Source organism: Argiope bruennichi, chromosome 9 (assembly GCF_947563725.1).
Source record: "Argiope bruennichi chromosome 9, qqArgBrue1.1, whole genome shotgun sequence".
Lineage (NCBI taxonomy): Eukaryota > Metazoa > Arthropoda > Arachnida > Araneae > Araneidae > Argiope > Argiope bruennichi.
Window position 1 is genome coordinate 90,990,708 of NC_079159.1, and position 72,089 is coordinate 91,062,796.

At 29.6% G+C, this 72,089-nt stretch overlaps 2 protein-coding genes and 2 long non-coding RNA genes across 5 annotated transcripts in view; all 4 read right to left on the reverse strand.

The window, feature by feature from the left end:
* Positions 1-8,963: 8,963 nt before the first annotated feature.
* Positions 8,964-23,757, reverse strand: LOC129984571 (uncharacterized). 2 transcript variants are annotated; one of them, XM_056094485.1, is made up of 11 exons: positions 23,607-23,752; positions 19,024-19,059; positions 16,498-16,521; positions 16,342-16,362; positions 14,421-14,447; positions 13,984-14,010; positions 12,501-12,530; positions 12,085-12,114; positions 11,962-11,991; positions 10,529-10,617; positions 8,964-9,091 (listed from the first exon to the last, which is right to left on the reverse strand). In XM_056094485.1, the coding sequence occupies exons 1-10, from the start codon at positions 23,671-23,673 to the stop codon at positions 10,532-10,534; spliced, it is 378 nt and encodes a 125-aa protein (XP_055950460.1). In that variant the 5' UTR covers positions 23,674-23,752; the 3' UTR covers positions 8,964-9,091; positions 10,529-10,531. The 2 variants fall into 2 exon arrangements, with proteins under 2 accessions (XP_055950460.1, XP_055950461.1); XM_056094486.1 differs by lacking the exon at positions 13,984-14,010 and having other exon boundaries at positions 23,607-23,757.
* A 9,934-nt stretch (positions 23,758-33,691) lies between these two features.
* On the reverse strand, positions 33,692-44,592 carry LOC129983896 (uncharacterized). Its single transcript, XR_008785462.1, has 6 exons — positions 44,417-44,592; positions 41,677-41,709; positions 40,267-40,293; positions 37,033-37,047; positions 35,001-35,089; positions 33,692-33,893 (listed from the first exon to the last, which is right to left on the reverse strand). It is a non-coding gene; the product is annotated as an uncharacterized LOC129983896 (long non-coding RNA).
* Positions 44,593-50,291: 5,699 nt separating this feature from the next.
* LOC129983895 (uncharacterized) lies at positions 50,292-54,455 on the reverse strand. Its single transcript, XR_008785461.1, has 4 exons — positions 54,302-54,455; positions 53,431-53,463; positions 51,913-51,939; positions 50,292-50,492 (listed from the first exon to the last, which is right to left on the reverse strand). It is a non-coding gene; the product is annotated as an uncharacterized LOC129983895 (long non-coding RNA).
* A 5,005-nt stretch (positions 54,456-59,460) lies between these two features.
* LOC129983604 (kielin/chordin-like protein) overlaps positions 59,461-72,089 on the reverse strand; it is an 18,560-nt gene continuing 5,931 nt past the window's right edge. The window contains exons 2-5 of the mRNA XM_056093134.1: positions 71,407-71,505; positions 69,071-69,184; positions 64,814-65,209; positions 59,461-59,630 (exon numbers count right to left, since the gene is read on the reverse strand). Coding sequence (XP_055949109.1) covers positions 59,557-59,630; positions 64,814-65,209; positions 69,071-69,184; positions 71,407-71,505 — 683 coding nt within the window. The 3' untranslated portion in view covers positions 59,461-59,556. The remainder of the gene's footprint in view (positions 59,631-64,813; positions 65,210-69,070; positions 69,185-71,406; positions 71,506-72,089) is intronic.

Below are 72,089 nucleotides of genomic sequence, written 5' to 3' on the forward strand. Positions count from 1 at the left end.
TAAATACTTCTAAATACAAATAACAATTATCTGTGAAAGTGATGGACACGCTTCTACGAGATATATTTTTTGAATATGTAGAATATGTAGAGCTAAAAGGGGGAAAACACTGACTAATCGAAAGAATCAAATGATGATTTTTATGCAAGTTTAAAAGCTATATTTTTATTTTCTTATTAAATTTTCTTTAAAAAATTTTTTATTCATTTAATTTTTACGAAAAAATTTAAAACTCAATAAATATTGTGAAAATGATCAAACCAATAATTTTATTGTAGTAAAAGCTAAATGGCAATACAATAGTTCATAAGCAAAATTATTATTATTATTTTTTTATTATACAGATAAAATTGTTCGGACAAAAAATTCTAAACTAAATCAGTGATGTATTAAATATTTTTATTTTCATTTTTCCAGTTAAAAAATTAAATTCAGATTTTTCTGTGAAAGCGTTTATAATAAAGATTGTCGTGATCACTTTGCTTTTTTAAAATTCAATTAATATAACTTGACTAATATAGTTAAAAGAAAAATATTCCTTACAATAATCAGTTTGTTAATGATAAAAAAACAGATTTAATCCGGGAGATTAAAAAAATTATTACATATCCCTTTCTCTTTTTACATATGGCCAAATATTCATAAAATTATTTAATAAATGTTGGCACTATTCTCATAATTATTACTAGTTTTCATTAATTGATATTAATATTATTTATGCTATTTGATTCAATTATAGATGTTAATTAACTTATAAAGAATACACTTACTCGGGGGTTGAGATGATGCTATGGCTATGACATAGCACAACACTAGTGAATAAGCTAGGTACTTCATTTTTGATTCGAATCGATTTAAGATACACAGAGCAAAAAGAATACATAGGATATTGGGGAGAGTATTTATTCTATTGCTGCTTCATATGTTAACATGAATGTCAAATGTAAAACAATTTATGACGCTGTCACAACAAAGGAAAAAATGCAATCTGCAATAAAATCTTGATCTTATTTGTCATAATTTACTGAGGATGGAAACGACAGTAAAATATAAAAATAAAATTTAAAATCGAAGTAATGCCAGCGAAGAAAAGAAGTATTCGCCAGTTCTGTCGTTGACTAATAGTAAACCGATTTCGAAATGTAATATTTGAACAAGCTGAGTGTTTGGTCAAGTTTTGGTTTGGATTCCATTCTGTATTCCATTATAGATTTTTAAATGAAGTTATAAATCTGCATAAGACGTTTTGAGAGAGGATATTTATGTTTCAAATTTTTAGTCCATCAGATATATCAAATAAAGTATCGAAACGTGGAAGAATGCATAACATGCATTTAACTGTTGGGTTGAATTGGATCATTGGATTTCATATTCTAAGCAGGTTTCCAAGCTTTCTTTCGTACTGAGGACGGAAAAAAAGAGGAAGATTTGAAATACAGGCATTTTGATTTTAAGTAAAGATTTTAAACTTTTTTTAAAATTAAATATAATCAAAGGCTGATAAAATTATACTATATACTGGGTGCTTTTTGACTTAACTAAATCATTGAGGATGACTACAGGATGCAGTGAAAAAAGCGTATTATGTCTCTTATGGCAATTTCACTACGCCACTAATTATAGTATTGTAAATTGTATCATGTAATATGTGTAATGAGATATTCAAATTCAATTCTTGTGAAACATTCTATAAGATAGATTGTTACACCTAAAAGTGGTAAATGCAGTACTTAGTTTAATTCTTTGGTCATGGATTCTCACTGAGAAACATTTCCTAAAATTTTTGTACATTATTTAATAAATATTAATTAAAATTAAATTTTTTCTTAATTTATTCAATAATATTATAGCATGAAACATTCCTGAATTACTTTAAAGTTTAAAAAATTATTTACTCAGTAGTTCCAGTCTTATTTGAGCACAATTTATATGCTCTTATTGTAATACATTCTGAAAGCATTTTTAAAGTATATGTTTGCAACGTTTCTTTTTATTGTTCTTGAACAAAAACTCAAAAAATAACAACAAGAGATTGAGTATATGCCAAATCGTTACTATAACCTGTAAATTGCATAGTTATTTTCGATATTTCATTGCAATATAAAACTAAACCCAAACTTTAATGCTTCAAATATGACAATTCTGTTCCCTTCAACTTACAGACGAATTTCAAATTTGTTCTCTTGTTGTAAAGAAATGAAACACAGAATATACACTCCCAAACAATTTTGACTAATATATATATAGAGAGAATGAAACTTAACTGTCAGAAGTATCAAATATATTTTTCCGAAATCCTCAAAACGGAATTGCAGCTGTTAATGGGTTAAAAAACAATGGTAGATGCTGAGAAAAGGCACAAACAACTGGTACACCGAAGACCTCCATATTCCACATCTTACTTAGTGTGTTAAAATTGTACCTTGTTGTATTTGGTTCAGCTAACCCTAATAGCACAAATTGACAACAGCATTGTTACGGTTCCTTCGTGTTATTGCGTAGAATTCAGAGTATTGGACAACATATTTTGTGCTAATAAAGAAGCGAGAGAGAACCGTCACCCGAATCCGACAAACAATTGGCAGTTCCTAGGTCTGTACTTTAATATGCATATGGAATGATTTAAATCAATTAAATTCGGTATGTTATCTTGCGACTTCAACTGCAGTTTGGTGTAAAATTTTGGTATGATTAGGTCGGCAAAAAGATTTCCAAAGTGCATATTCTTGTGATAGATTCAATAAATATTCTAGATTCATGTCAAAGTCTTCGATTTTGTGATCATTGTTCGCCAATGCAAGGTTTTAGCGGCCTTACCCAAGGATCCCAATTTTATAAGGAAGAAAGCGGATAAGAACTTTATTGGAAGTTATGCAAGAAGATTTCGGTTATAAAACTATAGCTGGTTTATCTTAATTTTAACTCTGAAAAAAGTAAACGATATCATGTTTCGATGAATAAGTTTGAATTTCATAATAATATTACAAACATAGTTACAATTAAAAGACCTCTGACAAAATCCGAATGTTCATGCTGCATGAGCCAATAAAATGTTTTTTTTTTCTATTTAAACATTGTTACAAATTGTGTACCAATTTAATTCATAATAATTTCTTAAAAAATGAAGAAAGAGATTGCATGGAAGCGAACATATAGTGATTACAAAGGTAATTTTTTAAATTTTAGAATAATGCAAAAATTAATTTTTGAGATCGTAGGTTTCAAAATATGAACATCCATTTTGACTAAGCAAATTACAGTTATTTCTTTTCTGGAGACGGTAAACAAATTCACTACTACGATTCACTGCTGCAATTCAGATCATCTATCTTATTAGATGACTCATTGTTTGTGGTGTGATGTGGAGAGGGGGTGCCAGTTCCGGTGTCGTCCTCGTCATCTGACCGCGGTTCAAAATTATGAGGTCCGTGCCTAAATAGTTCTATTGTTGCTTTACAACGGGGACGTTAATGTAACTAAACTAAACTAAGACTCATTGTTTGCTATCTGTTAACTAAAATAGAGAAAGAGTCATATAATTAAATGAATGGTTCTGTACAATTAGACGAGATTAGATTTTGTACGAGTTGCATAGTAGTTAATTAGTTAAGCCTATTCTCGCTCTTCATTAAAACTCCTCTTTGATCAGCTTTGATTTCTTTTTAATCATCTTTTCTCTGATTGAATGGAGGTTTCGGCAAAAGCCCTTCTGAATATTTCTTATATTATTTTGCTATTCTATTAATCGGCTGAGGGAAATTTTGAACTAAACGTAGCTGTAAAAACAGTGTAAGTTGAAGTCTACAGGTTTGTACTATTTAGAAAAATAACTTTCAAAAAATAATTTGAAACGTTCGTAAGGTATTTATATTTATTGTTATCATTCGACAATAAGTAATGAAAACGATTTTTATGCCATGCGGATTAACGTTATATATATATAAGAAAAAAAGAAAAAAAAATTAATGTATAGATTAGAAAAAGCAAGGAGGAGGATTGAACTTGAATCATTCATACAAAATTTCTCTCGACTGATTCAACAGTACTCTTTTTATTTCTCTCGTAACACAGATTGCACCTATCCTTTAGCTTCGAAAAGAGGATTCATTTTGTTGACTGATCGGCAAATTAACTACTGCAATAACGAAGGTTGAAATGATGGAAATATCGAAGTGTTCTTTTATGGATGTTACTCTGAAATATCACGCTATTTTGATACCTAATTTTGATTATCCTATTAATTAAATTAACCTTTTCACAATTTTTAGTGAATAATGCAGTGTATGAGCTCTGTATTTCTTTAAGTAAATGAGACCTCATAACTAAATCTTTCTTTCAGAATAAAATTATTGAACTTAGTCCGAAAGTTATTACTTTTAAAAATAGGAAACTTATTTTTCTGAAACAATTTAATATTTTTGTGAATTTTATTTAATTTGTAAATGATTCCAATATTAATTAAAAGTGGAAATAATTCATTATGAAATGTGATTTACTCAATGTACCTCTAGGTGCTTTATTTAAACAAAATAATTTTGAAAAGGATTCATTATTTCTGTACTAAATACCGAAAGGTTTGAGATAAGGGTTACTATTTATTCCTATTCAATCAAGACCTCTTCAAGACCACTCCCTGGCTAAGACCAAAATGTCACTCTTCAAAATCAGCTTAAATTAGTCCCTCTTAACTGTAATATTCTATAGAACCAACGAACCACACTTTCACAAAGGAAATCAAAACCACAGGACCCAGATAGATGCTCCAGATTTCTGACCCTACTATGTTTGTTTATATGTTTATACATGCCATATAGATGTTTGTAATACTATTTATTACTTTTTTTTTCAGTTCCAGTACTAATTGCTATATAGTTTGTCCATACCTAATGGCCTCAAAAATGTAAAGAGGATGATTCTGTAAATATTAATATTTCTCTGTAAGTTCAAACCATTGTCAGCATTTTTTTAGGCATCTTACTTCCCTTCATGAAGGCCACGGTGGCCTGGTCGTAAGGTCTCGGCTTGCTAGCCGTACGGTTTCAGGTTCGAGACCCGATTCCACCGAAGAACCGTCGTGTAAGGGGGTCTGTTGCACGTTAAATCCGTCATGCCAAACGTCCTCCTGCTGGTGTGGTGTGGCGTGAAGATGGAGGTATCAGCTCTGGTGTCGTCCTCGTCATCTGACCGCGGTTCAAAATTACGAGGACCGTCTCAAAATAGCCCTAGTGTTGCTTTACAACGGGACGTTAATATAACTAAACTAAACTAAACTAAACTTGTTTCCTTCATTTAATTGATACTTTACTAAAACATTAAATACAGCCGTTCAGGATTTGACACCGATGAGATTCTTTGTAGAGATCCCTTGGATGGTTTGTCGTTTCTTTCTTTTCCCCTCTTCTTTTCCTTCCTTTTTGTGCTCATCCAATTGCTTTGATGACTCAGTGTTAGAGGCACCGGGGGGCAGAGGACGGCATTATATTATGTATAGCGAGTCGTATTTAACATTTGAGGTATTTTTTTCAGCATCATTAAAACATCCTCTTTTTAATAATATCTTCACATAACAACTTCACAATATTAGGAAATTAATATTAGTATGCATTCATAGATGACTTTATTTGTAATATTGTTTTCATCATAGTGAACAGTATGTTATTTTGATATATTTTGACAGCAAGATGAAGTTCTTTTAGTAAGAGATTTTGGTTTGATTTTTGAGACTGCTTCTTTTTCCTTAAAAATTTAAGAGAGATTAGTTTTTCTATTCCTATTTCAGTGCATTTGAAGACCTATCTCATTTTTGTTTTTTTAGCATTGAAAATCAAATCTGAGATTTTGTTTTTAATCCTTTCTCATTTCATCATATTTTAACAATATAAATAACAATAGTATTTTTAATATCACTTTTACTGTATTTCACATTAAAAAAATATTTGTTAAAAAAATACTAGTTGAGTTTTTTTAAAATGATAGCTCAAGTCAAGAAAAACATTGAACTTAATTAATTATTTATAATTTAATTTAATTTTTTATTAATTAATTTTATTATTTTTTAAATTATTTACAAATTTATGGGACGAATTTATAGAAAGACATCATTATTTTAGGATGGAAAAATGTTCATGGTTTCTTTTTAAACCCTTGCATACAAAAAAAAAATGAAAAATCATATTGCCAATGTATTTTAATAAATCTTGATGCTTTGTTTTTTTGCTTTCGTCCTCTCATTTTTTTATGTGGGATCTTGAGTAAATAGTTTAGAAGAAATTGATTGCGTACTTCCGAGTTAAGGTATAAGGAGTGAATGTAAGAATACAGGCAAGGAAAAAAAAAAAAAAAAAAAGAGCTCTATTATGAACTAATGAATTACGATAGATGGCGCTGTTATGCGACTTATTTTGTTAAGCTTTATCATGGATCTCAACATGGACTCTAATATTAATGTGTCAGTATTACAAGATGTATAGTTTTAACCATGTATAGGGTGATTATAATTAATATCCCTCTTTCAAAATGCCGTAAAAAACATTGATCAGAATGACTTTAAATTTGAGCTGAATATACTTGAAGAATGAGGAAACAGTGTGACATGAGAAAAAGTTGCAAAGTGTATTAATGAATGGTGCTGTAAGTAGTATACATAACAAATTGAAAACCACTCATGCACGACACATTCTACTTATTATAAAAACGCAGAATGCGTGGCGTTCTTCTCATATTGCATCTAAGCAGCTTGTCATGAGTCTGTAGTGAATAGCATATAAGCCAATTAACAACTACCCTACCCAAGCAATTGCTTTTGTATCGTGGTCATGTTACTGGACTGCGAACCAAAAGGTCCCAGGTTCTATCCTCGCTCGTAGCAATTCTTCACATTGGTGACCCGGACGTGATCCTTCAACCTTCGTACAGCTGTTGTGGCGCCAACTACCCGCAGCAACCATTCATCCACACAACGCTCGTCATAACACTTGGCGTTACTCAAATGAGTATAGGCGCATTATAATCAACAGCTAATACATCACCACTCAACAGCCATACCGTCCGTCTCACCTCCGACTCTCTGGAGGAAGAGTCTGTAGTGAATAGCATATAAGCCAGTTAACAACTACGCTGCCCGAGCAATTGCTTTTGTAATGTGGTCATGTTACTGGGCTGCGAACCACAAGGTCCCAGGTTCTGTTCTCGCTCAATTCAATTCACCACAAGTCTCTTAGTAAAGGATCGCACTCTGCTAGTGAAATTTTTTGGCAAGGACGGTAAATGCGTGCCAGCAACTTTAAAGAAATTTCGGTCATTAAAGAGAATGGAAAGAAAAAAAGCAGTTGTATGGTGTTTTACCAAGGGTCTGAAGAAAGTAATTAAGAAATTGGAAGAAACATCAAGCATATTGAATAGTAGGTACAGTTAATTTAAACTGCAACTCATGCGAAAGCCGTCGTATTTCTATTCAAAATGTCACTTACGGCCCAATCCACATTCGTTATGCCGCATACAGCGCCATCTATTCCTAAACATTGGAACTTTTGTCTTGTGGTGTACCGTTTCCCAATTCTTCAAGTATATATTCAGTTTAAATTTGCAGACATGCTGACCAATGTTTCTTTTTTAAGGCATTTTGAAAGATGAACTTTCATTATAATCACCTGTACTTCAGCATGAAATGATGTCGATCTTGTTATGTCAGTTTCAAAATATGTCAAGTATATCTTTCTATCCATTTCAAGTGTTATATTTATGTCTTACCTAAAGGAAGGCCATATATGTAAGTTTGAAAGTAGTTGATAAAGGAATAACAAAAATAAGTCGGTCATCTTCTGGTACTTACAGGCATTGCTTGAACACCCAAATAGAAAAAGATAGACAATCATATACAGGTGGTTATAATTAAACTTCCCCTATAAACAGCATTATAAAACGGAAACGGGTGAACGGATTGCAACGAAATTTGGTATGTAGACTATACACGAGATGCGCTCACAAGTTCCAAAATGTCCACCAGAGGGTGTCTTTTCCGGAAAAACATTAATTTTAACACAATAAACGACCAAAACGGAATATATAAACTATATTAGCATTTATTGACTTGTTTCTAATCACCTTGTAATCGAATCATATTAAGTAAAGGTAAGGAAAAAATAACAGTACGCTGTTTGAGAGGAAAAAACAGTTCAGTTTGCAGGAACAAGAACAGATTAGGAAGAAATTGCACAAGAGAAGCAGTTGTTAATCGGGATGATGTAGGGAAAGGTGCTTCATGTGACCACCCTCATTCACTTGCAAAATTTCAAGTCGGTGGACAGTGTGTTCAACAGCAGATCGTAAATGATCAGCTGTGATGCTTCGCACATGAATGTTTTGAAGTTCTTGAAGTCATTCAATGTCGCAACACCGTCGCAACAAGATATCGACATCATTACAGCCAGAAACATAGACATAAAACATGACAACGATTGCAAACGTTTCTTACCCTAATCTATTTTGCATAAAGCCTCCTCTTCACAAACATGCAAATCTCGATATTTTTTTTCCTAGAATTGTCAGCTTTTCCCGGTTTTACATTTTATTAAATTCTTGTTATGGATTCTTAATATTGTTTCTGTATTCCGTTTTGAGCGTTTATTGTGTTACATTTAATGCTTTTCCGGAAAAGGCGCCCTCTGGTGGACACATCTGGAACTAAGTTTCTTTTTCGATATTCCGTGAGAGCATCTTGTATATAGCATATATACCATATTTCGCTGCAGTCTGTTCATCCATTTGCAATGTAGGATGCTGCTTATAAGCGAAGTTTAATCATAACCACCTTTTATATATATGATCTCTTTCAGAGACTATATATACAGCATGTTTGGAATGGCATGATTAGATCTAGCTTTTACTTCATTAAATCTCCCTAAAGCGAATCAAACCATGGGCTATTTATTCATGCGAATGCCTATGAAATAACTTCTAGCAAATTCAGGATAAGAACATTTTTATTTGTGATAATAAAAAGAAAACATTCAGAAATATTTAAATAAATTTATTTCGTGGTTCAGAAGGAGCTTACAGCTGTAAATCAACTCCCGCTCGAAATTTTAATCACCTGTAAAAAATCAGACAGAAAAAAGTCAAATATCATTAATAATATTAATCTGTATAAAAAGAAAATTAAATAATATTAATATAAATCTAACTAAAAAGTTAGGCCTCTTTCGGTATTCATTTTTCTACCTTTGAATCTTTATAGTTTAATTCCATTCAGTTAAAAAAAAATATCTGAAGTGTTTGCAAATTCTGTTTCTTTACAGTTCCTTCGGCATTTTGGTACAAATTATTATCCGAAGATTTTGTTTTTTACTCTACATTTGTTTTCCTGCCTTTATTTTGAATTTTATTTCAGTTTAAATCTTGAAATCTTATTGTCATGTGTCCCGGAGTCCCTAAATTTTACGGGATTATCAGGATACGAGTGCTGAGACAGGTATTCATTTAGTATTTTGATTAAATTCGAAGCATCACTGAAGAAAAAATTTGGTGGGTCATTGATAACTAACTGAAATATGTAATTACAAGACGGAACCCACATTTGCCATCAGCTTTGACTCAACTGAATATAATGTTTCCTAATGAAGAAAATTATATACAGGTATAAAATTTCTATATATTATGTGTGCCATGAATAAATAAAACTTAATATTTAAAACCTGTATATTACCATTAATTCGTGAGCTGCATGTAGCTATTCGGCGGTGTAATTCTGAAATAAAAATAAGAATGAAAACCTATCAAGTATATTTTTATTCATGAAATGTTTCGTATGTGGTATTCACATATTAGTGGATTCGTATATTTTTAAACGTCTTTTGAATAGTCACAGAGGCTGTTCTCCGCATTATATTTTAGCAGATACTGACTGAATTGCGAGTTATAGGAGGGCAAAACATTCCATGAAGGAAACCATTTCGAATATTCCCACCACTGACGTCTCTAAATAAAATTCCTTCATTTTATTGTGTTTTTGGTATCATCGATTTATCTAGTAAGTGAGTACTTTGTTTCTATCATCAATTTCAAGAAACTTTGGACACCATTGCCGTTGCTAATTTAAAGAAAATGAACTTAATGACTTATGCGTTTTAATATCAACGATTTATCTATATATTAATGCAAACAATCTGTTTCTAACATCGATTTTAATAAGAATAAACTTTGGACACCAATTACTGCTGATAACATAGAGAAAATTAACTTAGTTGCTGAAAATTAAAGCTTAGGAAGCATTTCTATCCCTTCCCAAGTTCTGAAAACGTTTTTGGCCTTAGTGCAGAAAGCTAAAGTTCTGGAAACATTTCTGTATTTATTCCAGAAAATTAAAGCTCAAGAAAGCTTTCTTTCCTTCAGATGGAATTCTACCTTTATTGTACTTCTAAATCCTCATATAATGAGGGCTATTATTAAATTCAAATGTTAACAGTTATAAAATTCAAATGTTAACAGTTATAAAATTTAAAGGTTAACAATTATAAAATTCAAAAAGTACCTTTTAGTTTTGAATACATATGCATTCCGGACATCCATCATCACGTCTTCCGATAGTGCAATAAGAGTGACAAGATACTTGTTTACAACCTGCGATGAGAAAAATTAATAATTACGATAAGAAAGTATCTAGATTTTAATTACATGCCCCCCCCTTCTCTTCCCGGTTGTACTCTTTGTTGGCCTATTTTTTTCTTTAGTGCCTTCCTGCATGATTTGAATCTCCATGTTTATCCCTTTTTTCACGTTTGGTTTGAGGGAGGGAAGTCAGCCATCTGACTCTCCGACCCGCCGCAACAGCAACATTGGCGGGAACTGTTATTGAGTCCTAAGGGCCATCACCGGCCACGGTACAACCCTCCCCGGAGGAAGTACGTCCCGTCTTCGATGGGAGTAGTCAGATCCCCCTTTTACTTCTGTACCCTCCAGGATGGCGAGATCCAACTACCATGCCGGAAGCATCTCATCCTCATTTCGAGGTGCCCCCCGGGGTATTTAGGGGGGAAGTAGAATTTATACAAACTTACAAATATTAGTTGATTTATCTATATTCCTTCATTTTGTGTAGATATTTTAAACATAATCTTTGACAATATTCGATTTCTTATCTTGCGTTTTATACTCTCAAAATGTCTTTCAGAAGTTTTAAGTAATCAAAGATGAATGATCAAATAAAAAAAAAGGAGGCAACTGTGTAATGGTCACCAAAAGTTGTGAAATACCACCATTTTGATTTCTTTTATCATATTCAGGATAAGTTCTTTTTGTGCTTTCATTTTATTTAAAAGAGCCATATACTCGTTCTAATTTAAATAAAAATCGAGGATATCTTAACTTTCAGAATATTATTCTTAGATTTTCTAAAATTAAAAAAATAATTTTGTTTTAAATTATATTTAAAGTTAAATTTTTATTCGCTAAATATTGAAATCGCTTCTTAAATGTGTTAATTAATTAAATATTTCTTTATCTCATAAGCCATAATATTTTCTTTCTACTGTATGTATCTGGAAAAACATTTAATAATATAATACAATAAATAATATGATATGTAATAAATATAGATATGCAATTTTTATGGTTATGGAATGAAGGCCAATCAAAAATATTTTATTTCGGAAGTTTGATAATGAAAAAAGGGAGGCAGATCTTGAATTGTATAAGAATCTTTACGAGCCTTATTCCGATCTTGTCAAGAAGAATTAATTTGAAACTGGATTGAACAGATATCTCTTTAAAATAACTTGCATAATAGAATTATATTTGATGTCCACTTAGAATACAAAAATGCAGCCTAGTATAAATGTTTCATAAAGCATGTACTAGAAGTATTACAGAAACGATATCTCTTATAATTGCGGAAATAACTTATCTTCACCAAATAATTATTTTTATTAGCTATGTAAGATATGATGTTTTAATGATAATCATTACCTGCATTATAATAATTTGGCTGCTGTCCACCTAAAATAAATGTAAAATTGAAAGATTAATGTAATGAAAAATATAAAATAAAACCACATTTGTATTTATAATATTTTTAAAGATGATTTTTACCTCCATAATAATAATTTGGATTGTATCCACCTAATAAAAATACAAAATGATTCAATGCACGTCATAAAATAGTACTGCAATATCACAGCTTATTAAAAGCAGATAATCTATCTCAATTTATTAAATTATATTGTATTAATATATATTACAGGTATTCAGTGAAAAATACAGAAAAAATAAAACTACCCCAATAATAATTTTGATCCATTGGCGGCTTAGATGCTTCATTTTTTTTATCTCAGACAAAATGATGTCTTGATTTGTTATTTAATTATTAATTAATCAAATTAAATTTATCTAATAAGCTAAATGAATTCCTTTTCTTATTCTAATTTCAAGCCTAAAAATATTTTAACATAATATGACTAGAAAAAAAATGGCCCTTTAAAGGGTTAAACACAAAAAAGAGAAATTACCTTGTGGATAATTCACATGTTGTTGCCCACCTAATATTGAATGAAAACATGTCTTATTAATAACACTATAAATTTTATTGCAGTAGAAATTTTACCTATTTACTAACTACATTTGAATCAGTCATTTGAGAAATGCCTTAAATCACTATTTTTTTAGAAAATCTTCTAACTTCCACGAATTGATACTTTACAGATATATACACTATATAAGGACGAAAACCTTTAAGTTCGATTAATTAATTTTGTCTGCATTGATCATTGAAAATTGAAAGCTACAAAAGAATTTACAGTAGTCCGAAATCCTAACTCTGGAAATATTTAAATTGCGCTTACGTAGTTCTGTATCTTCTCGTATTATAATATGAAAGGAAAAATTGCTTTTTTTATTTGTAATGAGAGAAAATACGTAAATAATGTATTCTAGTTTTGGAATATTTGAACATTTTATCGTCTGTTAAAGAGATTAGAGATTTTTTTTCAGATGGCTATGGAGAACAAAATAAAAATCATGTTTTCATTAGATTGAATTCCATATTAGTATAAACATGAACATTTTCGAAAATACTACAGCATTTTCTTAACCGAAGTCAATCATTTTTGCCCTTGCGAAAGTCGTTGCTCTTTTTTGAAAAGTATAATTAAAAAATTCGAATATAATTTGCACCACTGAATAACATACTGAACAACTAAAATGTATAAGTTGTGCATAATTAAACTTAATTAAGCCTTTCGGAGCTGTGTATATTGGCAACAATTCATATGATAGTTAAAAAAATGCAGCAAGCGTTTTAATAAAAATTGCAAAAATTATTTAGCAAGAAAAAAAAATAGTTACAATAATTGCCACCAGAGGACATTTTTATGGTAATACTGCAATAAATAAACAAGCTTTCTCTGTAAATCTTTTGCTAGGATCTAAGTTTCCTCTATTAATTAGCCTTATGAAGACTAATGCTTATTATTACACATCTTTTTTAATCATTACTAATTAATAATATTTTGTAGTCTTTGCAAACAAGAGTATTTTAATAAAACCATTTTCATGAAGAATATAGTTCTCATATACATTGCCATTTTCATTAAAAATGCGTTTAGAAGGTATTTTACAGAAAAACATGCAATCAGTTGTCATTTTCGTTTGGCCTGTTAGATCTTCAGATCTGAATCCATGTTATTTTTGACTTTGGGATACTTAAAAGAGATGACTGGTAGTTATAACTCAAAATCCCTTGCCAGAAATCAAGAACGAGGCTTGACAATAGACCATTTTATTTTGAACGCAACTCGTAACGAATTAAATGAAATTTGTTTTGTGATCTTATTATTAAAATTGTTGTTTAGTAGCAAATTTTGGTCGAAAACAAAGGCACTGCATAGCATTTTTTAAATAATTAGACAATGAATAATACAAGAATATTAATTTATCCGCAGAATTTAATACTTCGGAGATGTGACTACAATAATTATTTTGGAAAATTCTTACCTCCGTAATAATTTGGCTGCTGTCCACCTAATGCGGATATTAATACAAGCGTTTATAATATATACAGTAGAAATAACGAATATTTGTTTTAGGTTTCTTAACAAAGAGAAATGCTATCTGCTTAAAAATTCACATAATATTAATCAATACGAATTCTAAACAGGCCTTAATGCATTTTACACATAGCATTATAAAATATTACGATAATTTCATGCTTTTAATTTTCATTCAACATTTTGTATATCATTCTATCACATTGTGATTGTGAATATTATACCAATATTAATTTATTCATCCAAATGAATACAATAATTATTTTAGAAACATTTACCTCCATAATAATTAGTTGACTGTTGCAAAACTTAATGACGACATTTATACAGTAATATATTAATTTATAAACAAGATATATGATATGAATATGATTTTTTGATTACCTCCATAATAATTTGGCTGCTGTCCACCTAATGAGGATATAAATACAAGCATTTATAATATATATATAATAGAAATACGGATGACTTTTTAAATTTCTTAACAAAGAGAAAATATTATCTGCTTAAAATATTTACAAAATGCTGATCACTTAATAGGAATTTAAACATTCTTCAATGTATTTTACATAGCATTATAAAATATTACTATAATTTCATGTATTGAAACACCATTAAACATGCGATAGAAATTTTGTATCTCATTCTTTAACATTTCTGGCAATGAATAATACACCGACATTAATTTATTCTCCCAGCTAAATACGGCAGAAGCCGGGTGGCGCAGTTGTAGCGCTTTGCTTTCCCGATGCGCAGGTCCGAGGTTCGATCCTCCGGCTGGGCAAGGTTGACTCAGCCTTTCATCCCTTTAGTGGGTCGATAAAATGAGAACCAAACATGCTAGGGAACAAAACACTGGGAGTTCTGCGTTAGTCTGACCACCTAACCGGGACATATGCTTCGCACCCTAGGGCCCTCGGTTAAGAAAAGATATGGGCAATGTAGGGCTTAGCTCACATTGGGCTGTCGTGTCATTGAGTTTAGTTTAATTACGACAGATATTTAATTAATTTAGAAAATAATTAATTTAGAAACATTTGACTCCATAATAATTAGTTGGGTGTTGCCCACTTAATGACGAAATTTATACATCAGTATATAATTTATAAAAAGAATTTATGTTATGAATATGATTTTCAAAAAAATTCAAAATCTGAAATTAGACATATGTGTATACGAAATTGAAATAAAAGTTTTAATATTGAATTATCATAATATTTTCTGAATTTTATATGCATTTCTCTTCTTATATTATTTAAGCATTATAAGTCAAGTGCATATGTAATAGAAATTCTGTCATTATTAATTATTCATCAAAAGTTATGAAATTGGATAATATGATTAATTCATTCCCCAAACTTCGTATGACTTTGATATATGTAGCTATTTTAGAGAATAGAGTTATTAGCTATTAGAATTACCGCCATAATCACAGTATGGGACATATATTGTACAATGCTACATGATAATAAACAATATTCGCAGTACAGTATGATATTGTTACGAAATTTCCGGGGTTCGTTTGGATAGTGGAAGTTATATGGTGTGAAGAACGCTCAATCACCAGGCGGCAGTAGAAAATAAAACAACGACGTTTATTTACACAAAGACGACAAATATATACAGCACAGCAGACTATTATCTTCAGCCGAGACGTGCAGACAACAGCACACAACAGGCTTTAATGCAGACAGTAGAACACAGCTTAGTTCAGCGCTAGCTTCACTCCGTCGCTGCTCCGCTTATCTTTGGAAGGCCAGTTCTTCACTGTCGTTTCCGACTACTCTTCGATTCCACTGGTCCACGACTCAATTCACCACTGGTTCACCACTCAACTCGCCACTGGTTCACACTACTCTGCTCTGCCGCTTCCGACTTCTTCTCAATTCACCGTCCCGGTTCACGACTCCCGGCAGCTGCGGCTGCTTCCTTTTATATCTTAGGAGGCGGGGCTAGACGCCTCTCAACCAATCAGGAACGTTTGAGGCGTATCTCCGTTCCTACTCGACGGATCGGGAAAATTCTCGATGTTTCGGGTATAATCTGTTTTGTCGCTAAAGTCGCCAAGCTCTGGGACCTCCCATGGAACAAACTATGCTGGAAAGCCGCATCGCAGGTTCGTAACAATATTGTTGAATATTGAATAATATAATATTGTATAATATTGTGGTACACGCTATGCTACTTTGAAATAGTTAGCTATTTGTTGTCCGAATAACAATGCTATTATAAAATTTACTTATATAAATGGAAACATAAAATGCTTGCATACAATATAAGTATAAAATTTTTATCTATTTCTTACCTTCATTTGCAGGTTGTCCACCTGTTTAGAAAATTCAAAATAAAATTCCTCTATAATCTTATTGCAATACTTGAAATGCTTAATATTTCATAAACATGTAATGGAATAAGAAATGTCATATAGAATAAAAACATCAATTCATTTAATAAAAATTACCTGCAACAACTTGCGGTTGCCCACCTATTATAAAAAATATAAATAAGTTGTAACTATAGTTTCAATTGCAATATTTCAAGTATTATATACATATTAAGGAAAAGAAAATTCTTATGCATAATTATTATTCACCTTAAACCGAGTATCGATATAAACCAGTGTGGCTGGTTTCCTTTCAACTTTTTTGTATTTTATTTAATAAAGATATTCCTCCTCTCCTTTCCAGCAGCATAAAAATTGTAATCCTTGAGCAAAACTGTGAACGTTTCGTGCTTCTTAATATAACGAAGAAACTTTTTGTTGAAAGACTGAAACTGAATTTGACACAAAACTAAGTTTTCACTAACAAAATCACATACCAAATTCCATTTATCTAAAATCACTGTAGTTGCGAGTTTTCGCAGTTACATACATGCTATAGCACAGATCGATAAATGGCGAATCCGTTAAGGAATTTATCTAAAATTCAAATAAAGATTTTTACTTTAGAGGCTCGGAATATAAAACACATTTCATCCAAACAGTTCATTACGTTTTAAAGTTATTGATTTCTTTTTGCCCTCTGACAAAGAAACATAGAAACTTCCTGGAAAGAAATTTCGTTCAAACTTTGCTAGAAACCTAAAAATCTGATGTTAAGATGCAAAGCTCAATGTCAGTCATTTTGTTTCAAATCTTATTGAATTATTGTTGCTCACAGAAAAATAGACATCATTCCAATAATTTGTTTTTCTAACTCGGGAAGGCCCGAAACGTGAAGATTCGAGATTGAATCTTCCCACGATAGTAATACTTTCACATGATATACAAATATATATATATATATATATATATATATATATATATATATATATATATATATATATATATACATTGAGTGAAAATATCGTGAATAGAACGATTTTTTTTTATCTAAATGTAATAACCCCCAGGGGGGTACCTCGAAATGACGATGAGTTGCTTCCGGCATGGTGGTTGGATCTCGCCACCCTGGAGGGTACACAAATAGGTGGGGGATCTGACTCCTCCCATCGATGACGGGACGTACTTCCTCGGGAAGGGTTGTACCGTGGCCGGTAATGGCCCTTAGGACTCAACCACAATTCCCGCCAGTGTTGCTGTTGCGGCGGTTTGGTCATTCAGCCTTATGGTTTAAATCCGTGTGTCTTCGTGGCGGGTCGGATAGTCAGTTGGTTGACTTATCTATATGTAATTTGAGTCTAATAATGAATCTCTAGTATAGTAATTCCCTTGATGTCTTGATTTAAATAAGATATTCACTAACTTTTAAAATAAATCCCCCAACTATTTGACCATATGTCGATTTGTACATTCACATTTGATTCATCACATTTGAGTGCGCGGCAACTCAAAAACGAACTATTGAGAGTAATGTGATTTGGCATGTGATCATGTTACAAAGATCGTAATTCTATGTCAAATTTTGATTTCAACTTGTCAAAAAAAAATCATCTAAAATGCTCACTTATTTTTCTTTTCTTTAATACGAAGTACAAAACATTCCTGCAAGAATATGAAAATAAATACCCAGGAATTTATGGTGTTTATCTATGGTTATTATGGCTTTGACTTAGGTATTTATACGAGATGAAGGAGTGCTATTACCTATCATTAATATTACCATTAATAGAGCAGTATTCAAGGAGAGCATTTTTACTTTTTTACATTAATGTCTGTTAAGTTTATAATGAATGGGTACTCAGTTGTTGAACATTTTTATTTTACTGCCGATTTGGAAAGTTGTCAGGATACATATATTACCATAATAAAATTTAACGCCAGAATAATTTTGGCGATTTTTCTCTAGGTCATACACAATTCATCAATGCCTTTTCGGTATTTGTATTAATGTTAATTTTTTATAACAAAGTATTAGAATTTTGTAGTTCATGCGTGCCGTATTTAAAAATTAATGCGCTTTAAATAAGGATAACTTAGGGTAATGCAACTCTCAAAAATAAAATTAAAATTGTCTCCTCTCAGCTTTTTACCATGCTTGTCATTCCGTTAGACGCCTTTGGCAACCACCTAGGGCACCAGGTATATAGTCTATATTTATTTTTAATTAAGTCTCTAATGCATCAATTGAAATTTAAGATTTCAACAAAAAATACTTTTAAGCATCTAGTTGCTACAGACATAAATGCCGTGTCATTTTTATAACCTTACACATGTTGTAACACATTGTGTATATATGTACAATGTATATATACTCATGTAAGGTATATATACAATGTATATATATATACCATTCTGATAGTCTAGTCCAGCTAATAAAAAGTTAAATAAAAATGTAACCCCAAAATGTATACATTTTTTTTCATTATTTATTGTTTTTTATTGATCAAAATGCATTAAATTTCCAATATATTAAAAACAACTAAATTACAAAATACTTTTTTCGTTAATCTAATTATTTCATTCGGTTCATATCATATCAACAGAATGATTAAATAAAAACTTTAGCAAACTTTAAAAAAATTAAAATAAAAGATGTGAACTTACCATTCGGTATGAAGTATTGTTTATAAAAACGGTAGTCTGAAAAGAAAGAAAAAATATTATCAAAAAGTGCAAATATTTCAATATGAAATATATAAAATTATTTGGTTATTGAATTTCAGTTTTCTGGCTTTATATTCAGACTTTATTATAAACATAAAAAGGAAATATAAATGTAATATTATTTGTTGTGAAGCATGATGCAGTTTGAAGACAATGAAGATACTTTTAATTTTGTGACGTCTTTTTATTTCATTTTGAAGAAGCAAGCATATGTACAAGCGATGAGCACACAGAGCGACACAGAAACGGAATGAGAGAAAAAGCTCTTGGACATTTTATCCCTGGTCTTATATAACCTATGATTTTGATAGGGAAAATACTTCTTTACAGTGCTAATGTATTATGAGATTTCGATAGGGATTTTCATTACACGGGTGGACAAGGTAGGGGAAACACAGGAAGATTTAAAAAAAGAATTTGCATGATCAGCGGTATGTTATCTCTTCACGCATAGTGTGGCAAAGTTAGATTTTAGCTGATTCAACAATTTAACAAAGCTTCTCTTGAATTAATTAAGTAGAGACAGTAGAATTGGATCACGAAATAAGAGAATATTTTAGAATGAAGTTACTATGGCCTAAATTAAGATACAATCTTGAAAATTAATTAAATTGAAATTAGAGTTAAAATATCATTACATAAATATATTGAAGGAATCAGTTATTAAAAATGGAATTTCACAATAAAATTTACGAACTGTAGAAAACGAGAGAGATGTGAAATATTTTGTTTACAATCTAAACACAATATAATACAGTAAAAAATAGACAAATAAAGCAGGCGACAAAAATATTATAAACTTCAAAGAAAAAAATCGTTTTACTGAGTGAAGCATTATAAAATATGTTACTTTTTGAACAATTATGCAGTTTAAAATTAATTAATTCAAACCACTGAAGTGATATTGTTGAAAAGCACTTGGGTACTTTATTGAAAGTTTTTGTGCTAGAAGTGTGTATTCAAGTCATATTTATTTATTTAACAATAATAGAAATTGTATAAGGGAATACTAAAGGTTTATGACAAACTTATAGATTCCTTAGACAAACCATTTTCATATTAAGTCACAAATGCAATTGATGACTACTGTAGTGAACGGACCACGGTTCTTTACTGGTTAATTAAGTGAACATGCAACATGACATATTGTTATTGTTTCTAATTGCACTTGCCATGGACAAGCTCGCTGACAAAGTCAGAGATTTTAAGCCGAGAGTGCGTCTTTTGTTTTAGTAGCGCCGACTAGGGCCAAGAGTATGTCTTAGCTACTGACTCATCACATTCGCTTGCACGGCGCCTTTTTACAGGGGGGCACATTCACACATCTCACAGATAGAACAGATAAAGAACAACCATGCCTGAACCGGGACTCGAACCTAGGCCGCCCAGATCACGGGGAAGACGTGCTACTCCTATGCCAGGACGCCGGCACATGACATATAATAGTAAATAATGCGCAGTATCGACGACAAAACTTTAAAATTCTTAGTGTTAAATGGATTTGCCATTAATAGAAATACACTTTTCTTATATTGTTATTCATTAAACTGGGTTGTTGTCTTATTTTAAATTTATATATCATTAAGCCTAATTGTTGTTCAAAGCTGTAACAAGATTTAACATTACCTTAAAATATTTGTTGCTAAAAACAGCAGCTTGGTTCAGTTTAGTTACATTAACATCCCGTTTAGAAACAATACGAGAGCTATTTTGGAATGTGTAATTTTTAACCATGGTCAGATGATGAGAATAGCATGTCAGCTGGATCCACATCTCTAAACTTCTGCATGATATCGTGAATGAACAGTTAACTCTAATGATTTTATTGAACACAAGACCCGGGTACAAGGTGTTTATTAGGTGGAATTGATTTTGAGCCTGGATCCTTTTTGTACAGAAGCTCATGCCCATAATAGTTTTAAAAAAGTAGTCACAAATTACATATTAAGATTTCAGAATATCAAAATCTATTTATTTCAAAGATATACAAATCTGGCATTGTAGTGCCACAAGTTACTGTTACTATTACCTAAAGCGATAAAAAAATTATTCCAAATTTCGAGCTGACATGTAAATATAGATATTTTGCTTAAATAACTTGAAATATTGATATTATGTAACAAAAACTTTTTGTAATGTAATAAAGAAGACACAAGTCATACGTAGTGACATTTTTCTCTTTAATAACCAAAATAAATCGAATCTGATTTCGGCGGCAAATATAGCTCTGTCCATATAATCTAGAATATTGTTTTCATTCTGTTTGTAGAAGTTTATAGCCTTTGTATATTACCAGATATTTTTTTCAAAAAACGATTTTAAGTGTCTAAATATATGTTCCGAATAATGCTTCCTGTTGTGGTTCACTTTGATTGCTTTAAAGATATAGATGGATTTTTAAGAAGGCCCCAGTATATTTGGAAACTTTTTCCAAATATGAAATTCTGATAAAAATTGGTTGCTTTTATAAACAGACTAAACTTTAAGCACTTTTTAAATGCCTCAAAACAAATTATGGTGGCTCGTCTAGAATTTTAAATTGAATTGTGGACAGATTTTTATCATTTTTGCTATTCCTATAAGATTTATTATATTATGATCACAATTTAAACAACTTTGCTATCAATTTTCCGATGATTTCCTGATTTAGAAGATAGAAATTTAGTACACTTGTTTTTATTCAGTTTGTATGCCCTATTTTAATTCTTTTAGGACTTCATCCTATGAGAATAATTAATTTAATTCAATTTTGATTCCATGTCATTGGTGATATTTTATAATTAGGATAGGAACAAATTAGATTTTTCCATGAACATAGTTTAAGGAAAATCATGTCTCAAGATTAGAATGCAGTTAACAATTAAAAGGGGAAAAAAACTACTATTTAGCACATGAAGAAAAATGTATTTTTTTAAAAATTCATTTGTATTTTGCAATAATATTAATTTAAATAAATTATCACGTTTCTTCATTTTTTCAATGTTGAATATGAGTAAAAGGTTGTTTTCTGGCTCGTTGATGTTTTTTTTTTTTTTACATTAAATATATTGTATGACCTTCTGTTCATTTTGAGCGAAGATAACAATGTAGACCGAAATGTTTATTTCACCGAAATTTTCCTTCCATTTCCCATAACAAAGCAATAAATATACCAGCTGCCATTTATTGAGAAAAACAGATGGTATCTATTTTGTTGAGCATCGTATTTCATACATATTAATTCTAATAATTTTCTTTTGATATTGTTTCAGGTTTGTGAACAACTCGTATATCGAATTCACAATAGTTTGATATTTTTTCTTTTGCTCTTTTGTTTGTATTGATTTAAGGTTTGATGTTTACATTAATATTTCTGTGTTCACAATTTCAATTAAAAAAAAAAAATTATTTACAATTCAACATACTTAATCATTTGGAACGATAAAATTATTCCGTTGTCTTTTCAGAATTTTTAACGTAATTGTCACTACTAAGTGCTAACATTTCTTCAACGCTAGAATTGTATTTTATCATTTGCTATAGAAACTAAAAAGAAGAAATACATTAAATACATTTTTATTAAAAATAGGAATGAGTTAATTTCTTTCTCTAAATTTTCTTTTCAGTTTATTTTGGCTACATTAAAATTCAGTCATTGCTAATTTGACCACATCATCGTTTAATGCAAATAACAGAAATAGAGAAAATAAATTTAATAGTTTAAAATCTACATTAAAACATTTTTATGATACAATAATTTCCTCTGAAATGTTTCAAAGACAACATCAAATAATTCTAAATCCATCTTTTTATAAGAAATAGCAATTGTTAGAGGCAGTGGCACTGTTTTCGACACGTCACGCTATTTTTATGCGATATATTTTTTGCATAAGTTGAATCTAAAACTGAAAGGATAAAACCCATGGCTCTTAGAAAAAGAATCAAATGATGGTTTTCGTGCAAGTTTAAGAGCAATATTTTTTACAATTTATTTATTTTTCTTGATCAAATGCAAGATTCTCAAAATGTAGTGAAAATGATTAAACCAATATTTTTACTGAAATCAGTTAAAAACTACATGGCAATACAATAGTTCATAAGAAATATTATTCATTTTTTATATACAAATAAAATTGTCCAAATAAAAATATTAAAGTCAAAACAATGACTTATTAATTATTTTTTATTTGCATTTTTCCAATTACAAATTAAATCATAATTTTACTATGTGGATCTTTACGGTAAAGACTGTCATAAATGGGACATTTTTCCTTTAAATTCAATTAATCCAGCTTGGCTGATATAACTAAAAGAAAAAATTCCTTATAATAATCAATTTATGTTAATGATAAAAGAATAGACTTAATGAACAAAAATAAATTAAGTTAAAATGAATTTTTCCACATATATTCAAAAACCATAGAATTATTTACTAAATGTTAGCCTTATTCTTATCTTTATTATAAATTTTCATTAACTGAAATTAATTTTATTTACACTAATTCAGTTAAAGTTGTTAATTAACATATTGAGAATGTACTTACTCGGGATTTCAGATGATGCTAAGGCTATGACAAAGCACAAAACGAGTGAAAAAACCAGGTGCTTCATTTTTGCTTCAAATCGATTTAAAACTTCAGAGTAAAAAGCGTAGATATGATTTTGGGGAGTGTATTTATGTTATTGCTGTTTCATATATTAACATGAATGCCACACGTAAAATAATTTATGACACTATAACAAGAAAAAATGTTATCTGCAATAAAATCTTGATTTTATTTGTCATAATTTATTGAGGACAGAAATGATTGTAAAATATAAAAATAAAATTTAAAATTGAAGAAATATCAGCGAAGCAACGAAGCATTTGCCAATTCAGCCGTTGACTACTAGTAAATTAGTTTGAAATATAATATTCAAAAAAGCAGGGTGTTCGGTCAAGTTTGAATTCCTTCCGTTGCATATGTTTATCCCACACTATGAAGAAGCGACAATAAGATATCAAGTATATATTAACCCTTTAAAGGGCAATTTTTTTCTAGTCATATTATGTTAAAATATTTTTAGGCTTGAAATTAGAACAAGAAAAGGGATTCATTTAGCTTATTAGATAAATTTAATTTGATTAATTAATTAACTTGGTTAATTAATAATTAAGTATCAAATCAAGACACATCATTTTGTGTAAAATAAAGAACTAAAGCATCTAAATTTCTGTCTTTCTAAAAAAATTTGTCAGAACTTATGCCAACCTACATAATTCATACAAAGATTGATAAATTTGGTGGGAAGCATACTTCTCACGGCCCTAGAAAGGGTTAAGACGAATTCACTCTTTAAATTAAAGATTTATTATAAATCTGTATACGACTTGCCGGTAAGGGTATTTAAGTTTCATATTTTTAGCCCGATCGAAATTTGATGAAAAATAAAAAAACACGGAAGAAAACATAACCTCAATTTTATTGCTTTAAATTGTTGGGGTTGCTATCCTAATTAGACTTCTAAATTTCCTTTTGTACTCAGGTCCAGAAAAAAGAAGAAGCTGGTGGATTTGAAATATCGACTTTTCGAATTTAAATTGAAAACTTTTAATCTGCGATAAAAATGTAAATCAAAAAGTTATAGGTATTAAAGAGATGTATAATGAATTTTCAAAAGTGTGGTGGTATGTAGATTATTATGATCCATGCAGGAAGCAACAGGACGAATGTTTTTAGGAACATTTCTTTTAATAATCACATTCACACACTAAACAAGCACAAACACAAAGACAAGACATTCACGCACGCGGCTTCACAGTTCAGCGTCACATCTCATTCTAGTTCCAATCGCAATGCACTATGGGATGACATATGGGATGGCCTCATCAGGCATCGCCATCTAGTATCCAAAAGAGAAGATAAGAGTAATGCAACTGCTACATCCTCCCCCTACACCAACGAAGACCGTCCCGGCGAGGTGGTGTGATTTTGGATATTTTCCCCTTAGATAGAAAAGCCATTTTTAATCACTGAATCAGTTACACACTTACCCTCTCTTTTGAATGTACAAAAAAAAAAATCAATAAAGTAGGTTGAACACAAATGATTTAAATCTCCATTTTTTTTTAAGAATGCAAAATAATTATAATATTCAGTTAGGAGATAAACATATTTTCAGCAATGGAAAAAAATATTTATGTTCAAAAAAACTTTATATTTTAGATGAAGCAACACGTAAAGACAGAAATTAAATTCAAATTATTTCAATTGTTAATTTTAACTGCAAGTATATATACACATTTAATACATTTTTCCGCCACCACAAACGTTAAAATTGCATAATTATGTCGTCGTAAAATAAAAACAATGGGAGTGATCTACCGAAAATATTCTCGCATATTTTCTCATAAATTTACATACTTATATATTGTTACGAATCTGTGAGGCGGCTTCCCAGCATAGTTGGTTCCATAGGAGGTCCCGGAGTTTGGCGACAAACTTGACGACTTGGCGACGAATTTGGCGACTTTGGCGTCAAAATAGATTATACCCGAAACATTGAGAATTTTCCGGGTCCGTCCAGTAGGAACGGAGATACGCCTCGAACGTTCCTGATTGGTTGAGAGGCTTCTAGCCCCGCCTCCTGATGCCTACAAAAGGAAGCAATCCTTCCGCCGTGAACCGACGGTGAATTGAGTCGCGGACCAGTGGAGTCGAAGAGTAGTCGGAAGCGACGGTGAAGAACTCGTCTTCCAGGGACTAGCGGAGCAGCGACGGAGTAGAGCTGCTGTGTATACTGTTTTGTATGCTGTTGTATGCTGCACGTCTCGGCTGAAGATAATCGTCTCCTGTGCTGTATATAGTTGTTCGTCTTTGTGCTGTCCTGTGTGTCTTCGTGTAAATAAACGCCGTTGTTTTATTTTCTACTGCAGCCTAGTGGTTGAGCGTTCTCCACACCATATAACTTCCACTATCCAAACGAACCCCAGAAAATTTCGTAACAATATTATTAGCAGTAGTCTATTGGCGAACTTAGATACTAAAGAATTATCAGAATACGATTTTTGATGATTTTTTTTGTCAATTAATTGCTGGCATGCAATTAATATACAAACATTACATATCCGAATGTGTATTTTAGACACCTTTTGTTCGGCCGATTAAAACCGAAATTGTACACAAACCACAATTGTACTTACAAAATCAATTTCCAAGTTTCATATATTTAGGGTCATTGAGTTTCTATGCTATCATGTTTACCTGTTTGTGAAAGTACAAACCGAAAGCTACTCAAATCATTGACAGATTTGGTTGGTTCCAAATTTGATAGGTATCAACAATTTAGATGTGAAATCCGTGGATCAAATCTTATTGATCTAGCTCTTTCTGTTTTGTAGTTAGCATGTTAATTTATATTTATACAACCGGAGAAACAGAATTCGCCTTAATGGATTCAAAATTTTATGGAAATCATCAAATTTTCAGTAGATAAAATATACCAAATTTTTTCTGTCTATCTCAAAGCTTTTTTCAATTACTGTGTTCACAGACAGACAGACAGACAGACAAAATTCCAAAAATACATTTTTTTGGACCAAAGGAGTTTAAAACGCCGAAATCTCGAGTTCGAATTTTTTCATGATTATAATACTGTTTCTTTGTATTTATTTCATACACAAAAAAGTAAAAAAATTTTAAAATTTGTAAAAATATTTTTTTTAAATTTTTTTTTAATTTTTAGTGAGAGTTTTGGAATTTAATTTCATTAAGTAACTAACTAAGGCAAGCGACTGGTAAAAAAATATTAGGTTTGATATCTACATTATAACTTTGAACAATTCTACTTCATCGAGGAAAAAAAAAGGATAGTCGAAAAAGGCAACTACTTTTTATATTTTCACCATTTGCGCAGATTTTTTTTAAAAAAATTCTCATTCTAATAGTGTTATTCTACGATTGCAGATGATTTTGCAATGTTCAGTTTTCAAAAATATATTGAAAACTGAATTCGAAGCTAACTTTTGTCTCAGTATTAGGCCTAGGCTAATTTCAAAAACCTATTTATTTAACTGCACTTGGACGTTTAATATTTCAGCGGAAAGAAAGACATTATTTTAAATTGTGTTTATTTTAATTTTTTTAAAAAATAATTAAAATTTGAGAAATAAAATGTATATTACTGAAAAGCTGATGTTTTAAATTTTAAGATTATGAAAAAATAATTTTTGTACAAAGATAAGTTCTTAAGTTATGGTGAAAAAACAAAAACATTCTTCCCGCTTTTCAGCTATCTTTTGCAGGGACATAGCAACTTTTAAATAGCGTAGTTAATTCTCTTAGGTGCAATAGAGCATTCGTGCTAGATTTTGTTCTACTCTTTTAAGAGATTCTAACTGTATAATGTTCAAACAATCAAATATTCAATTTTATAAAAATAGATTTTTGTTGTATATTCACTTTAGAACATTATTTCAAAGAGAAGTAGCCATAACAGTTATATTATTGTTTCACCAAAATAAAATTGTATCGAACATTGCTTGTTCATATGATTCATTGAACAAGTTTTGTTTCTTTTTCTAAAGTTCTGAAATCGCCTTCTTTTATCTTCAAAATGTTGATAAATATAAAGTTTGCATTGCAGTATATTTTAGGGTGATTGCCTTTTTATCCTTTTTCAATTTCACAGATCAAAGAGATAAAATATTCTTTTTTAACAAATCTTTACAACTATTGTAAAATTCCATCAATTTATCCTGGACGTTACCTGCTTATTTGAAACTATCAACTAATTCAGCAAGAATTTTGGTAATGTTTAATTTCATTTAAATCTTTTTATATAATTCAATGCTCAAATATATTGTCAAAAAATATTTTTAAGTATCAGATTATGTTAAAGCAATTAATAACTATGCATCAGTTTTGTTTTTAAATAGTTCTTATAGGAACAAGTCATTAAGATCAATAATTTATTATTATTAATTGGTTATTAATAATTAATGTTTAATTTTGTGACGTATGGCACTTTACAAGCCCTCTGACAGTTATCTGTCAGCGATTTAAGCCGCATGAGCGTCTTTTGTTTTTTTAGTAGTGCCGATTGGGGGCAAGAGTACGACTTAGCTACTCACACATCACAACCCTTTATACGGGGCGGACTTTATTCATGCATTTCATTCACAGATCGTAATTTAGGCCTGAATCAGAGAACGATCACCTCTGAACCAGTACCCCCAGTGATATTACTCTCGACATGTAGGACTTTGTGACAACGACAGATGTAAGCGTGCGCCAGCCACCACACACACGGAGAGTCTTTGGTCGGCAGGTTTCGAACTCGCAACCAAAAGGATACGAATCCAACGTCCTACCAATCAGGTTATCCCGGTCTCATATCTTATTAATATTCTATTTCCAGAATCACTTCTTTCATAATGGTTTTTTAAAATTCCATCTAATATGTGTAAATTCAATTAATACGCGTATATTCATGGACGTAAAGTTAAAAGATGGTTATTTTGCAAATCTTTTTATAATTCTTGATCTTTCGTAATTGATTCCATCAAAGAAGTGTGGAATGTAAATATTGGTTTCTAATAAATTCATTTACTGAGAATAACATTAGTTAGATATATAAAAAAAAATAATTAAAGGATGTTTAGGTTGTTTAATGGCTGTTGGAAACAGACGTTATAAAAACTGACAGAGCACTAAAAAAAATAAAAATTAGAATTTTTAAAATTTTGATATTACCTTAGTAATAATTACACCCTGGAAAAAGTTCAACTTTCTAATTATCATGTCAAGAATTGTCTTTGGGATATCTTTATAAATGCAAGGTTAATTAATATATAATATAGTTTCATCTAGAAATTTCCCTTTCATTTGACTTTTTGATTTCCCTCCTAGTTCACAGACAATTGGTATTATGAGAAAAATATCGAATTTCGTCTTTATTGCGAATGTGTTTCTGATATTGCTATCCTTGATTTTATGAGTAATTAAATGATTAAGGGAAATTAATCTGAATTATTAGCTATATTGTAAAATCTATAATGCAATGGAAAATTCAATATATTAAAAAATATCCAGATCATAAAAAAATGTTAGACTGCTTTCTATTTGTCGACTCCTGAAATAACCACTGAATCTAGTCTTAATCGATTTTGAAAGAAATACTCGAATGAAATTCATGCAAAATGGCGTATGATATTTCCAATTGAATTTTTTTAAATCTTGCTAGATAAAAATAAAAAAAATATGCTGATCACTTTTTCGATGTATACTATAAGTGTAGAATATTTCTGTTGTGCTAGAAAAACTGTGACTATTTGATTATTGTATTAATTTATTTAGAAAACAGCGTTATTAAATCGTTTTCATCTGCAAACTCCCATTCATTTTTAAACTGGTCAGAACAGAATTTGAAAGTTTTCAAATTCAGAATTCTGAGATTCTTTTCAAAAGTTTCTGTTAATTTCTTATTTTTTTATATTCATTCATTTGAAAACGCTTTATTTTTATTTTTATTTCCCGCTTAATTTTTGCTTGCAGTATTTATCATTTTATTATTGAATAAATTAATTTTGAATACATCGTTATGAAATCGTTTTCATCTGCAAAATCCCATTCATTTTGAAACTGGTCAGAACTAAATTTGAAAACTTTTTTTTTCCCTCCATAATTTTGAGATTCTTTTCGAACGTTTCAGATAATTTTTTTAAATATATATTTTTGTTTTTTTCCGCTTTTAAAAAGTTCTAAATCAGTCATTTGAAAATGCTCTCTTTTTATATTTATTTCCTGCTGAATTGTCGTTTTCAACTTAGATCATTTGATTATTGGCTTAATTTATTTTGGAAATGGCTTCATTAAATCGTTTTCATCTGCAAAATTCTATTCATTTTGAAACTGATCAGAACTGAATTTGAAAACTGTTTTTTCCAGAATTCTGAGATTCTTTTCGAAAATTTATGATAATTTCTTCTTACGCCTTTTCTCTTTAAAAATAAAATTCACTTGGAAAAGTTTTCTTTTTTTTTTATGTACTTATTTCTAACTAAATTTTCGTTTGGAGCATTGTATTCATTTTGAAATTGCCTATAATAGAATGCAAAAATAATTTTTTCCAGAAATCTGAGATTCTTTTAGAAGGTTTGCAGTAATTTCTTTATTCTTTAATTGTTTATAATGCTTGTGTTTCCTGGTAAAAATAAGAATTACTTATTTGGGAACACTCTAAATTTTTTGCATTTATTCCGTTCTTAATTTTTTTATTGCAACATTCTGCTCGGTTTGAAATTGGATATCACTGACTCAAAACCTTTTTTCAGAAATTAGAGATTTTTTCTGTAGGTTTATTGCAGCTTTATATTTTATTTATATAGATAAACATTTTTTTCCTTTCTTTAAAACTCATTCGTTTGGAATCCTTTTATTTATTTTTATGCCTTCATATCATTCTGTACTGGAATATTCATTTAATTATCCCTATTCCTCGCCTGTAGTGCACATGTCCTTGTACTTATTTTTTATCCTCTTGGCAGAGGTAAAATTGTCAACACAGCTGAAAAACATCTGCTGATCAGTTGGACGTGAATTACGTGATGTTTATAAACTTATAAATCTTACTGTTATATTTATTGCTTTGTAATGGGTTATAAAGCAATAATAAAATCAAAAGAATGGCCCGAAGTATAATAAAACCCTAATCAAATAACAAACAACGTTGTGATTATAGACACAGGAAATGAACTTTTTGTCTGATGGGAAAATGTTTAGCTTTTTTGTCTGTATCAATAAATATTTCATTATTGTTGTTTTTAATCAAAATAAATATATCTGAAAAAAATAAATCCATTCTATCAGCCTATGAGTTTTTAAACACAATGATAGAACTGTGAGAATCAGATGAAGATACAGCTAGCTGAATTTATTTGAAAATAGCGGCAGCAGTCATACCTTGCTTTTTTTTACATTTGAACTACAGTGGCTCAAAAAATTGAGAGTACAGCTTACTTTTACTTCATAAATCCGACTTTCAATATAAATAACACATTACCGGGAAGTGCAAACATGTTTTTATTTTTACACATAACAAATGATTTAATTTAGAGTAAAAATAAAGAAAAATCAACGAAAAATTTCTAAATTGAAAATTTTCAGAAGCATTTTAAATAAACATACGCAGAATTTTGCCTCAAAAAATTGAGAATGCACCAATGAAATTTTTGCAATATCACGCATAGAAATAAAGAGTCACTATTAAATTGCATGTCTTTTGGCTCTTATAATGGTCTCTAAACGTCATGGTACCGATTCGACCCATTTTGGTGGTATCTGAAGATATTTTACTCCATTCTTCTTGCACCACTTGTTTTTAATTGGGTTTTGTTTCTAATTTTGTGTTTTTGAACCCATTTTTCGGGTATGGCCCACGAATATTCAATGGCATTGATGTCCGGGTACTATGGTGGTGTGTGTAACTGCTATTTACAATGAAAAAGACACCATATTTTGAAGTTACGTGTATTCTGTTTGGGGTCGTTGTCTTACTGAAAAATGAAATTTCCATCTACACCCAAATTTTTAGCACTTTCCTTTAGATTGCTGCGAAGTATATCCAAGTAAACCGTATCAGTTATAATGCCATCTATAAAAATTAAATTTCCTACCCCGGATGAAGCCATATAACCTCAAATCATAACGGAGTCACCTTCATGTTTAACTGTAGGACGTAAATTTTTTGGATGCAAAGCAGTATTAGGCTTTCTCCATACAGTAAGATGGTTGTCACTGCCAGAAATGTTGAGGTTTCTTTCATTACTAAATATAGATTTCTTCCAAAGGTTATTGGTCTTCAATTGATGAGTTTTTGCAAACTTCAAATGCTTTTTCTGAATTTGTAAGCTGATGAACGGTTTCTCTCTAACAATGCTACTTTTATATCCAGCTTGTTTAGTGGCATTTAGCACAGTTTCAGCACTTACACTTCTGCCTATGATTTGAAAAGTTTCTGCGACAAGTTGGATGAACCATATGGTAGGAGCAATCTAAAGGAAAGCATTAAAAATTTGGGTTTAGATGGAAATTCCATTTTCCAGCAGGACAATGACCCCAAACAGAATGTACGTAACGTCAAAATATGATGTCTTTTTCATTGTAAACAACAGTTACACACACCACCACAGTACCCTGACATCAAAACCATTGAATATTCGTGGGCGATACGCGAAAAAGTGGTTCAAAAACACAAAATTAAAACAAAACCCAATTAAAAACAAGTGGTGCAAGAAGAATGGAGTAAAATATCTTCAGATACCACCAAAAATGGGTCGAATCGGTACCATGACGTTTAGAGACCATTATAAGAGCCAAAAGACATGCAATTTTATAGTGACACTTTGTTTCTATGCGTGATATTGCAAAAATGTCATTGGTGTATTCTCAATTTTTTGAGGCAAAATTCTGCATATGTTTATTTAAAATGCTTCTGAAAATTTTCAATTTAGAAGTTTTTCCTTGGTTTTTCTTTATTTTTACTCTAAATTAAACCATTTGTTATGTGTAAAAATAAAAACAAGTTTACACTTCCCGTTAATGTGTTATTTATATTGAAAGTCGCATTTATCAAGTAAACGTAAGGTGTACTCTCAATTTTTTGAGCCACTGTATATTACAAAGATTTGTTACTCTAACATTACATTATTTATTATTCAAAAACTTACGTGATGTTTACAGAAAGAACCACAAATAAATTTTATTTTAAAATTATTAATTTCGGTGACTATTGTCTTCGCAACAAATGATCTTGTATCTACACATTTGCTGAAAGAATCGAATTGACTCAAAATATCCGAATTAAAGGATAAGTTGAACTTATGTCTGGAGAAACAGTCAAACAGCCATAACTAAAAACTTAAATTTTTATTGTTTTCCATTAAAGGAAATGGCAATAAGTGAGTCCTATTCATCTGTGGCTAAATACTATCACAATCAATGAATTTCCAGAATTCTTGAAAAGAAAATGTATAATGACTTCCATGTGAGTATTTAAGTTTATTGCGTTATATGAACTAATTCTTTGGTTACAAAATCACTGGCAAACTTCAGTGCATAATATTCCCCAATGAATCCTTCAGGACACTTTAAGTGTATGTACTAAAATTAACTACTGGTATTCAAAAGTTAAATAAACAAATGTAAAAAAATCATTCAAAATGTTTATTTATTTTCAACTTAAAAAATTAATTTATTTCATATTGTTAAAAGTTTCAGCATTTTAAACACTAATTATCGAATTTTAAACTTTAATTATCAATAAAAAAAATATTTTTTTTTTAGTTTTCTATCTGACGCAGTGCATTTAATAAGCACGCCACTTACGCTTAATTATAATGACTTACAACATAGAGGTCAATAGAAGGTTAAAAGTCATGTGATATTTGCAAATGCGTTAAGCCATTTTGGAGCTTTGAACTACTGTGCATTCCACGCTATTTTTAGTCAGATGTTAAATGACGTGTGTAGTCACGTGAGAATGACAACTATTTTATTACGGTTAATAGAATTTTAAGAACAGAAATTATAAAAATTGATAATTGTTTCACAATCTATTAGGATCATTGAACTAAAGTACAAAAAATAAATTAAAAGCAAACGATACTTTATTGAGAAATGCTTAAAAACATCTTACAACTTTTGACTTTATTTCAAATTTCCTGTTAATTGGGACTTTGTGGCAACAAATGCCTCGTTTTATAAAATTATTATTATTATTTTTGAGTTTGGAGAATTTTCATTCAAAAAGCGTAGTGTACACTTTCTTCACTAATTCGCAGCTTGTAGAATCTGTAAAATGGAAATAATGAAGTAAATTAGAGGAACAAATGAATAAAAATTTCAAAAAATTGTTTAAAATTAACCTTTTATATTAAGTAAATTTAACTTCATGCTTTTTGAGTAAACATTGACAGCAAAAAGAAAAATGAATCTAAATTGAAAGTTTTACTTGCATCGACTGTTTTGAATCTTTTTCTCATTTTGATTAATCATATAGAAATAAATATGTATAATTAATATAATAAGATAATCAGCATTTTCGCATATTGTTATTAAATATTATTGAAATTAATATTTTAAAGAAAAATAGAACTTTTAGGGTGAATTTTAATTTATTTATAAAGTTGAAATGAAATAACTTTTCAATCGCCGTAGATAGTACTACAAACATTTTTTTATTAATAAAAGAAACTGGAAAAATTACTTTATTGATAGTATTTACACTTTGAGAACTTCTAAAGTAACGCGACCTTGAAAAATAAATAAATAAATAAAAACAGTTCCCTTGAAATGATATTGAATTGTTCTTATCATTATTGTTCTAGAATCTATTGTTATCATAATTGTTCTCTTCATTATTGTCTTCTTCTTATTGTTCTAGAAATCAATTTTTAAATTTTGAAGGAATCTGGAATTTTCTTTTGGAATAGTGTGTCCTTTTTATTTCATAAATATCGATTTTTTTTTTAACATTAAAAACTTTTTGAAAAATATTTTTTTAATTTTTAATGATCAGAACAAGATGGGAAATATTTTTTCGATTGTTTTAACTATAAAAACATGATCGAAAACACTTTTTCGATAGAACTCGGCTATTTAGTAGATATATTGAAAAAAGTATTGAAGTGGCATTAAACAATTTCTTTTTATCCTTTTTCTCATTCTATGAATTCACATCAGCATTGAAACGTAATTCCGAAAAATAATTCAGTTTAATATTACACGCCAATTAAAATTCACTCAATATTCTAGAACGTTGCTTAGGTAATAAACAGATTAACAATTCAAGATTCTGTTTAATTAAGTAAATAATAATATGACAACTAATTTCCACATTTTTGATTACTTTGAAATGAAATAGGAAGATATTAAAGACAAAAGTTACTAAAAAAATACCTGTCAGTTTTCAATACATAAACATTCTGGACAACCATTAGGTCTCATTCCTATGCTGCAGAATGATGGACAGTTTGCGGGAGCACAGCCTAAAATGGAAATAATAATAATAATAATTTTTAAAAAAAACACATTTTTAAGTGCCAGTAAAACAAACAAAGATTATTTCGGGTGAGTTTTATCATTTTTTTAATCGCAATCAAATGGCAAAATGATACTTGAACTTACACTCCCTGCTACAAAATTCCATTTATCTTACGATTTGACCTCAAATCATTTTATAAAAAAAATAGCGAATTTTTTAATGGACTATTATTTTCTGAACTAACTACTATTCTAACTACTATTTTCTGAATCAAAATTTTAGTCTTAGCTCGAAAAAAGTGGGTATAAGCGGTAAATGATAAGTTATTTTGTTATAAGAAACTTGAGGTAAGAATATACAGCCACTCTAATTTTTTAAAATTATATTGATTGTAACAATATTAAAAAAAGAAAAATTAAGAAAAGTGTGAATATTAGGATTGTATGTCCTTTTTAAGTTGCTAGTTGTTTTTACTTTTTATTTCCATTTCCGAATTTAAAATTTTGTAAAACACGTTTTTTGAAAGTGATATAGCCAGTGACGACATTTCAGCCATTTTCATGCTTTTCGCCAGAAATACATTCTTACCAAGGTAAAATAGCTTAAACAGAGATTAACAACATAAGCAAAAAATAATAATAATAAAGCAACATTTCATTATTTTTTTTATTAATTCTTCTAATTTATTTTGATTTTAAACAATTCGAATGTCAATGAAAAAGACTTAAAAATTCGAATGGTTTCTTGCATGATATTCTGTGTCTGTATGTTGGTGCTGTACTGTCCAGAAATATTTAATCCTTTATAGATAAAAATATAGTTCTCTGGTATATATTTTTACCACCAGAAAAAGATTTTTTATGAGGACTCAAGAGAGTATTAATTAGTTAAATATTATTTAAATTCAAAAGTGGTAAATATGCTTACCACCACCCGTTGACTGTGCAAGGTTTTTTTTTTTTAACGACTTGAAGTTTCAGTGATTGTCATTAAATATTAACTCCTGAAAAAGTTTTCAAGTATGAAGCACCCCTGTTTTGCGTTCCTTCCGTCTAAGATATTCTTATATTTAATTATCATTATTTGTAGTTGAATTTATTTAATTTAGATTCAACATTTATTTTCAAAAATGAACAAAAACTGTTGATGCAGTTGAAATTTCTTAAAATTCGGAATCTCCCTGTTAATGATTTTACTCATTTTTGATGTGCTGATTATTTGAATAATGTAGTTTACAACATTTTAGTTTATTTCTTAAATTAAAACGTGGATAAGATGCTATTAATAAAATTGCATCAGATTGCAACAGTTTTATTTTTATGCAATGTTGCAGTCTTCTAATCTAAGAAGTACAAAATGAGCTTCAAACTTTAATGTAAGATATTACTGAATTTGAATTCCATGATTTCTAGCTAAAAAAAATTCTTTTAAATTTCCAAAACCTGAGTGATAAATATACTTACCAATGAACATTTGATGATATCTTTACCCGTAACGCTCAGTGGTAAGTTTCCCTGAACGATCTTTGGTAAGTAAATTTACCACTTCTTATTTCATGAAATATTCGACAAATCAACGAACTTTTTGATGTTTTAGTACTTACATCATCATTTTATCATGATATAACCTTAAAAATTTTTATTTGTCAATGTCCCGGCATTAGATATGCCCTATAAAGGGTTAACCTAATACCACCAAACATAGAATATGTATAATTTGAAAGATAGGAATGTGCTCTTAGTCTCTTTTTCATTTGAAATATTTGTAAAATTTGCTGGTTTCAGGTTTAAGGATATATATTATAGACAGTTCCATTTTGTGTATTACGATACATTATTATAGGTTTACTGTATCATACTATTAAGTGCACCAATTTAAAATATTATATCGTAAAAAACATCACTTTTATTTATAATTATAAAGAATAGAGTTTATTAGCATAATTACCTCCTCCTCCTCCACCTAGAAAAAGAAATATATATTAAAAATTTTAAAATTCATATTGCACTTATTGTAAAAGTTGTTATACTCTGTTTCACCCTAACTTGGCAGTAGTGTATATTCTAGGCATGCCGAATCACAGTCACTGTCAGGGGAACTGGGTTACTTTAAAGTACAAAGTTACTAGAAATGCAGATCGCTGGCGAAACTTTATCTCGCAAATTTTTCGCCAAATAGTAAATATTTATTTACTTTATTATATTATCACTTTATCGCAGAATTAATTGTTTCCTTATTTTCATTATTTTTTCAATATTATCGATACATTATTTTAATAAAACATTAATGTTATTTCATTTCGTTTCATCGCTTCTCAAAAGAAAACCCTAAATCTTACAATATTCGGTAAAGAGTAGTTCGGCTAATGTTTTTCGAAAAGATATCTGTATAATCGTTCACATCTTTTAAAACTTTATCTAATGTTGGGATCTCATTTCTACGAAAATATGCATGAATTTTTCGTCAAATACAGGATAATGTAAAATCATCCTATTTTTCAAGACCTGAATGTTTACCTACTGAGCCTGATCATTTCTTTCCAGGGGTACTTAAAGAACTGGATGCCTTTATTTCTTTTTTCAAAAGGAAAACTGTTCATTGCGAAACAGCTGTAAGGTGCGAAACTTTATCGACGATTTGATTGATAGAATCTTGAGGGTTTTCTCGGAGTCGAGAATAAACGTTTAATATGTTTCTGCATGCTGCACTTTTTGTTGGTTTCACTCGTCTTGAAGGTGTGCACAGCATAGTCGGTGATAACACTTTCTCTTTTTCAGACATTTTAGAAGTGAATAAAAATAACGAATCAAATAAATATTCAACAATCAAAACTAATAACTACTAATGTGATTAATAGTATGAAAAATATCAGCTGGTAAAAAAGCGAGAATAAAAAAGTGCGACAGATTATAACGGTTGCGAACTGAATGAAGCTGAGTTGGCGGAGACGTAAAAGAAAAACGCGCCAAATATTTGACCTTGAAGACCGGTTCTAGCCAAAGTGGAATTCATTATGTCAATCTTTTAGCTTTATTCGTTCGCTTTATTTACAAACTACTTAACAGATAAGCACTTCTAACTTGAGAATAATTTTAAATACATACTGATAAAAAAAGGATTTCTGTAATTTATGATATTATTTGATAAATTTCTGCGCATTTTAACTATTTTAAAGTCGGAATTGATGGGGAACTCTTTTTCAACGCGGAGCGTCTCATTTTCTACCTTTTACAATACTGCCAAGTTAGGGTGAAACAGAGTATAGTCAAATTTATCACGGTAATAATTTCCTTCTTCTTATCTGACTGATAAAATTATCAAAAAAGGGGAAAAAAATACAATAAAAACAATTGCATAAAATCTAATTTTATATGTGATAAAACAGTTTTTTTTAAATGAACATTTATTTGTGTATTAAAGATTTTTTTTTATTTTAGTTATTTTTTGTTTTTTAGTTATTCTCTTTATTATAAATATTATGCAATCTTTAAACATTATTTTAAAAATCCACTACTAGATGGCGCCATAGACGCTGAATTAAATTAAGTAGCTGAGCTTTCAAAAAAATAAAATAGTACATTGTCATCGAAAATACATAACCTTAAAAAATTTTGAAACCAGAACATCAGGAAGTGAATGAAAATACTTACAAATTTTAGTTATTACAAACATAAAATAAGCCGTGAAGTAAAAACGCTTAAAACATCTCCTCCTTTTCGTTTGAAAATTAAAACAACGCTATAATAAAAATAATATGGCAAAATGTGCACAATATTAATTTTATCTTAATTCCGAAAAAAATAAAGAAAAAAATTATCTCCATAGTTGCAATTTTTTAAATTTTATCTATCTATTTGAAATGTAATAAATAATTCAAGAATATAAAAAAAATCCATAATATTGCATTCATAATACAATGAAGCCTCTATGCATCGAGTCTGAAAAATTCGATGCATAGAAATTTTGATAAATATATTAATTTATACCAATATATATTGTATATTTTTCATTATTTTCATATTAAAAACAACTGTGTTGGTTCATTTTTCTGAGTTGAAAAGAACAATTAAAAAAAGCAATTAAAAATTTATTTTTAAAAATTTTATATATGTTATCTATTAGGAAATGCATGTTTGCTGACAAAAAAAACCGGGATTTTTAATTTATTAACTAATTCTTTATTTATTTGCGGACATTTTTATCCCGTTTTCTTAATTTTTTTTATTAAGATAAAATCTTTTTTTCACATTTAGTTTATTGATTTTTTTATAGCAACCGTAATTCTTTATAAGAAATGTAATGGTAAACTAACTGTAAAGTAAGAATTTCACATCAAGTTAGAAAAAAGAGATTTACGAGACAGAATAAATGAATGCTATCTGTTTCAATGGCAAGCTTTAATTGTTATTTTTAGACTACTTCTAGCCATCTGGGAATTTCTACTGCAGTAAAAATTGGAGGAACAGTTTTTAACTAGATTTTTTTCCCCGAACGAAATCAACGGATCCCATCGGATAGTAATTATATTATATTATCTTTCAATATTAAGAAAGAGAAGTGCTTCGTTATGTTTTTGATCATTTTTATAAAAGGATGCATAATATTGAACTATGAAAAATGATGGACATTTTGATACAATGAGGACAGACATATCAATGATGGACATCTGATGACAGAGAAATGACCAATGATGTTGAACAAGAATGAACGTCACTTGAACCAGTGAACAGCGAAATTCAATATTATTTACAAATTAGTATGCGATTTTGAAAAATTAAAAGTTGTAGCATTTACATATTTCTACTACCTTCTCTTTTGATGCAACAGATGGCGTTACCTTATTAACACCATCAAAGTATATTTCCCATGATCCTCCTTGGGGGTCATTATTAGATTATATTCTAGTTCATGTCGTTTTTTTCGTTCATGTTCGTGTTTTTTTTTTTTCTCGTGTTGTCTTGTGAAATGTGGAACTTAGAAAATAATTAAATAGCTTTTCCTGAAACTAGTATACTATTTTCATCTATCTCATAATGCAGTTATAAAAAGGCTCATCCCTTTACAACTATAATTTCATGTATAATGGAGGAAAATTTAAATACAATTAATTTGTTCATATGTATGATCAAATATTTTAGAAATGCATGGTGCTGATTCGTACAAAAAAAATTTCTCTCTTACCTGCATGATATTGGTCTCCTGGGCCACCTTGAAAGAATACGTAATACGTCATTCTATTAGTATTCATAAAAAAACGTAAATTATATAGTAGCAAGAGCATTGTTATTATTATTACTGATATAGACTGAACTTAAGTCCTACACGTTCATTGACGCGTCTGACTAACTCATAAAATTGCTGAATTTTTAATTTTATATCTTCAGTTAATAAAAAGAATATAATGAATTTAAAAAGGAAACGAAACATTTCATTCTCAAATCTCCTTATTTGGAATTGAAATGATAATAAATATTACAAATAGGATGAGTTAACTAGTTAGTAAAGTTAAATGAGTTCGTAGGTTCAGAGTTTTATTTCAAAATCTTCTATATTTACGATATGATGATCGAGTTTTCTATTTTCACAGCTTTTACTAGTAATTTAAGAAGAGATTTGAGTTTTAACTTTTTTTTTTCATGCTTTCTCAATACAGAAAATTTTGTGTTTAGTTTCGTCTTATAATAAAGAGAAATTAGCATGGATTGTAGATCATTACTTCTTCTTGTAAGCTGACTTATACTAAAATTACACTTTTGTCTTTAAAAAAATGTGAAATTTCGTTTGGGGTGTTCATTGGTCATTTAGGCATAGTAGAGGGTATACATATAAATAATATAAAAATGCGTAGTTTATCCATAATATATTTGTTTTTAAAATTTGATTCAAATTTGTAATCCTAATGAAATGACTATATATCAAATGCAATTTCTTTAATTTTTTGTTTTAACTGTGTTGGATCAGTAAAATGCTAAATTTGGAGAGAAATTTTTATTTCAAATATTTAATAAAATTTGTCTAAATACTGATTGATAAAAAAAAACTCAATACCAAATACTGTGGTTTTGACATAATGTTTTAAAGATTTCTGTATTTTACAAAGCCGCCGATAAAAATATTTCTTAAGTTAATTGACATTTTTTCCACACAAGAAAAATGACAGAAATTTCTGTAACTTGAGTGCTATTTGCTCAAGAGTACATATGATCTGTCAATTTCTTAAATGACACTCTTTAAGGTGAAAGGTATTTAACTTGAAAATATGTTGTTTATATTTCAATAATCAATTGTGTTTTGCTAGTGAAATGAAGTTTATCTTAGTGCTCAAGTCGACGATTAAAAAAATGCATTCATTTTTCAATTTTCCTCTGAATGAATAATTGGAATTATATTCCTTGAAACATTGAATGCCTTTCTCATGAATGAAATTTTATAAAAACATCAAAAGTTGCTTTCATCAATAGTGCTGAACATGTTTGATAAAAACAAATTTCCAAAACTAAAACTTTTAAAAGCTGTAATAAAATAGTTCCATTAAAACAAAAATGAACAGTAAAATAAATTTTCAAATGAGGTTTAAATGTTTCAAATTACCTTGGAAATGATGATGACTGTGGAACGCTTGGGCTGAAATAAAGCAAAATTGTGAATATTGAATAAAAATGGTAATGTAACGAATTCCATTTCTATCTAATTTGATAATTTTTTACATTTTAAATGCAAAAAAATACTTTTTTAAATTTAAACTACAAACTTAAAGAATAGATCAGGCAAATATATATATATAAAAAAAAATTTGCAACGGTACATGGGATTGAAAAACGAATGAGATTCTGCTTCAGGAGAAAATATGTGTCAGAGAATTAAGGAATCAGAGAATAAAGGATGCAGATGCAAAAATAAAAGTATATAGACAATAGTACAAGACAATAGTTTCATGAATTAAAGCAAGCGAACCTTTTAGTTTCGAACAGTAAGTTCTTAAAATATTTACTTTAAGTATTTCGAATGTGTGATGTTGACATTGCTTCCTAATTGTCCAAATATCCATAATGTTTTTCATGAATTGTAAAGTTATTGTTTATATAGAACTATGCTATTTGCGTTTTTAGTCTTGTAAAATATGTCTTATACACTGTATCTGTTACATCTTTTTCTTTTATTCAATTCACTGATAAAGAAATTGTTTCTACAATTTTAGTTTGTATTTATAATATTTAAAAAATTGCTTCTTTCTGTTTTGCTTTACTAAAATTTAATTTTATAAATGCTCTTTAAGGATACCCTGTACACTAAAAGGAGATAAAGAACTATATAGAAAAAAAAATTTCTCTGCACTTAAGTACATAATTTTCTTTAAAAAGACAACAGTAATTTATTCAATTTTCGATCATACAAATCTGTCATTAACAAACTACGTTCTTCTAATAAAACAAACTCAGTAAAGTAAATAGTACTTTATATAATTTGTGATATTTGTATCTGCAGTCTATGGATTGTTTCTAAAAAGAACCTTACATTAACTCAGGAGCACAGGACGCAATTTATTATCATTAAAACGCTAATTTGCATTATACACTTCTTCATAAAGATCGCTTGTACATTGATTAATGAGTTAGAAGTAAATGCTTATCTTAAAAATAAGTAAATTTAGAATTGCATATTAATAATATAAATACTGAAGGCGCACAACACGGACTATCACAGATAAATCCAAATATTTCGGTGATATTATTATCATGGAAGAAATAATGATAAATCATCTTCTGTTTAATAATTTTACTGAAACTTTTGCAGATGAAAATCCGAATCACTATATGTTTTATCTGAATTCACTAACACCAAGTATCGATCCGAAGAGAAATAATTTGTCTTTTACTTTATGTAAAAAGTTTATTCACTGTTTATGTTTTGTTGTTTTCCAATTTTAAATAAATTTTAAGTTGTTATATCTCTTACATAATTCCCTCACTTCTGAAAACGTAACAAACTTCCTTTCAAATTTATTTCTAACCACTTGAATTTTTATTTTGAAAGAAAATTTTAACAAAGAAAACTAACTACTCTTTAAAAATTAGCTATTTGTGTAAAGATTTTTTTCAGTATATATTTAGCCCGGTATAAACAAAAATGATTGTTGCGCCGATGGGTAAAAAACCCAAACTCTACTGATCTTAACTAATTAAGATGTCCGATTAGGTTAAAAACATGAATGTGAATAAAAATTTGCATTTTTATTTCTTTGCAGTTTCAAAAAGTAGGTATACTTCTGTTTCCAGTGATATCTTTATTTTTGTCCCTCTGTCAATTAGAAGCCAAGTAATAGCAAATTATTGACAAGTAAATGAGGCTTATTTATAAGCATTTAAAAACTTTAAACGCATTTTTAAAGAACGAGTTTTTTCATAATTCTATTGTTCGAGTACCATCATATTTCAAAGAATAATCAATATGTCCTGATGAACGTTATTTTATGCAGAATGTAATGAACTATGGATTCGATGTTTAATGCTCTAAAAGTAGATTTACGAATGTTTGATGTAAATATTGTTGAAAGAATTCTATAATTTCATATGTTACACTCAAAAATTTTATTTTTGAATATAAGTCTTGGATAATAGTTAGTTACACTCAAAGACATATAACACATGTAACGTTACAAAGAAAAAGGAAATGCTATATAAAAAAACTAGTTTCTCTAGAACAATCCTAGTTTTTGTAAATAAATGCTAAAATTTGCATCAAGATATGCCTTTTCTTTGAAACTTATATATATATATATATATATATATATATATATATATATATATATATATATATATATATATATATATATATATATATATATATATATATATATATATATATATATTTCAACAATTTCCCTTTTATTCATCATTTTATCCTTATATTAATGAAAAACATCATATTAATATTAAAATAGTTGTTTTTTAATCCTCTCCGAACTTAGTCAGGTATTTTAAACCAAACGCAATGAAAAAGGAAGAAAATATGATCAAAATACATCTCTAAACAAAAATAAACGAATTAAATCATTGTAATCAAAAGTATTGAGAAGTATAAATTAATAATAAATTGAAAGAATCTTATATTTGTTGAATATAAGATTATATTTAACAAATATAATCTCGTATTAAACACTTATAAGATTCTTTTATCATATAATATTTACTTTTACTGAGTAAAATATCTTTGAGAAATAGTAAAAACATCAATGACGTCTAAAAGTTCTTGCCATGTTTTATATACGACAAAATTAAGTTATTAAGTTGACTATTTAATTATTGATACCTTTTAAATGGATGTTACTTACCTTGGCAAACCAAGATTACGAGGCAACACAAAACAACGGCTGAAAAGTGTTTCATATTTGCTTGAGATTGGAAATCAATGTAAAGCAAAAAAAGAAGCCGTCTCCTTTAAACGGTTTTTATCCACAGCATTCAACCATATTTGTTGACGTAAATTCTAAAATAGACGCATTTACGACTTGCTTTATAAAAAAATATGTACTCGCTACACATAAATTTGTAAAACAACACCATTTTGTTAAATTTTTCTTTATTTTTAACAGTGTTAGGATTTTTAGTGGATTTTTGTTTCAATGTGCGTGATATCCACTGAATCATAATAAGAACTAAATTTTATACAGTTTGTATTTAATAAAATAAGAAATTTTATAATACTTATACAGCGTTTATTTTATAAAAATTGCTTCATAAAATGTCATACGAAAGCAATTTAAGAGATATTAAAAGAAAGTGATATTATTTTTACGATTTTGAACAAAATATCATAAATCCTAATCTTTAACTATAAGAACTTATTAGTTTTTTCAAAGAAAATGTTGCGTTGTCTTTTACTGTTACTGCAAAGTTACTGCTTGTCTTACCAATGCAATATAACATTTATTTAGCTTCTTTTTCATTCGCAAGTGTTTTTCATTTATTATTTCGCTTTTAGTTCAATTTTTGTCTTGCCTACTAATATTTGAAAAAGTCAAACCATTTTTGAATGGTAAATGCCAAAAAAGGATTTTGAGAACTAATTGGAGTCGATCTTTCTGGCTCCAACAAACATACTATATTCCAAGTTACATAAATATTTTATTTCATAAAGAGAGGAACTACAGCGTTTAATGGTACATCTGACTAGAGAAAACTATTTAACTGTGATCCAGAATTATAATCTCAGTGACTGAGCTGCAAAGGCAAGTCGAAATTTGGGATTCTTAATATTTTGGCTAATTCACGTATATATTCATTATAGAGCAGGAATGATTTTTTTATTCCTTTTAAAATATGTAGGATGATTATTATGATTAAAATATGTAAGATGATTATTATTTTTAATATGTAGGATTAACATTAAACTTGTGGCACCCAAAGACTCGTAGCTCCATTTTTATTGAACGGTTCTGAATGAAACTTCATACATTTGGCATTTAAACTATGGGGTTGAAGTTTCTGTAGAAAAAATAGTTTGAAATATTGAAGAAGAACATTATATCTTGCACTATGTTTTCAAAGAGTCTAGAGGAGGCCATAATCCATTATTTTTGACATTTTAGAAGATATGTTTATAACAATGGAAATGTGTACATAGCATTTTATAATATATGAAATGACATCATATGAATAACTGCATTATCACGAATTTAAAGTAATAAAACACTGATCCAAATATTTGTCCAGTTTCAAGTCCTCGGTCATTGATCTATGCTTAGATTGATAAGATGCAATTCCTGTGAATCTCTCAAATATTAGAAGTGTACAGCAAAATATAGGATATTTATGATATTTCATTTATAAAGAGAAAATTAATAAGGTATTCACGAAGAAAAACTTTGGCTTAATTTTTTTTTCTAAGAAAAATGTTGAAGTTACTGGGCTATTATTTATATATATTATTGCTGTGTGCCCTAAAGGCACTTACATTTTGGCGAATCCAATCATTCGCTTCATTTGTAAGCCATTCGCCGAAATAATTTTCACAATGAATTTCCAACGGAATGAACGCTTCATAGAGAGAAGCAACTGCAAATTCCAGCACCTACTGGTGAGTGTTCCTATAATAATATCTACTCTTGATAAAAATTAATAGAGGAGGCATGAAATTTTAGGGTATATCAATTCCTGGACGAGTGTTAAAAGATGTATGTTTCTTATTGCCGTCTCATGTGTTTGACATCTAATTCTTGAAACCACATGAGAACTACTTTGAAGCTTGTAATTATGAACTTTGCTCAGATGATTAAAATTTCTCCTAAACTGGCTTTCGTCTACATCCTTTCTAGCTGGCATTCTTTCGACTAGCTGGCATAGGGCTGCTTTTATGGTAGTTATTGGCGAACTTAAAAGTCCTTGGGTCTGGAAATTGAGACCTTATCAACAAGCCATCCTGGCTCCTTGTTGAGGTTTTATTTTTCACGTTTGTGTAAGAAAAAACAAGTATGTTGGAGGTACAATAACCCTGCATATAAAACGCACTGATACTAAACTTATAATAGGCTTGAAATTACAAAATATCACTGGACAATATAAGAATATCGTCTTATCTTTAGAATACTGTTGCAGATGGTTGAATTTTATATTTCTAAACAAGGAAAGCATTTTCGTGTTACAATCTCCTCTCACAGTAGGTAAGTAATTGCACTTTTTCTACTAGTACAGACTGTTTATTAAGAATTTTATTAACTCCATAAATTATTGCAGATTAGCAGAGATACTTCTATTTGTTGTCTCGGAAGATGTATCCCGAACCTTTGCCTTATGATGAAACTAAATCAACGAGAAGAAAATTAAGAAGGTAACAAAGCCTGGAGATCTGTGAGGAGTAAGAGAAGTAAGGAATACGCATGAGTGAGATGTTAGCTGTTCGTCAGAAAGTTTGACCGGAATCGGACAGCCGTAAACAGTTAACGAGCCATTCTTTCAGAGCTAAACAACAGTTCTGATCATGAGAAAAAGGCTTTTACAAACATTTTAGCTCTCAAGTTAATGAAGTTGTTCAAATTAAAGTTCAACAACTCATAGGGCTATATAAATTGTTCTATTAATTCAAATGATATAAAAATTAGACCACGAATTACTCTTACTATTTACTTCTTTCTCTACATGAAGATATATTATTGTAATTGTTAAAAAAAATTGTGATATATCCAAGTTTCAAACCTGAAATATGCTTTTAGAATTATATCTGTGAATATTATAATTCAAAAACATTTGAGACAGTCGACTAAATGTGGTCTATATATCAAATTCATAGAATTCTATCAAATTTTCAATGAATCCAGTCAGAAGAAGTTTGCATGTTCGAATGAAAGTGAACATTAAAATACAAAACATAAAGAGTGAGATAGATAAAATTTGGTTAGATTCGTATAAGATTTGAAACAAATTTATCAAGCCATTGACAGACAAAAATAAAAACCATCAGCCATCATGCATTTGTCGCTCTATATTCTTGCAGGCATGTAAAGGCGATTTCAAAAATAACACATTCAGTAAATGAAATCTGTTTTACAATTTTATCATCCAAATGATTGATTCTTAGCCAGTTTTGAAATATTTTTGAAGGACAACCGTCTGTTGGTCCGTACTTTCTCATGCATGTAAACACGATAATTGAAAAAATATTGACTGAAATAAATGAAATCGAAATGGAACATGTGACTGATTTCTGAGTTAGATTTTAGTTTTAATTGATCGGAAGAAATCATAAAAAAATAATATTTGGTTTTTTGGTACTAGTCAGCAATTAACAGCCAAAAATCACACGGTAGATGTATCAAAATGCTAGATTCCCTCTAAAGACGGAATTTTCTAACCATTATTCACAGACGGCATATAATTAATACATAAGTAGTGACTTTCTATGCTATACTACGCCTACGCAAAATTAAAATCTGAGCAGTAGTAGTGGCCATGGCTAAGGTGTCACAATTTTATGTGGGACGATAAAAAAAAATTAATAGCAATTCCGAAGGTTCATAAAATATTTTATTTATTTAAAAAGCTTTTATCTTGGAGTCTGTTTCATTCTCGAACGTTTAAGAATTATATATGTGAAATAAAAATTAAATATTGCATTATTTTTTTTAATTATGCTGTTTTTGAACATAGGCAATTTTGTAAAATGCACTAAAAGCTACTTTTTAAAGCTATTCTATTCATTTGGCATTAAAAGTATTATTTTTTAAAATTTTTGCATCCCAGCCTAGTCGGGGGTCTTGATTTTGAACACAGATGCAAGATATTGTAACATTCCCCGTTTCCCAGTACTGATAAGACATCTACAGCCAGCTGTGTCGTCGCTGTTACTTACTAAATTCCTCGAGATAGCCAGATGGTGGATCTTTTCACCTGGGTGGTCTCGCATCTGTTCATTAGCGACTACAGTGAAAGGCCACATGTGGAATTCCTCGTCCAAGATGCATTGATAGTACCTTCAAAGAGAAAGGGGTGTCCAAACATCTGGATGCTAGATGTTTCTCTTTGTGAAAGGACCTTCCCACGAGCCACTGAGAGGGCAAATTGCTGAACCCCAATTGGCCGAAAGAGAGCTCAAATGACCAATGTAAATTAAGAGGCGGAGATTGTCGCCGAAATAAAGTGCGGATATTTTATTTTATTTTGGAAGGGAGAAAAGAAACGAATTGCAGGCGGACTGTTGGACTACGCCCACGAGGTCGGAGTCCGAGAACCAACTGAGTTTCAAGAAAGCTTTCGACTTTGACCGTTGTATCTCCTACTACAGTTATTTGATCAGTCTAGATCAAGGCATTACAATATTGAACTTCGACCAGAAGCATTCTTTGTGTTGAGGTTTCTTGTAAAATCTATGCTCTTGCTGTCAGACAATGGTTATAGTAAGCGATAATTTTTTTAAAAAAATGTAATAAAAATCTATCTTCTCTAATAATAATGATGATTTTTATGACACTCTACTATTGTAGAGTTTTTTGGCATAGATTTACTTTAGTGAGTAAGAAAGCACTTATCATTAAGAGATAAATACTTTTTAGTGATTATTTTTAAAATTTTGATTCAAAATGTTAATTTTCTTTTTTCACTATAACTTCAAAAAATATTATAACTCTATACGGATATTTGTATCATCTTAAAATTTAAAAAAAATTCTTTAATTATCTTTTACCATATAATTATTTCTACAGTTTTAATTGATTTTTGAAAATAATTTTATGTATATTTGACAACAATATATTTACAATGTTCTAATGAAACTAATCTTTTTCACTATTCTTATTAATATTTCATCTTGGATTTTTCTTCTTTTGATGATCAAGGTAGGAAAAGTTGGTTTATTTTCTGGTGCCGAATAGACATCTATTTAAAGCATTTAATGAAATTTTTGTAATTTTGTTTCCCGTATGGCTGAGGCCTTTATCTTTAGAAGTGAACGATGATGAAACATTTGTAAGGTTTTTTATTTTCTTGAACTAAGTGTGTGTGTTTTTTGTAGTAAAATTGCATGGATAAAAATATGTTTTCGCTCTTATCTTGGAGATTTGCTTTCTACTGTGTTACAGTGATTTTTTTTTTTTTTTTTTTTTTTTGCTGAATCAGAGAAATTTTGATTTAATAATGTTCTGAGATATTAATTTTGGAACATATTTTATAATACAAAAAAAAAAAACTTCAACGATAAATGACTCTACTTCTACACTTATATTTTTCACGAACATTAATTGAAAAATAATCTCTTCTTCTTCCACATTAAAGTTCACATTTTAGACGAGATGACAAAATATAAGAAGATGTATTGCACTATAAAAAAAGCAGTGTAAGGTTTTTAAAAAATATTATGGATTACACTTCTAGCAAAATTTAAAGCTTAAAAATATTTTGCTAAAGATGTCATTATGATCAAATTACATATAAAAAGAATTAATCGAAAGTTTTAATACACCAGCGAGGAAACCACTCGCCAAAAGCTCGCCAAATTTTACTAAGAAAAAATTATCAAAAAATAATTACACATATGCTGCAGTTTTGAAGTTTCAATGAATCATTCATTGATCTTCTTTCTTCTAAATAGTATTTATTGCAAGGAAAATAAACAGTAAAAATTTTAAACTAAAAAAATAAAATTTGCTCCTATATATATTTCTGTTATGGTAAATGATACACGACTTTCAGTAATATTTATAATATTAAAATTTCAGATAATGCAACATAAAATTTTATTTCAAAATTTAAATACACATAATATGAATTTAAATAATGTCATAAAAGTAATTTAAAACATCTTCATTCCTATTTTATGGACATGAAAGAAGAGGGAATGGTCCTCTATATCGTTCTGCCGGGGGTCGACCATGTTTGAGACATTTTACACCCAGAACAGCAAAGCAAGGGAATCTCAACCTAAATTAAAAATAAAGTTATTACGAGGAATATTTTTGAAATTAGACTTCTAAAATTAATAAATCAAATCTTTATCAATTAAAAAAACAATAATTTGATTTATAACTTCCATCACTGCTCCTGTCTTTGAATGAGTTGTAATGCAGTACTTAAAAATGCAATGTCGTCTTCATGAAGCATTACTAAAAAATTTGTTTCTTATAGGAACACGCTTTTCTAAATATTAAATGGTATAAAAATCCGTAAATGCAAAATGCATCGTTGGATTTTCGTTGGATTTTGATTAAAAGTTAATAAGAATTAGCAAAAAGCAACCAATGGTGCGACTTTGAATGGTCGAATTTAAAAAATCGCTACTGTGTTGTTCTTTTGAATTGTTCTAATACTTTTTTTTAACAAAAAATTATCTCAATATGTTTACTTTCAGTTCTCGCAACATTTGTTTGATTTAGTCCTTAAAATTTTTAGTCCTATAGTGCCGATCTTCTTGACAATGTCATCTTCCAAGAAGCGATGTGAAACATTATTTAAGCTGTAGACGGTAAGTACTGCTCTGCTCTTCCTAACTTCAGCTGCATTTTATTTTGTTGTATTTATAATACCAATTTCGTTGACGATTTATTATTAACCTATTTATTCTGTGCAAGATCTCTTAAATGATTCCATAGCTATGCAATTATAGATAATCCTCACTCTATCAAAATCACAGATAGGTTAACGTCATTTTATAACAATTTTTCTTCCGATTATTCTAGCTATGTCGTTATTATATGTGAACCAGGAAGAGGTTTAAAATATTTCTTATTTCAATAACATAATTAATAAAAACGGTCTTGAAAAGAGCTCATTCGGGTACAAGAAAAGTAGAAATGTGGAACAGAAGTAACTCCTTTTTTTAGTTTTTAATTTGTATTTCGTTTCTAGCCACCTTAAGTACAATAAAGATATAAAATGGCTGTTCGCCACTGTATTTTAAGCATTAATTTAGTAATATCAGCCAACTTTGATGTACTATTTCTTATTACACCAAACAATAGAACTGTTTGAAATTACATTTGACTAATAAGCACAGCATTTTGTTTGGACAATTAATAACAAGCAAAATCGGTTCAGTTGATGTCTGTGTTATAACTTTATTTTGCTATACATCTAAATAAGTGAAAGGCGAAGGGTGCCATTTAATTTAGGAGTTGTGGGACAGGAGAATTATATAATGTAAAAATATCATAATAAATATAGAAAAATTCTTTAAATATCGATTATAGTGTAAAAATACTGTAATTGCTTCTAAGAATGAACAAAATTTTAAGTATCGCTGACTATGCACATATTTATGATTAAATATTTTACAATCGCATTGTGATAATTATTTATTAAACGGAAATTATAAAATGTTATATAAATTAAATAAACCGTTTACCTGCATGGAAATGATCACCTGGACCACCTACAAAAAAAATAGATGATACTTCATTAAAATTTACGTAAAAGAAATTTTTATAAAATGTGTAAAACAAGAACAGCAGCATTGTTACCACTGACATAATATGAGATTCATTTCAAAAAAATAAAATATATTTATGATAAAATGATCTTGTTTTCTGTTTTATCTCGTTTTATCCCGCGTATAGAAAATTAAATTTGATATGATTTCACACTTCCTCAATCTAGCTAATTTTGTGTTTAGTTTCGTCTTATAATGAAGGGATGTAAATACGTACATATTGAATCATTTCCTTTCCCCATAGTTTGATTTGGATCAAATTTCGGTGCAGATTTGTTCAATTGGATAAAAAAAATAATATATGAAATTTCATTGACATCGGATATGATCTGATATATGAAAGGAGAAATTCAAATGGTAGTCCATCCTTGACAATTTTGGTTTAAAATTTGATACAAATGTGAAATTTTATCGAAAGGACTGTACTTTAAATTCTTTTTTTTTTTTTAATTTCGTTAGTTATAGTGTACTTCCGAAGACGAAGAGAAAGCTTTGTATCAATCTCATACAACCAGTTTCATTCCTGGAATTGTGCTGAAATATTCACAGGTGGATAAAGACAGATAATAATTCTAAAAATGATATATATGGATTATGGGAGGTCTAAAACATGAGAATTTCGAAGAAAATGCAAAAATTTCCGAAATGGCGTATAGTCCAAAACTGTTATAAGGATATCAATATAAACTGAAAGTGCCTGTGAAATGTCGGATATTTTCGAGAAGTAGACTATTCCATGCTTTCTTTGCGAAATGCGCATAATTACGATTGATGAATTCAGTGCAACTATTGCGAAAATGGACCGTGTTCTTTCTGTTATGTATAAAGCATAATAAAGTTTTTACTATTACTATCTTGTCATTTTAGCATCTTCGTGTATGTTTTTGATTATTCGCGCGGTGTTTCCAATCGAGTCTTCCTATAAGATTTTGTCTGACAATGGCTTAACGGAGGTAAGTGGCGCCCAGGGTTTAATACGATTTTTTTTTCACCTTCTTTAAATTTGTAAGTGCAAACTACACACGAATTACAATAATATTTTTTCACCTTTTCGTACTTTCTTGCGAAAGTGACAAATAAATACTAACGTTTTGTTTCTATGGCACCCTCCAAAATTTTCACCCGGGCCCTTAACCACGCATGTGGCTTTCTATTTTGATTCTCCCCTAATCTTCCATCAACATTCTTCACCTTATTTTTCATCTCCCCCTTCAAAAAAAAATTTATTCTGAATTTTAGAGCTTTTGGAATTAACTTATCTAAGCAACTTCATTTCCTTACTGTATAATATCTGATTAAATCTGAATATTTTAGTAAAAAACAAACTTTTAAAAGTAAGATTTTAAATGCTAAAATATAGTTTAAATAAAAATAAATTTAATTGGAAAAATTGCAAAATAAATTTGTAAATATGATATCAATATTCCAAATTACCTCGGAAGTGATAATGTCTGTGGAACGCTTGAGCTGAAATAAAACAAAAACAAGATTAATAATTGAAATTAGTAATGAAACGGTATCCAATTTGTAACTAATTTGATGAAATAGTTTCTTTTTGTATTAAGCGAAAGAACATTTATTTTTATAAAATACTATTGTTTCAATAGATTGTTTTTGTTTTTTTATGCTTTTGTAAAACTTTTTCACTCATATTTATAAAGACAGAACATTGCTATTGATTTTCTGGCAATTTTCTGATGTAATCTGTGTTGAAATTATTTTATAATTATGACTTCTTGAAGAGAGCACAGCACTTTGATATTTTCTGAAATTAATTATCAGTTCATTGATTAATTTGACTTAAATTCGTATTTCATGTGATTAACGCCATCTGGTTTCAATTATCGGAAAAAGAATTACAAAATTTTATAATTTTTTAATGATGAATATTTGACAAATTAAAAACTAAAAGAAATAATAATGAAAACATTATTATTTCGTTAATATATTTTATTCACCGAAATCATTTTTATAATTATTGATGAAAAGTACTTTTTATAAAAAAGGTGGAGATCAAAATCAAATAAAACAAAGCCATAAGAAATGTCAGCCATACATTAATAATCATCATAATGAAGCACCCTGAATATTCATTAAAAATTCTAAATATAGTTTTAATTTGGTAAAATTTTATTGTAGAAAATTAAACATTCATGTTCCTCCGATTTTGCAAGGGTCTGTAGAATTTAAAAAAAAAAAAATATTTTAAGAAAAGGTTTTAAAATAATTTGTAATAGTTTTATTGGCAACTGTATAATGATTGGCATATGTACTTACTGATATTTTTGTAACTAATGATACTTACCTTGGGTTACCAAAATTACGAGGCAACACAGAGCGATTACTGCGAACTGTTTCATATTTGCTTCAGATCAGAAAACAATTCAAAGCAGGACTAGCCATCTCTTTGGACGGTATTTATTCTCTGGATTCGGCCATATTTTTTGACGTAAACTCTAAGTAAAGACATTTATGACTTTGTTCCAAATTTCTCTTCATTTAATATTGTTCGAAATTTTAAGTGAATCTCTGGTTTATTGTCCGAGATCATCAAATGAACTATTATTAGATCAAAATTCCATACAGATTATTGTTAATAATAAAACTTCTCAGTATTTTTACAGTATGTATTAAAAAAGAAATTTACTCCAGTAAAGATCATATAAAAACAATTTGAAAGATATTACTTTTATGATTTTCAGTAAAAAAGAAATCATAAATCCTAATCATAATTTATCAGAACTTATTTGTCTTTAAGAGGAAAACATTGCGTTGTAGCTCTTCTGTTTACCACACGCAATTCGTATCAGACATCTTGTTCGCTTACAAGAAATTTCCATCCCCTATTTCAGTTTTTTTCTAAATTTTTTTATTTGCTTAGCTGCCATTCTTTGGTGAAAAAAAGGAAACGTACCGCTGTTATAAAGGAAATGCGAAAAACTTTAGTGGTTTGGAAATAACTGGATCCGGACTTCCTGGCGACAATAATCGCGGTATGTTCCAAAACATTGAAATGTCTTATTTTATCAAAAAGAAGCAAACTGTAATGCAAGCTGGAGTCTTTGATTAAAAAGCTTTTTTTTTACATTATGCCTACTGCATATCTAATCGGAATTCTTTTGCTTAGCGCTGGTAAGACTAGTTCAGATAATTTCAGTTATTAGATTTAAATAGTCTTCGTTGGACACCAACGTCGTGTTACCGGCATTTGCCCAATAGTTGTCGCGGGACAACAACATGATATCACAGGACGACATGGTAATACAGTAGTTCGTTTATGATCACAAGTGTACGTGTACTAAAGGGCCAAGTCGGATTAAATGGTTTGCCTAGTAAAGCTCATAAAATTAAAAGCTCTAAAAAGAGAAAATATGAGAGTCAATGAAAACCGCTAACCTTTAAATTATAGAGTAAATCTTGATGAAGAATCCGGGAAATTGCATCAGTCACTTTTCAGTCGGTTAGAAATTAATGTCTAAATTGCAGTTCGTACTCCTTTGGAGCTATTTTTCTTGTTTTCCTTTATTAAAAATATAGACTTACCGAACAAGATAAGAATCAAGCATATGATAAGAATGGTTCTTTCCGTTGAAACTTGCTAATTCAATTTGTGGGGCTGAGTGAATTTCTAATCATTTATTAATATGGTAATTGCTTTAACCGGTAATCAAAAGCAAACATTGCTAACTTCCATAAAGAAAGGTAAAGGCTTTCATTATTTAAGAAGTCAAACATGTAAAAAGACATAAGTCATTCTTAAATCAAAGCATAAAAGACACAATCATGGAAAGGCACAAATTAGATTTACTTTACATGCTCCCTGGGGTGGGGAACGACATGTTCTCTATACAGATCTGTTTTATAAGAAAACTTTTGAAAAACACTGATCTTGGTGTTTTCGAACTGTTTCTTGCAATCTCATTTGATATTTACTCTATATTAATAATTCATTTAGTGTAATTTAACATTATTTTGGCAAATTTAATGGCAATTTTTATCATAATTTCCGGTTTCCACTTTTCTGGTAGTTATTAAAAACTCATTTTATTCATGTTTTTAATTTTAGATAAAATACATTTATTTGCTAAAAAATCGTCCTTTAAAAGTTTTATCTTGATTGTTTCACTGACTTTTTTTTCTTTTTTGTTAAATAAATGTATTCTGATTTCAGATCAAGCAATATCTTATCTTCAATGCTAGTTTAAAGGTAGATTTAAAATGTCAGAATAAAGAAATCGTCATTTTCTTGTTTATTGTTAATTAAATTTCAGAATGAATTCGTTTTTACTTCTGTAAAGAATCAAATTAAAAAAAAGTAAATTGCAACAGTAAAAATGGTCACCTCAAAGCATTTTCGCATACTTTCTCTTTTCGTTCTATAGTGATAGTGTAAACCTATATTCGGACAGGTGGACAGACATTTTTCTTCTAAAAGGATTTCGTCTGTGCAAAGGCCACATCCAATTTCATCAGTTTGGCTTAAAACGTTTTTTTTTTTTTTTTTTTTTAGTTTTCGTGTTTACAGACTGAAATATGGACAGATAAATAGACACAACGTTTTTCGAACTCGGGTAGTTTTGAAACGTGGCAACTCGCCAAAAATTCGTTATAATTTTTTGACGATTATGATACTTTCTCTATACTTCCTATACGAGAAAGTTAAAAATGAAGTAGTTTCTGGTTTGCTAAATCTTATTCCAGGGCTTGACTATACATTTAATGTCCTTTCTATTTATAAATATCCCGTGGAATAACAGCATTTTGAAAATCTTAAACATAATAATTTCATCTATTTTTAATGGTTTGTTTTCATTTTTTTAAACATCGCTTTTATATAGTTCTATTCAACTTGACTTATGTCATGTTACATGTCATGTCGTTTACAGATGATATTTTGTAACCAATTTTTTTTACTCTTTTGCTGAGCTGCTGTTGTTTCCATTTTTTACTATGCAACATTTTAATATTTCCACTTCTTAATTATCAGTTAATGAATAGTTTAATTAAATTATGATTTCATATGTTTATTATCATCTAGTAATTAGTTTGTAAAAGATAAGGAATAGAAGAAGATTACTCAAGTTACATAGTTTATTAAATCTTATCATTGCCAACATTTGAAATAAAACGCCAAAAATAAAACTTCAAGAAATAGTTGATATATTACTAAGTCAGTTACACTCTTTTAAACATGATATCAGTAAAATAAAATATTATATTACCTTCTATAATTATATATTATGTACCTATACTATATATCATTAAAATAATATATTACCTTCTAAACACGCCGCTATAAAGTTAATTTTTGCTGCTTTCTCTATATTTTTTCTATTAATATATTATATTTTACAATAAGTAAATGGTTTGTGGCTGCATAGCTCTCTTTGGGTATTCATTATATAGTTAATAAAAAGTTTATTCATTAAAACAGTGCGCTGATGCGTTATTCCCTAATTGTATATATTCATTTACAACTTATGCAACACCTTAAATCGTCTCAATCTCAGAGTCTTAAATTGTTCCTGATATGGTTAAGGATTTAGCACAATTTAACTAAATGTAGAAGTTTGAGGAAAAATTGGGTAACTAAGATAGTTTGGAATAATTACAATATCATATTCAAGGGAAAATTATGTCTTAATTTTTCCATCATAATTTCCAAAATATCAAAACGAATTTATAAGATGTGGAAACAAAGAGATATGACTGAAGTCTTAAGCAAATTTGACAAGAGTGAAGTACGATTTAATAAAACTCAAAGGCAGCATGGAATTCTTAAAACGACTCTTGGATGTCATCTTCAAGGATTAAACTTCAGGCACTCAAGGATTTGACCGAAAAATTGAAATAAGAAATGGTTAAATTTATTCTTACATTTCTTTTATTAGAATTATAGCAAATGATTTAAGGAAGTTGAAGTTGGAAATAGCTGAAAAACATCACCCTTCATAGTGTAATGTGTAAAATCGAATAGTTGGAAAACAAATGGTATTACAAATTTATAAAAGACCATCCGTCTTTGTCTTGTAAGCAGTCCCAATGTCAAGAATTAGAAATTTAAAAAAAGACTACTAATTTATGAATTCTCTGACAAGCGCGAAGCAGTACTATATGAGCACAGATTTGTTATACATCAATTCATAATGTTAATGAAACTAGTGTTTCAATGGTTCAAAATCATCAAAAATAATTATTGGGAAAGGAAGACAAATATATATATATGTCAGATTTGGACTGCATTCATTGAAGCAATAAAATAAGATTAGACTACTTTTACTTCAGTTTATTCTTTTGTATGACTTAGGTAATACGACTTAGTGTTGTACGACTTACGATGCATAATTCCAGCCTTTTTTCATTTTTGCTATTTTCATCAAAAATAGCAAATGCATAAATTTTTGGATTTATTTTACAATAAACTTTATTTTTTTAGTTTTTGATAGCAACAAGCTGATTTTTTTTCTTTGAATTTTTTTAAACTAATTTATGATTTTTCTTAAATTAATGCTTTTTGGAGTACCGTTCCCTTACACACACATCCAGCATAAATAATTTCTTCTGTTTCTAGCAGAATTTTTAATAGAAGTTGTATCCCCCCCTTCCCCTTTCTATGCATTAAATTGTGAACGAACTAGGCATGAATTTGTCATCTTTACTGAATACAGCCTGCGATCTGAAACGATTAATCACCGACAAACAATTAATACGAGAATCAGAAAAAGGAATATATATTTTGGACACTTTTTTTTCGATTGAAACCAAAACTAGACATAGAACTACAATTGTAGTTACAAGACCATATACCGAATTTCGTTTATATAAATTATCACGTTTTTGAGTTATGGTATTTACATTCATGAGAAAATAGTGACCGACAGACGATCCACTAATTGACGAATTTGGTCTCAAATTTTATATGCTCTGCAGTTTAAATCTGTACATAAAGGTGTATCTATAAAGCAACTTACATTTTGTAATTATTGTATTCATCTGTACTCGTACAGCTGGACAGATAGACTTCCTGTGGATGTATTTCGTTCAAAATTTGATATAAATCTACAGATGAGGTGTTCATATACCAAGTTTCATTTGTTTAGCTTAAGTTTTCATTCGTTTAGTTTTGGCCTATTTTTATTCGTTTAGCTTAACCCTTGATTTGCAGCGTTCACATATTGGCAGACATAATTCCAGAAATGTGTTTTCTCGAACTCATGGAGTATCAAAAGCAAAAATTAGTCTAAATCTTGAGTTCTAATTTTTTTGACGATTACAACACTTTATCTTTGTTCATATACGAGAAAATAATAATGAATTATAGTTGAAGGTTAAAAACAGAAAATAATTAAATTACAATAATACTACATAATTCATACATTTTACAGCATGAACAAAAACACGTTTTTTAAAAGTTGTTTCACGCTTGATTTGTTTGTTTTTGGTTTTTATAAAGGATACCAAATGTCACGGAAGACAGCAGTCAAAAGTTTATTGCAAGAAATTTACATTCAAAATTTTCTTTTGATTTATTTTTGCAGCTTTTGTCTTCTGTTGTTCATCTCAGCGTCCGTAATATCCACGATTCGTATTTGCGCTTGCTGAAGCCATTGAACCAGAACCTTGAGAGGGTGAACCTATAAAAAAAAATCAAGGTATAAACTACATGTTATTAAAAGTAAAATAAATAAATCTTTGAAAAAAAATATTCGGTCAATCCTCAAAGCGTATAAATTAATTTATAAATTATCGAATCAAAGCCTGTTCAAACTAATCAGGTTGGTACTTTCATATCCACAGGCTTTTATAATTTTCGACAGCATATAATCGTTCACTGCCATCTGTAACGTTTCGTAGAATTCAATACATTCTACCTCCCCCCCCCCTTGATTTGGTCTGTGTCATTATTGAAAAAGCAAATACATGGAATTGAAAATTGGAAAAGCCCAACATATGTTTTATCATAATCACAAACGACAACTCCGAGCCGCCTTGAAGGCACACAGAAACACATCCGCTTCAACAGCATGGTGGAAACTAAGGTCAAGTCCTAAAATCTATCACCAGCCACAGTACAACCCCTCCAGCAGGAGGCACGTCCCATTATCGGTAGGAAGAAGCTGACCCCACATCATTTTTGTACCATCAGGACGGCGAGAACCAATCTTCATATCGGAAGCTACCAATTTCCATATTTGAGATGCCTTCCTGAAAGATCTCTCTGTTGGCATAAGAATATGAATAGGTTTTTTTTAATGGTTAAATTGTTTTATTAATCTATATATCTTATCTTTGAAATGTGAATAACGCTAAGCAAGCAGTTATGGGATCCCAAACTTCCTATTTACTTTTTTATATGCAGTAGCATTTTAATAGCATCAAGGATTTTAACAGCAGTCAATAAGGTGAGGTCTGCATTTTTTATTATTTCCTATTTTTACTGATTCATTACATTCTCATTTCGAGGCAATTCGAAGTTATTGCTAATATTTTCTTTCGGCATTTTTTTAAAATTTTGTATTTTAAAACACTTATTTTTCTGCTAGTGGAACATTATCTATTTCTATTTGGTTTTAATAACTGGTTTTGATTTGAGTGTTTACGAATATTATGTATGGAGAAGATTCCATTACGAAGAAACAAAGTTTATGAAGAAAGAGAATAGCACAATAGAATACGAGACAAAACCAAATGACATTTAATCAGATCTGAAATATTGTTAACAGGATAACAACCCGAGTATATCCCCTGGTTAAGAAAATATTAAATAAAATTTGAATACGATAAATAAGAATTAGACATTATAAATTATAAGAATATAATTTAGAATAGCAAAACACACACACACACACACACAACTAAAATATCACAAATCTTGGCCAATAATTAATTTTTAAACCTTTAGATATAGGCATATGATTCCAATTGTAAATAATTCTATAAATGATGGAACTGTGGTGAAAGCTCATAAGCCAGTTAACAGCTACACTACACGAGCAATTGCTTTTGTATTGTGGTCATGTTACAGGACTGCGAACCACAAGGTCCCAAGTTCTATCCTCGCTCAATTCAAACCGCCACATTGGTGTCCTCGGACGATGAACCTTCAACCTTCGTACAGCTGTTGTGGCGCCATCTATCCACAGCAAACCGAAGTCGTCAAATTCACTCGACCCAGCAACCCAAAGTCGTCAGACTCACTTGACACAATAACACACACACACACACACACACACACACAAAAAAAAAGGTAGCAGCAACACAAAGTCATCTGACTCACTTGGCGCAGCAGCAGCAACTACTTACCCACACACGCTCGCCATAACGCTTGGCGCTACTCAAATGGGTACAGGCACATTAAACTCAACAGCTAATAAATAATACATCATCACTCAACAACCATATCGTTCGTCTCACCTCCGACTCACGGGAGGGAGAGTCTGTGGTGAAAGCTTATAAGCCAGTTAACAGCTACACTGCACAAGTAATTGCTTTTGTATTGTGGTCATGTTACTGGACTGCGAACCACAAGGTTCCAGGTTCTATCCTCGCTCATAACAAATCCGCCACAGAACCGTTATACTTTATGTTGTTTGAATCAATAAATAAATATACTGCTAAACATTTACGAAATAGAAATTTTTAAACTAGTGATGTAATAAAAGTGAAATCAAACAAATTTAGATTTTTAATAAAGTGTACGTTTTACAACTAAACCGAATTATGAAGCTTTAAATATCACTATTTCAGACGATTTAAAACTATTTCATTATTCGTTTCGCGTGTGATTCACTAATCAACTAGAGACTATTGCTCGAGATGACTTCTTAAAATACTTCATACTATAAAGTACAATACAACAACTGCTTTACTTACAGTCTCTATGAGAAAAACTCATGTAAGTGTTCTGAACCATACTCACAGAATCGTTTTTGCCCATTTTTGATGCCATTTGCCCATATGAAGGTTCAAGATTTCTAGATATGTCATCAAAGGTCGCCGTCCCCCCCCCCCTCTAGCTACCTATTTTCATTTTGAAGGGGAAAAAAAACATTATTTACATTCTCCATGGAGAAAAAAACACCTTTACAGGAATCTCCAACCACTACCATGGTACCGCTTTCAAAAATTAATTTGTTTCCTATGAGTATTACAGATAATACAATTTCCTGCAGCTTTATTTTCATTGAATCAATTTTTATCTTTTTTTCCACGTGACTGAGGTCTTTGATTCTAAATTTTTGAGATATTTCTTAGCTGTTAAACTATTAATATGGAATGCATTTATTTAAAATTTATTTTGTAATGTGATAAGATTGAAAAATGTGGATATAATGGAATTAATATATAACAAATTATTTCATAAGAAAACTAAAATGTGCATATTATGCAAAATAAAAGCGGAAATGAAAATCCTATTTCCGCTTTAATGTGGAAAGAAAGAGATTTTTTTTAATTTTAACTCTAGTAAAAACACTTATTGAAAGGATCTATTAAACAATGAAATAAATTTAAATTTTAACATACCAATAAAAATATAATTAATTGTGCACCAAATTAAATTTTTAAAAATTATTTAAATTAGGGGAAAGTTGTGCGGAAATTGAATGATTTAATTAAAAATGTTTTTTTTTGGGGGGGGGGAGGTTTATACATGGAAAAAATAATTTTTGTGCGATAATAACCGTCCTATTTTCTTTGAAAATACGTATTCCAAATTTCATTAAGATTGGGCAGAAACTATAGTTTCGTGTTAAAGATATACAAACAAACAGTCATATCTATTTATAGATAAGAAGTCATAAACTTTTAGTAGTTTCAATGCCGGAATAAAGGAAACACGTGGCTTCAAAATAACGTGACTTTTTTTTTATTTCTTCTAAAATCTATCACAAAACAATAATAAATATCGTAAAATTTAGAATCATTCTAGGAATGATTTCCTGGTTGTTGTTGTTTTCAGATTTGTTGTATGAAAAAAAAAATTGAAAAAAAAAAATGCCATAGTGGATACAATTTAGAGGAGCGAGAATCAAGTTAAGAAGTGAATTTTGAAACTAAACCATTAAATTCCAAATAAATTTAGAAGCATTAACTCATAAGTTTCTTTTATATTTAAGTTAAACACCAAAAATGCCATGAACATAAATTTTTAAAAATGATTTTTTAAGAAAAAACAAAATTGATAGAAGGTCATATTAAGGAATTAAAATTAATAAATGATTTCGATTGATTTTAAAATCTAGCTAATGAGTAATATATTCTTGGTGAATATATTCTTTTTCAGGAGTTTGAGAATATATATTGACTAAATATTCAAAGCATTAACAAAATGTGATCGATTTAGTCCTGGAAGTGAAAATGTAACAGTCGTCAAATGAAGATCCTGGACATTAATGGATTAATTTCGTAAAAATATGAAACTATTGATTCAATTCTTTATTTATATAGGATTTTTTTATCTAACTATTTGATTTGATTAGCTAACTATTTGATATATAAATCTATTTTGATTTTTTTATCTATTATTTTTTATCTAATTTTGCAGCTTTTTTTTTTAGATAGTTGAAATGCTGACTACATGATATCATTATTTGAAAAAGACTTTAATGAAGATCTAAAAGTGATATGTAGGGATTGTGAAGACATCTAGAATAATAATGATTTTAAAAATAATGTAAAGGGAAAATTATAATAATGATATATTATGAGCTCATTGAATAATTTGTGATTCATTTCATTATCTTGTATTTTATTATTTAAATTGTTGTTATACATGCTTAAATCTGTTGCATCTAATTATTATTTTTATTTAGCTCTTTTTTTACATTATTATTTAATTTCACTTATTATTTATATTACCCTTATTTATAATTTTACTAGCTGGTACTCGGTGCGGTGCTGCCGCAGAAGAAATAATTTTGGAAATATCGTTTGGAATTTGAAATAGCTATCTTGTTTAAATGATATTAACAATGATATTTATTTTCTTGTTGACAATGAATACATTCATCGAAAATGAATGATATATAAAGGAAAAGTATAAATAATATTTATTCTATTTATTTTTTACTTTATTAGTCAAGTATACTTTATCATAAACAATTTTTTTTTTATCGTCAGCAAAAACAAATAAATTTCTTGGCTTTCCGACTGTGAGCATCCAACATACAAATGGCCATGTGGGAAACATGGATCTCCTTGGTCCAAATCAATAAGTTGGCAAAGTTTTATAGCAATGGGATGAATGGTACGGCAGCGCATAATAAATAATGCCATACAAAAATTTCTTTTTATATATTAGATTATTAAATATTGTACTAATTATTTTCCATGTCTTTTAATATCATTTCTAATTATCTTTTCATTCTTATTTTTTTGTTTATTTCTTAAAGTAGAATTCAGTTATCCGAATTAAACAGAGGCATGTGAGATCATGATGTTTTCCTGTCGATTGATACCATGTGATTGAAAACATGTTTTCGCATGGTAACTTGAAATTTGCGATAGCCGATTTCAATTATTATTATTATTATTTTTTCCCCCTTCGAATTTAGAAACTTTTTTTTTTCTGCGTCCGCGCTTGCGTGCGCCTTTATATCATCTAGGATGATTATTACAAGGCTTCTAATCATTTATAACTATTAAATTTTTATAATATTTGTCATTAAAAATATAAATTTCATAAAGAATTAACAGTTATATTGTTCCATTCAACAAAATAAGTCGGATGGCCCAACAACTCTGTACTCAATTAAATGCTGTCGGTGGATTCTGAAATGATTAAACGCAAAATTTTAATCTCGCAAAATGAACTTACCATTGTTACATTGACAGGAAGGGCATGGTTGGGTGCTGTAATCGACATTACAACCATCTCCACATCTGACTGGTCCACACTGGACTGGCGAAGGGTTGTTGCCACATACGCAGGATGGACAAGGCTCGGTGCTGTAGTCGATATGGCAACCATTATCGCATCTCACCTGTCCACACTGGACTGTAGATGGCTGCTTGCTACATACGCAAGATGGGCAAGGCTTAGCAGAATCATCAATATAACAGCCAGGACCGTCACACTTTGGAGGGCTACATTGAATTTGTGGAGAACTACTGTCTTGGCAGTCGCAATATGGGCAAGAACCATGAGAGTACATCATTTTACAAGATGATGAGCATTTTGGCATAGAACACTGGGCATGCCTGCGTCTTCTATCTTTAAAAAGAAAAGAAAAAAAATCAGGTATTTAGATCATTAATAATTGTAATTGTGTCAAGTCAGTGTTATGCAATAATTACAAATTACTAATTTATCTTATATAAAAAGATGAAGTTTATTGAAATTTAAAGATAGAATTGCTGAAATACTGTATAGATGAAGGTCAGTACTTTTCCGATCTGATCTTTAGTAACGTGCTTTGACATGTTTTTGTTTTAAAATTTTTCTTATCTATTAGACATCTTTCGCTGTCCACATTAGCGTCATTCCTGGAGTTGAAATTATTAGACTAAATTACTCTTAAGAAGTTCATTAAAAAAATAATAGTATAATAAATAAATAGATGAAAATTAAAAATATTAAAAATGAATGAAAAATTATCATTTTTGTTAATTTATAAGCCTGCTAAAATCCACGTTAAAGCTGAATTATAAATAAATTTTCATTTTCTTTTCCTCAATATATTTCTCGCGACTTTTTTGCAGATTAATATAATGACATGAAAAAAAAATCGGCGCAGATGTATATGATTACACAATTTACTTAAAGTACAGCTTTATCCGTGAAGAAGAAAAATATATAGGCAGATAAATCAGCCCGTTTGTATCTGTTTCTATATTTTTTGTCAGCAGTTAATTAATTCCACTGACAATCATGTGTTCTTATACAACAACTTATTCGCTAAATTTGACCATCTAATAATGTTCTCTTGACCATGCTGATTGACCGTTATATTATTATCAATTTATCTTGTAATATCAATTACCTATATATAATTTGATTTATATTTGCAGTTTTTTAAGGAATCACCTCGACTATAAGTGGGATATTATCCATTGTAGAAAAATTGTGCATACATACATATTGTTACAAACCTGTAATTTTGCTTCCCAGTTCGAATAGTGTCATCATAAGAAAGACCGTTTTACAGCCATCGGTATTGGATGCTGCCGGATTTCGAGCCAGTGATTCCAGAGCTTGGCGACCATTTGGTGATTTGGCGACTTTGGCTACAAAATGGATAATGCTCGAAGCTTCGAGAATTTTCATGATTCATCCACTGGGAACCGAGATACGCCCAGATACTCCCTGGTTGGTCTAGAAGCTTCTAGTCCCGCCTCCCGAGAACTATAAAAGGCTGGCACTCGCAAACTGTTCATCGACTCCAACATCGAACCAAGTTTCCACTCAAGCCCCAGACTTCATCCACTCCAGCGAATCTACCAATCCAGAACTCCCCATCACAGATCGTGGGTAACAGCGCTTCGCACTGTGGATACCACAGAATCTTTCGTCTACGCTGTTCATCGTGTGGCGAGTAGTCGGAGTCGCCGACAAGTAACGAACCTTCGAGCGGATAGCGAAGCAACGTCGAATTACCAGCGTTGTATGGAGCGAGTACTGAGTTGAGCTGTGAGCATCGAGTCCAATCGTCTACTGTGGGAACAGCGGCGTATATTGTTGTGTAGTAGCCAGTTGTGAGAAGTAGTGAGTCGTCAGCTAAAGCGAGAAGAGACAGTGAGAAGTTCAGCCGTTGGAGAGACGGTAGAGCGAAGCTCCGAGGATCACCTCTTCTGCTGGATACTGTCTGGCCGCTTCGTGTGCTATGGACGATTACTAATTGTGGGCTACTCTCTGTTGTAGTGTCCTGTTCTCTTCACCATACACCCACTATCAAAAGAACCCGGCAGAGGAAAAAAATCCATAACAATATATATCACTTTGATTGGACCTGACTTACTTCGAAAGTTGCACAGTTGAAGTTCTCTAATCAATTTTTCATTCACTTTTTGGAGAGCTTGAGTTCTGAGATTTTGTGCAGATATGTGTTCTCGACGTCAGCACAACATTTAACCTTTGCAGAACTTAATTATCCTTTAATTTGATTAATTTTAATGAAATTTTTGTTCCATAGAAGAAACATTGAGATGAATTTGAGAAAAAAATTATAACAAAATTCCATTATATCTTACAACTAATCGCCTTTAGCGTCTACCTGGTTTGCCAGGATTAAAAGTTGCTAAAATTTTCAGTTGAAAAGTTTATATATTTTGTTATCAATGGCTTTCTCGACAATATATTTGCTACTTCAAATTTTGATAGATATATAGCATGCCTTATTTTAGAAACCAAACGCTATTCTATTCAGTTTAATACACATGCCCCTTCCTAATTTTCCATTATCTTACTAGTACTTCATTTGATAAGGAAGTGATTAAATTTTAAACTAATACAAACTTTTTCTTGCTGGAACTATTTAAAAACAAGAATGATTTTTAAAAGTTCTTCAAGTTTTGCAAGAGACCGACTCAGTAGCAAATTTAACAAAGTTTCTTAAAAAATCATTCAAAGTATATTTTAAATAAAAACCAACTCATGATGATCGGTATCATTATGCTGTCATTATCTACAAAAGAAGAAAAATTCATGGTGGAATACTTTTAACAACAACGAAAACGATTTGTGTTTTTTTTTGAAGATCAGTGAAATATACATATTGTAACAAAATAAGCTTAATTTAAAAAGAATTAATTAAAAATATGTAAAACATTGTACAACAATTAAATGGATATCATTAAGAAAGGTAATTTTTGGAATTTTATGATAATGTGTAGTTCTATTTTGCTTCATGGTAATTTCGGCATTTATAGAAAAAAATGTGAAAATTTTCTTAACTCTTAATTAACTAAAACTTTAAACAAATCTATCCGAGGTGAGCAGTTTATCTCGAAGAACGCCAACAAAAAAAAGACTTACTATCTACTTTATTATTAGTAGGAATAATAAATAATGAAATGAATTTATTGAAAATAGAAATAAATAAAATAAAACGGTTTTTATCAAATACTCTATTTTTATGGCAATTAAAAGTAACAAAAATCTAGGGGAGGTGAAACAAAATCGTAAAAGTGTATGGAACTGTAAACAGTAAGATAATTGAAAATTATTCTGTTGTGAATATAGTAAGAAAGACGCCATTCAAGCATTAATTAAAAATTTAAAAAATATTGTTACAAAAATATCCTGCCTGGCGGATGTTCAGTGAAAACGTAGGCTTAATAATGAATAACGATGTTTTATTCTGAACGAAAACATAAAACACAGATAATAAAACACATCCCAAGAATACATAAAGATAGCTATTACAAAAATCAGTAGTATACGGAGCGCAAGCAATAAATCGTCATTAAGTATTAAGACTTTTACATTAAACAACCACGACAGAACAAAAATCTCAGAAAGAAGTCTTTGGAGATGAACACTCCAAAGAAAGACTTTGCGCTCACTCGACTGACTACTAGCGTTTGTATGCCTTTGCTTTAATAGCTTCCATGCTAAGGCATCGAATGTTCTAGAACTAACAGCGGTACTCGGTCGGTAGTAATAAAAACATCGAAAAGATTCCAGAGACCGTTTTTGTCGCCAAATTCGTCGTCTTTTTGAAGGGGAGTTGGGGTCTTTGATCTGGTATCCATTCAAACACCCATTAAAATATCATTAAAACTTTAATGTTTACTATAGAATTAACTACACAAAGGAGCAAAATTACAAATTCATAAAAGTACTATGAATATGATTGAAATTTCAATTTACTTCGAATATTTCTAACCACGACCTTTACATCTATATCTTGGTCTTCAAATTTTTAATTAAAAAAATAATTTCTCGCTTTTACGAGCATTAATAAAATATCTTCCTTTAATCATTACTATTCGTCATTTCATCTAGTAAATGAAATTCCTTTTTTAATTCCATGATAATTATAAAATATCATTAATGTACTTATTGCGAGAAAAAAATGGTCTTTTAAAGGATAAAATATGTTACGTGAAATGGTACGTACAAAACAGCACTTACTTAATACTGTTGGTGGGGGGCATTCGCAAGAAGGGCATCCATTTGCGTTATTGACTATCTTGCAACCTGCCTGACATTTAGGTGGACTGCAGTTATTTCCTACATCTGGTAAATCTGTGCAAATAGGAGGCAATAAATATACACATTCCAAAAGTGATAATAATGTACATTAATTTACTCACAGTAAATATAATATTTTTAACGAATGTCTTAAGCCTTTCGTATGATTATGGAGACTCAAATACAGAAAGGAAAGAATAAAGGTTCCGAGCCGTATTCCATCAAGTCTCGTATATGGTTCTGTAGTGCCTATTAAATATGCCGTCACAGATCAAACATACTTAAGCTATTGTGACGTAGAAGTTTGAATTATGCCGACTCATGTGTCGTACTCGTCATCTGCCCATGGATAAAATGTTTGTCATAAATTAGCACAGATTTAACTTCATAACGGAAAGTTGATATTACAAGTACCTACTACTGCTCTGGATGCTAATGTCGTGGCAAGATAGAGGCTTTGTCGCAAGAAATTCTTCCTGACAAATCTAAATTATAAAAGAGACATCACAACCACAATTGCAAGACTAGGTAAAGAGCAACCATGCTCGAACCGAGACGCCCAGATCATGGGGAAGACGCGCTACCCTTAGACCCGGACACCGTCGATATAAATATCTTTTTGATCAAATGAATTTTCTATTAATACAATGTTAAAATATCGTCTAAAATTTGGATTTATATTGAGCAATTTCAAAATAGTTATTAAAAACTATTTTTATTTTTAAATTGTTTACTTTTAAAAAATACATCCGTAAATTCCACATTTAATGATCATAAACAAATAATTTTTAAGATTCTTTATTCAATCACGGATTTGACTGCTGTACAAAGTATAAAATCAAATAAGCAATAAAACTTTTCTGATGGTTTTAAATAACTTTGAACGAATTTATGGAATTAAACTATTTTTTTGAGACTTTTACAATGTAGGTTTCATTTGTTATAGAATTTTTATGCATAACAGTTGGCTACATATTTATTGAAATCGAAAAATAGTTATTTGTTTATTAATCTCTATTACTAATTAAACGAGTCCAGCTCATCATGAATTTTTTAAGCTAACTGACAACGACGACCTGCATAAGCCAGAATTTATTGAGAACTGATGCTTTTTATGAAAATTCCTATTTATAAAATAGTTTTTTATGAAAAAAAAATCAATCTGTATCAATCCCTCCTCTTGGAACTAAGAAAATTAAATTGTCTGCCTGAGAAAGCAAACTGAAAGTAAATTGCATTTCAAGGGATTAAAATATTATTTGTTATTTATTGATAAATAAATAACAGATTATTTAATAAAAATGTTACATGTTCAAAATAAATATTTGTTACCGTTTTTTTTTTTTTTTTTCGTTCTTATTTTTCAGCGTCATGATTTTTTTCCTTGATACACTCATGTTAAAACCTGGCTTTTCTTATTGCGAAATTTTGAATGAAACGAATTTCTATTATAGTTCCTTCGAATTGGCCACCAAATTAGAGACTAAACCGCCTTCGACAACCAGCTGGTGCAGTTGGAATATTGGTTGTTACTCATTTCACTTAAATCTCGTATTTATAATTTAATGTTCATGATGTTCTCAACAAATCATTTTTAAGTATCAAATTTTGATACATATCAAAATCGTGTTAGTTTAATAGCCTTACACCTATTCTGTTAATTGTGTATAGGAATTTTTCTAAAGGAGTAAAATGCCTTGCCATTATAAATAAAACTATCCGTGCGATGGATCTTCTGACTGTATGCATTTTTCGCGTTATGCTATAATTTCATATTTTTTATTTCGTTTTGTAAATTGAATATAATATAAAATAATCTTTCTTTCTCAGCTTTAAACTTTTGAAGAAAATCAATTCATTTAATGTTTAATTATTAGGAAAAATATTATCTAAAATTATGTAAAAAAAATTATTTTAAAAATTGTTGAAATTTTGAAAACCATTGGATGACATCTTGATTGGCATCATTTAAAAAAACTATTAATATAATTTAAAGTTGTGTATGAAATATATGTCTAAATTATCTTGGAAAGATGCCAAAATTGTCCTGACAGTTTTTTATTACTTAAAATTTCAAGGATTTTGCTTCGAGATGCACATTTTCAACCTTTAACTTGTTTTGCATTTGCATCTCTACGACAAACTCTCTATCCTGTAAAATCTCGACAGACTTACAGACAAATACACAAACATTATAATTTATTATTAATAGTTATTAAATGTGAATTAGATTTTTAAAACATAATGACATTAAAACAATATAAAATGGTACTTACTTTCGCTTGGGCATTCGCAAGTCGCACAAGGGGTGCCTGAGACCCAAATACATCCTTTCGCCGTATTGCAGTAGCCTCCGCATTGAGTGACTTGAGCATCTGTTAATTAAAGGTTAATTCAAAATCATAAAAATGAATGAATTCTGTATGATTATTTAGATGCTTATGACACTCTTTAAAGGCATTTCTCATATACATAAATTAACCCTTTCTAGAGCCGTGGGAAGTATGCTTCCCACCAAATTTATCAATCTTTGTATTAAATTATGTAGGTTGGCAAAAGTTCTGACACATTTTTTTAGTAAGTCAGAAACTTAGATGCTTCAGTTCTTTATCTCAGACAAAATGATGTCTTGATTTGTTACTTAATTATTAATTAACTAAATTAATTAATTAATCAAATTTAATTTATCTAATAAGCTAAACGAATCCCTTTTCTTATTCTATATTTTATATATTTAAATATTTTAACATAATATGACTAGAAAAAATGGCTCTTTAAAGGGTTAAAATAATTTTCAGGGTGATGGCTATACAGGTCACTTTGTCAATGAATTTAGTAAATGTGTATCAAACAATATAAAACAGTGCAAAGTGAATAAAACAGCTTTTCTACCTGATTATTTAGACATTTGTGACAGATTTTACAGATAGATAATATATTCAAAAACAAAAATAATTTT

Bases quoted from the DNA above. Each gene is read 5' to 3' on its own strand.
- LOC129984571 (XM_056094485.1), bottom strand. From the start codon at position 23,673: ATGAAGCACCTGGTTTTTTCACTCGTTTTGTGCTTTGTCATAGCCTTA. The intron at 19,060-23,606 runs GTAAGTACATTC...CTTTCTTTTCAG, and splicing joins AGCATCATCTGAAATCCCGA to ACTACCGTTTTTATAAACAA. The intron at 14,448-16,341 runs GTAAGAAATAGA...TATCCTCATTAG, and splicing joins TGGACAACCTGCAAATGAAG to GTGGACAGCAGCCAAATTAT.